Source organism: Hemitrygon akajei, chromosome 15 (genome assembly GCF_048418815.1).
Source record: "Hemitrygon akajei chromosome 15, sHemAka1.3, whole genome shotgun sequence".
Taxonomy (NCBI): domain Eukaryota; kingdom Metazoa; phylum Chordata; class Chondrichthyes; order Myliobatiformes; family Dasyatidae; genus Hemitrygon; species Hemitrygon akajei.
In genome coordinates this window covers 51,294,419-51,366,507 of record NC_133138.1, presented here as the reverse complement: position 1 = coordinate 51,366,507, position 72,089 = coordinate 51,294,419, and the positions used below count along the sequence as shown (strand labels likewise).

The 72,089-nt window shown below is 39.0% G+C and overlaps 1 protein-coding gene across 3 annotated transcripts; it reads left to right on the top strand.

Annotated features, from left to right (window-relative positions):
- Positions 1-12,775: 12,775 nt before the first annotated feature.
- On the top strand, positions 12,776-66,529 carry LOC140739598 (nuclear factor NF-kappa-B p105 subunit-like). 3 transcript variants are annotated; one of them, XM_073067995.1, is made up of 13 exons: positions 12,776-12,902; positions 21,536-21,626; positions 22,239-22,279; positions 29,310-29,408; positions 30,375-30,523; positions 38,842-38,996; positions 45,844-46,002; positions 48,514-48,618; positions 49,126-49,217; positions 58,562-58,700; positions 59,632-59,742; positions 64,272-64,343; positions 66,374-66,529. In XM_073067995.1, exons 2-13 carry the CDS (start codon positions 21,536-21,538, stop codon positions 66,412-66,414), a joined length of 1,254 nt encoding a protein of 417 aa, XP_072924096.1. In that variant the 5' UTR covers positions 12,776-12,902; the 3' UTR covers positions 66,415-66,529. The 3 variants fall into 3 exon arrangements, with proteins under 3 accessions (XP_072924096.1, XP_072924097.1, XP_072924098.1); XM_073067996.1 differs by lacking the exon at positions 48,514-48,618; XM_073067997.1 differs by lacking the exons at positions 45,844-46,002; positions 48,514-48,618.
- The last annotated feature ends 5,560 nt before the right edge of the window (positions 66,530-72,089 follow it).

Here is a 72,089-nt window from a genome sequence, read left to right as displayed (position 1 = left end):
GGAGAGGGGAATCATGGCTGGGAAAAGGGGAAGAGAGAGGAGAGGGAGCTGGAAGCACCAGAGAGACATTCTGTAATGATCAATAAACCAATTGTTTGGAATCAAACGACCTTGCCTGGTGTCTCAGGGCCGGGTATGTCTGCAGGCACACCGACCATCACCTCAGGCATTCCTTCTCTGCTACCTGTCCCACACCCCTCCTGCGGTGCTCCACTCTCACCATTTCCAACATCCTTTGTTCCTATCAGATTTACAATCTCACTCTCCATTCCCATGTTGACAAATGCAGTGCTGTGTGAAAGTCATAGACACCCTAGCTATACATGTGTGCCTAAGACTTTTGCACAGTACTGTTCTGTACCTCTATCAGATCAAAATCAGAATCAGGTTTAAAATCACCGGCATATGTCATGAAATTTGTTGACTTTGTGGCAGATGTACAATGCAATACATGATAAATGTAAAAACAAATTAAAATAAGTATATATATTATTATTTATATTTATGTATATTAAATAGATAAATTTTAAAAAGTAGTGAGGTAGTGTTCATGGGTTCAATGTCCATATAGAATCGGATGGCAGAGGGGAAGAAGCTGTTCCTGAATCACTGAGCGTCTACCTTCAGGTTACAATGAAAAGAGAACGTGTCCTGGGTGGTGGGAGTCCTTAATGATGGACGCTGCCTTCCTAAGGCACCATTCCTTGAAGATATCTTGGATACCACGGAGGCTAGTACCCGTGATGAAGCTGACTAATTTTACACCTTTCTGCAACTTATTTTGATCTTGTGTTGAAGATAAGGGATGATGATGCTTGTGTGTTTGCCACGTGATTGAGTGAGTTTCTTCCGAGTGCTCCAGCTTTCTTCAACAGTCCAAAGACATACCGCTTGGTAGGTTAATTTGGTCGTTGTAAATTGTCTCATGATTAGGCTAGAATTATATCGGGGTGTTGCTAGGTGGCATGCTTTGAAGAGAGAGAAGGGCCTATTCCATGCTGTATCTCAATAATTAAATAAATGAACACCCAAATCAAAAGCCATGGATGAACCAGGTATCACCAGCTTCGGATATGGCCCAAGTGCGGAGTGAGAGACACTGAAGCGGGTCGATAGTTCACAAAACTTTAATGTGAACAGTGTTCATGGGAAAATAAAACAATAAACACTAGGCCAAACAGGGCCGTTAACTAAACCTCTCAAATAGGAAACGCAGCCTACACTGCGGTTGATAAGGACATCTAATTATTAAACAAACACCGCAAGTCTTCAGAGTCAGTTGACTCCACAGTCCAATTTCTCAGGCAAGGCCAATGCAAAACAAAAGCGAAGCATAGCTGTGCTCTGTCCAAGTCTTGGCAAGCACTACGACGACAAGTATGGAGTTAAATACTATCGTGATTAAATAATAATTAGCTGACACATGCAAATTCACAAGCGCAATTGCCGTATCTACTGTGCTGCAGAATCTGTGGTTGTGACACCAGGAGATTCCTAGTCGGCTGAGGGCTGGATCTGTGGCATTCAAGACCTCTGATCCAGAACCATACAAGAAGTCCAGGTACAACCCACAGAAGGCTATCTTAAAAGTGAAAAAACAATTCTGATTCAGGTTAAAGATGGATATCAACTGGCAGGTTTTGCAGGTCATTACTTCCTACAAAGTGAAACCTACCATCATGAACGTTAGTGATGCTTCGCTTCTACATAAGTTCAATAACTTTTATGCAGGCTTTGAAAAGAAGAATAAAACTACACCTATGCGAATCCCTGCAGCATTCAGTGACCCTGTAATCTGTCTCAAAGGCTAAACATCTTTCAAGAGGGTGAGCCCTCTCAAGGCGTCAGGCCCTATACCTGGTAGGGCTCGGAAAAGCCGTGGCAACCAATTGATGGGAGTGTTCAAGAACTTCTTCAATTTCTCACTGCTGCAGTTAGACTTTCACCCTGCTTCAAAAGGGTGACAGTCATATCATTGCCCAAGAACAGCAGGGTGAGCTGCCTCAATGACAATCGCCCAGTTGTTCTCACATCTACCGTGATGAAGTGCTTTGAGATATTGGTCATGGCTGGTATCAACTCCTGCCTAAGCAAGGACCTAAGCCTATCACTACAATAGGTCTACAGCAGATGGAATCTCACAGTCTCTCTACTCGGCCTTGGATCTCCTGGACAATAGTAAGACTTACGTCAGGCTGTTGTTTATTGACTACAAGTCAGCATTTAACACAATCATAATCTCAGTCCTAATCAAAAATCCAAAACTTGAGCCTCTGTAACTGGATCCTTGACTTCGAGAGACCACAGTCTGCGTGGATCAGAAGTAACATCTACTCCTTGCTGACAAACATCACTGGTGCACCTCAGGGATGCGTGCTTAGCCCACTGCTCTAATCTCTACACTCACAACTGTGTGGCTAGGTACAGCTCAAACGGCATCTATAAATTTGCTGATGATGGAACTAGTGTTGGCAGAATTTCAGATGGTGATGAGGAGGCAGGCAGGAGTGAGCTAGATCAGCTGGTTGAGTGGAATCACAGCAGCAACCTTTCACTCTATGTCAATAAGACTAAGGGATTGATTATAGACTTCAGGAAGAGGAAGTTGAGGGAACACACATCTGTTCTTATCGAGGGATCAGAAGTGGAAAAGGGTGAGCAATTCCAATTTCCTGGGTGTCAAAGTTCTGAGGATCTATCCTGGGCCCAACATATCCATGCAATTGCAAAGAGGGCGTGACAGTGGATATATTTCAAGAGGAGCTTGAGGAGAATTCGTACGTCACCAAAGACTCACACAGATTTCTACAGATGTACCATGGAGAGTATTCTAACTGGCTGTATGTCCATCTGGCACGGAGGGGCTACTGCACAGGATCTGGAAAACCAGCGGAAAGTTGTAAACTTAGCCATCTCCATCATGGGTACTAGCTTCACTAGCATCCAGTACACTTTCAAAAGAAGATTCCATTATCATGGACCTCCAACACCCAGAACATGTCCTCTTCTCATTGTTACCATCAAGGAGGTACAGGAGCCTGAGGACACACACTCAATGTTTCATGAAGCTTCTTCCCCTCTACCATCAGATTTCTGAACGGACAATGAATCCATGTACACTTCCTCAGTATGTTTCCCTCTCTTTTATTTCAAAGGTTTCAAAGGTACAATTTAATGTCAGAGAAATGTATACAATATACATCCTGAAATGCTTTTTCTTCACAAGCATCCACAAAAACAGAGGAGTGCCTCAAAGAATGAATGACAATTAAATGTTAGAACCCCAAAGTCCCCTCCCTCCCATGCGTAAGTGGCAGCAAGCAAAATCCCCCCCTCTCCCCACCAGCAAAAAAAAAGCATCACCTCCCGTCACCGAGCTCAAGCGTGAGCAAAAGCAACAGTAAGGACACAGACTACTGCAAAGACCACTTGTTCACCCAGCATTCGACATACCACAGTCTCTGTCTCTCCCTAATAGGGGAGAAAGAGATGTGTCCATTTCACAGCGTGAAGGGAGACAAAACAAACAACTCACTGGTTTACGATGTTGAAAGTTCATTGCGTCGCTTTTTTCAAGCTCAAAGATCTCAGGTCTCTGGGCACACAGCCAAAGATATTCCAGCTCCCACAACACATCCATCCATGACACTGACCTTCGATCCACCCGTCTCCAGAATCGAGCCAAACTCTTAGGCCGAGCCCTTGGCGTTGCGAACAATAGCCAGCTGTGAAACCACAAGAGCAGGTCCTATTCCCGCAAAGAACAGTAGTCAGCATGTAACACCAGGTCAGGGTCTTCAAAAGAACCCTGAAAGGGAGAAGTGGAGATATTAACGATGAAAATAGAGCTGTTTCTAAAGAGGCAAGCAAAAGGAGACACCGTTTAGCACCACCATCACTTCGCTCCGCCTTTGCCTTTGCACTACATATTTAATTTATTATTATATATTTTTCTTCTTGTAATTTATTTTTATTAACACGTATTGAAATATACTGCAGCTAAAAACAACAAATATCTTGCCACATGCTGATGATATTAAACTTGATTCTGATTCTCTGAAACTCAACAAACTACCCATCAAAAACCTTGCAGCATTCTGAGAAAAATTCTACATAATTTCCGCCATGGTCCACAGATATGTAGTAAAACTATTTTACAGAGAAACAAAATAAGCTTAGAGGCTACTGATACTTTGAATGATGTGAGGTGTTTAAATCTAAAATTCACTTGAATCAATAACTTCCGGCATTCCTTGATCTTGAGCCTTAAAGTTTAAAAGTTTCCTTGAAGTGGCTCTGATTGTATTTAGTTCTCCTGCCCATTCAGCCCTTAACAAGAAGTCTTATTTTGTGTCTGAACTCATTTGAAGTGTTTGAATGCTCTAAGTCTTAACATGTTGGATGAGATTTCATAGCTTTGAGTTCATTTTGGTTTACACATGGGCAAAGGGAGAGAAGGAGAGATTTGAGTGGTTATGTAAAAGCTATTATACCTACGTTGGAAGAAAGTTTATATTGGTCCCATGTTCTTTTGTAAACTAATAATGTTCTGGCCAATAGAATGCAACAAAGTCTGGTGTTATTTAATGTGAAGGAAAGTTGCAGAATTGTATATTTTAATGTTCAGTGTCTCTTTAAGAGGGCCATGTTATTGTGAGAGCTCTGCAAGACTCCATATTCTTTATCTTTTATTCTTTTGCATGTGCTTTAATGTTTTCATTTACTGTGGCTATTACTTTAATTTTACAATTCTGCAAAGAAGGAATGCAGAAACCTCTATTTAGTTCTTTTTCTTCTGTGAAAAGCATGTACTCCTTAATTCCTGAAAATTTTCCCTCAGTTTAAAAATATGGTACTTTAATTAATAACATTTGTTATCTGAATTACAGAAGTATTTTTGGATGAGATAAAAATCAGTAACTGGATTCAACAATGGCCCATGTGCAGTTCAGGTTAATGTTGTGAACTCTATGGAATTCCCATGCATAAAAATTGGCACCTAATGAACAACTTGAATAGACATATGAGGAAACAATTTGGGAACAACTGGGATTTAATCTTAAACATTGTCTTCCAGAACACGAATGCTTCCTTGTCTTAGATTAACAAAGATATTAACTTTGGCTCCTGATGTTTGTATTTAGATCATTATTAAAGGTTTTATGTAAATTCAGAAGGTTGAAAATCAGTATGAAAGAATGATTTTATTGCATTGTACTGATAATCTACAAGATAAAATTCTGCTAATATGATACTCCTGCAGAGAAGTTGACTCTTTACATTAGAAGTTTTTTTTGTTCAAGTTTAAACAATATTCTCCCAAAAGTGACAAATTCTATTTCTTGGCCAATCCTTCAGGATTGAGGATGGTTTATTTATTTCCATTCCAATTGTATGGGATTAGAGATGACTGATGATGCCAGCAAAAGGACCACAAATTCTTCCATATGTGGGGCGGGTGCTGGCTGAAAAGACAGTTAGTTGGGTCGTTTGTGTTCCCAATACTTGATCCCAAGCTTCTCAATACCATCCAGAACTTTGCTCCTCCATTGCTAGCTTCCAGAAGTCAGTGGAGATATTGTATTTCTTTAAGTTAATGTATGGGTTTTGAAGAAACAACTGTAAGGGATTGTAAGCTTCTGAAATGCAAGTGTTGCAAAGGAATCAAGCAGCTTTAAGACTTGAAGCTCTTTTCTGCAAATTGGAGTAGGGCAAATTAGGAGGGTATTAGGCAGGAACTAAGAGGCGTTAGTGGGAACACCTTTTCTCTGACAAGTCCACATCAAACGTGTGGAGGGTGTTTAAAGGAAGGTATGTTCCTGTTAAAATGAAGGATGAGAATGAGATAAAAGAACTTTGGATGTCCAGAGAGGTGATGAATTTGGTCAAGAAGAAAAAGGAACAATATGCAAAGCTTCAGAAGTTATGATCAAACAAAGCACACAAGGAGTATAAAAAATCTAGGAAAATGCTAAAGAAGGGAATTAGGAAAGCCAGGAAGAGCCATGAAAAGTCTTTGGCAAGTAGGATTAAGGTGAATCCCAGGGCTTTCTATACATACATCAAGCAAGAGGAAAACTAGGGAGAGGGTAGGATCACTCAAGGATAAAGGTGGGAACCTTTGTTTAGATGCAGAGAATATGAGTGAGTACTTTGCTTCAGTATTTACCGAGGAAAAGGATATGGAGCACCAGGAGATCAGTGCTGAGTGTATAAGTACATTGGGGCATTTGGAGGTCAGGGAGGATAAAATTTTGGGTGGGTAAGTCCCCAAGGCCTGATGGGATTTATCCCAGGTTATTAAATGGGGGTAAGAGGTGAGATTGCTGGGCCCTTGACCAGTATCTTCATGTCTTCACTAGCCACAGGCAAGGCCCTGGAAGAATGGTGAGTGGCTAATGTTCTACCTCTATTTAAGAAGGGAATAGAGGAAGATCCTGGGAACTATAGATGGGTCAGTCTCACGTGAGTTGTAAGGAAATTACTGGAGAAAATTCTGAGGGATAGGATATATGAACATTTGGAAACTAATGGCCTACTTAGGGAGAGCCAGCATGGCTTTGTGCGTGGCAGGTTATGCCTTACCCAACTTGACTCAGTTTTTTGTCAAGGTGACAAGAGAGATTGATGAGGACGGAGTAGTGGATGTTGTCTACATGGATTTTAGTAAGACTTTTGACAAAATCCCTCATGGGAGGCTAAACCAAAAGATTAAGATGGGGTCCGCCGTGAATTGGCTGTTTGAATTCAGAACTGGGTTATGCATAAAATACAGAGGGTAGTAGTTCAAGGGTCTTATTCAAGCTGGAGTTCTGTAACTAACAGTGTTCCACAGTGATCTGTACTGGGACCTCTGCTGTTTGTGATGTATATAAATGCTTTTGATGAAAATGTAGATGGGTAGGTTAATAAAATTGCAGATGATACCTAGATTGGTGGAGTTGTGGATAGTGTCAAAGACTGGCAAAGAATGCAGCAAGAAATAGATCAGTTGCAGATATGGGCTGAGAAATAGTAGATGGAGTTTAACCTTGATGAACGTGAGGCATTGCACCTCATAAGGAGTCAGTACACTGTATTAACAGTCTGGAATCCAAATTCATAGCTCCTTGAAAATGGCTGCACAGGTTGATTGAGTGGTTAAGAAGGCTTTTGGAATGCTTGCTTTTATTAGTTGAGGCATCGAGTTCAAAAGTCAGGAGGACGCAACTTTATAAAACTCTAGTTATGCCACATCTAGAGAATTGGGTACAGTTCTGGTTACCCCACTATAGGAAGGATGTTGAGGCTTTGGAGCGGGTGCAGAAGAGGTTCACCAGGATTCTGCCTGGTTTTGAAGGTATGTGCTATCGCAAGAACCTGGATAAACTTTCTCTGGAGCACCGGAGGTGGAGAGGAGATCTGATAGACGTTAACAAGATTATGAGAGGCATAGATAGAGTGGACAGAGGTTGTCTGTTTCTCAGGGTTGAAATGTCTAATACCAGAGGGCATGCATTAAAGGTGAGAGGGGTAGGTTCAAGGGGTAAGTTTTTGCTCAGAGAGTCATGGACACCAGGAAAGCACTGCCTAGTATGGTGGTAGAGGCAAATACATTGGAGTCTTTTAAGAGACATTTGGATAGGCACATGGATGTACGAGAGTTAGAAGGATATGGACATGGTGTAGGTAGGAAGGATTAGTGTTCGGGTGTTTTTGATTTGCTTCTTAGCTGGTTTGGCACAACACTGTGGGCTGAATGGCCTGTTCCTGTGCTGTAACGTTCTACTTCAATGTTCTATACACCATTGCAACAATTGAGAGACTTGATTTGAGATCGTTTGCTACTTCCTGGAGTAAGATATATAAAAAAATATGTATCTGAAGTGAAAGGGAACAATCAAACTTTGAATGCAATTTTTTAAAGTGCATTCATAGACCTTCATTGGAGAAGCAGAACAGATGATAATCAAGACCTCTAAATACAATAATTGGTCTTTTAGGAATGGGAAAATGAATACTAGAGCAACATACAGGATTTCTTAGATTTAATTAATTGAATAAGACTTTAATTGCTTTATAGAAATAGTTGACTTGATTGCAAAGTTTTTCCAGAGCTCCTGAATGCGATAAAATGGCAAATTCAGAATAAAATCAAATGGGAATTTCATTTATTTTTTTCAAGAGGAAAGTTACTCCATTAATCAGGAGGTCTTTCAAGTGTTTTTCCATCTGATTAAATTACCTGAATATTGCGGTATATATCACCTACAGATAATGCATTTAATTTTGAAGTTAACGTCAAGAAAGATGAAATTAGGTATGATTAATTATTCTCTCTCAGGAAGTCTGTGTCTTTATCAATGAACATTATAAGGGAACAGCAGTTGATGACCTGCCACTGCCTGAGATGCGCACTGAAGTTCAGACTTTCAGACTTTTCAGTCATTTGAAGATTGCTTGAAAATCAAAGTTTGACTTTCACTGGATGACACTTGTTTGATGCAACTGGGAAAGCCCATACTGTGAGATATTCCATATATCACCCTGGCTAATCTAACCTGCACGTGGGATTGCAGAATGGCATGCTTGGAGCAACACCAGACACACCTCAAATTAAAGAGGTGCCAGCCTAGTGAAGGAGCAAAGCAGGACTAGATACATGCTAAACAAAAACAGAATGCAATAGGCACATCTAAGTGATTTGCAACCAATTGATCCAATCAAATCTCCTCATCTTGCCACATCTAGTCAGGAACAGTGCTGGTGAATTAAAAAGTTATCAGTAGACTCCAAGGGCATTCCCATCCTCAACAATGGCAGAACCTGACATTGGAAGGCTAGAAATGGCAAAAACATTTGCAGTCAATAGATTCAATAGGTATATTTAATGTCGGAGAACTGTTTACAATATATATCCTGAAATTCTTTTTCTTTGCAAACTTTGACAAAAACAGTGCCCTAAAGAATGACTGACAATTAAACTTTAGAACCCCAAAGCCCCTTCAGCTCACCCCCTCCCCCACACACAAGCAGCAGTAAGGCAACAAACCCCCCCACTAGCAAAAATGCATCGGCATTCTCCACTGAGCACTCAAGTGTGCAGCAAATCATCAATAAAGACACAGACTTGCAGTATCCCAAAAACTACTTGTTCACCCAGTCATTCAACATACCACAGGCTCTCTCTCTCCCTAATAAGAGAAAAAAGGTGTCCCCGTTTCACAGTGAGAGGGGAGACATAACAAACAACTTGCTGATTTATGATGTTAGAAGTCTGTTGTGTTGCTTTTTCCGAGCTCTGTGCCTGGAGAGTTGGCATCAGAGCGCGGCTCTCTTGACACACAACTCCCAGCGGCTAGCACACTGTTCCGTGATCTCCCATGATGCTTCAGTCAGGGGCACCGGCCTAGAGTCAACACATCTCTAGAGCCCTGAAGGCATGCTTGCCTCCCAAGCACGTCCTAAGGATATCAAAATGCAGCCGGTCGTGAGCCCCTGAGAGCGGGTCCCATTCCCACAAAGAATCAAAATCAGAGTGTAACTCCAGGTCAGGGTCTTCAAAAGAACCTTGAAAAGGAAAAAAAAGAGATATCAAAGATAGAAATAGGGCTGTTTCCAAAGATGCAAGGAAATGAGTCACCGCTTAGTGACATCTTGACTTCACCCCACCCCTTTGAGTCCCTTCAGAACGTGCTGGATAGGTGATCCACCTCAGCCACATCCTGCAGTGAACACTTCAAAGAAAAAAGTCTCTCGCAAATTTGATTCACTCCACATGATATCAAGTAAAGTCTTAAGAGCACTTGCTACACTACACAGTGGGACCAGACAATCTTCCAGCCGTAATACTGAAGACTTGTGCTTCCGAAGTAGCTGCACATCTAGACAAGCTATTGAAGTTTGTCTACAATATTGGCATTTATACAAATATGTACGAAGTTGGCCAGGTTGGCCTGTTTGCAAAAAAGCAGATGAATCCAATCTGCTCAATATTCAGAAAATGATGAAAACTGTTGTTCACAGTGCTGTCCAGTGATACTCTTTTAATCTGTAATCCATTTACCAATGCCCAGTCTGTGGTTAGCCAAAACCAATCAACTCTAGATCTCATCATGGCCTTGATCCAAACATGGCTCCACAGAGCAAGTACCAAATGGTGGAGAGCCAGATGTTTTTGAGGTCAACATTATAACTCCTAGTGCAAACAATGGAGGCTTGAGAGGTAGAAAATGGAGGTAAGCATTGAAATTTCTCCCTGGATTAGAGTAGTTTCATATTTATTAACTACAACCCAGCTCATTAATGCAAATGATAAACTAAACTGACAGCACAAAATTTTGAGGGAAAAATATAAATAAAGTAAAAGTTTATTTGAATATTGTTTGAGGGAGCATCTTGTCTTCAGTTTTGGGATTTATTAGAGGTAGCTTAAATGAATTGTAAAATATTTAAAATGGATAAGCCTATTTTGAACTGCCCTGAACCATATTAGTACTTTAGTGGCATTGCTATGATGGAACAATATTGTAAAGATTGCTAAAATAAATACAACTGTTGTGAACTCTGTTAAAATGGTTTAAGGTCAAGAACCACAGCATGGTAGTCAGGTAAATCAGAAAGATTACTAACTGCAAACAATTTGCTCAAACAGAAATTGGTTTAAACATTATGTAATGTTAAAGTAGGGGGGCACTAATATATACTGTGATGTTGGAAGTAGACAAATAGCCTGGCTTAGGAGAAATACCTTGCATTTACTGCAGACATGCTGTGAAGGTTTGATATTTGAAACAAACAGTGCAAGAACACTAACCAGCAGAGGGAACAGAGGGGTTGAAGCATTAAGGAGCCATGTTGCTGAAGCAAGCAATATTTTGTAATTTTGGGATGCAACTCCAGCTATCTGAAAGTAGCAAGACAATTAGGGTGGTAAAGAAGGTTTACTCCATACTTGCCTTTATTAATCGGGGCTTAGAGTATTAAGGTTGGGAAGTCATTTTGCAGCTGTATAAAATCTTTGGTTAGGCTACATTTGGTATATTTGGTGCATTTCTGCTTGCCATATTATAGGGAAGATATGGATGCTCTGGAGAGGGTGCAGAAGAGGTTCACCAGGAATGTTGCCTGGATTGGAGTCTATTAGCAAAAAGGAGAGGTTGGACAGACTCAGATTGTTTCCTCTGGACTGTCAGAAGCTGTCAGAATACTGACCTGATTGAAGTACATAAAATAATGATAGGTTTGATAGCTATAGACATTTTCCCAGAATAGACAGGTCAAATACTAGGGGCGTTTAAAGTGAGAGAGGGAAAGTCTAAAGGAAAATTATGTGGCCGGCTTTTATTAACACAGAAAGTAATAGGTGTCTGATGATAGACTGAACAAGGCAGTAGGCAATTAATAAACAATGGCCCAATCTTCAAATGAAATGGAGTTGATAATAAATAAAAAGTTAGAAGTAATTTGAAAGGAGTGGGTTAAGATAGTTTGGGAATAGGTGAGTAGGAAATATAATCAGAGAGAAATGAAAGTGGAGTGAGACAGAGAGTGACATATTGTAGAACTAGAGGGAGAGAGAGAGAGAGAGAGAGGGAGAGGTCAACAAGTCACAGCAAGTCAAAAGAGACCCATGACACAATCACTCAAAGAGAACCCTAAGGTTTTGAATAACACACTGTAATTTTGTTGAGTTTGCTTTTTTTTACTGGATACCTCAAACCACTACACCTAGGCCCATGGCGATTTATTACGATCATCAACAAATCACTTGAATTAAAAAAACAACTTACAAAGAAAAGCAGTATTTTACACCCAGTAACCTTTCTGTACTTTTAACGGTTTACAGCAAACAAGTTACACGCCATATGTTATACTTGATCCCAATGTGCTTGTTTTATTTCAGTGTCATATTTCCATGCCAGTGAGCTTGTTGTAAAATTTCAAACATTGCTCTGATCTCTGTGCAGAAACCACTACTTTCTGATACATATAATTAACCATTTTACGATAAGGAGGAAGAACAAACCCTGCCACCCTTTTGCACAGAAACTCAGCAATTATTTTTAGTTGACTGTAGTGTGTAATAGAATGATACTGAGTAAGCTCTGCTCTCCAGAATGAAAATATACCTTGAAAGTGAAACTACTAATTTAATAGATACTGGAAAGCAGTGTGTGATAAACTTGCAATAAGGTGAAAATCATAAGCATTCTCAGCTACATAGGTAAATGGTATAAAATGTTGTTTTTTTAATTTGGTTCTTCAAATATATTTACAGAGGCCTGAGAAGGAGGTAGAAAGAGGATTGGGCAGTAGTGGGAATCAGTGGTTTAGCGAGTATCGCAAGGAAGGCAGAAAAAGCTGTGGAGGAAGAGAGTCAGAAACGTTGAAGGGATTTATGGGAAAGTAGTGATTAATGCCCAGACATTAGAAAGTAATGAGATCACACTGGATATTCATTTGCCACAATCATTGTCACAATGGGAAAAGGCCATGATCCAAAAGCTACAGTATTGAGAAAAGCAAGGCTTCTACAGAGACAAAGCAAGAGCATTGAAAATTACATGCTTGGAGATAATACTGGTTCTTAATTAAGAGATGTTAAATCCTCAAATGTATTTTCTTGTTTTTGTTCTTACAATGACATGTAATAGATTGTATTTATATATAGATACCTTTCTATATGAGCTGAAAGCCATTGCAATCTGCAGAAATATCCCTGATGCTATTGAAGCATATCACCAATGAACTTTCAACCAATCACTTTGCTGAACAGCTAAATCATTTGCTTAACAGAAAGAGTAACAGCTACGTGACCTAAGTGAATAGGATGGACAATGATTCGAAGCTTTACTCTACTGATGAATTCTTCTCCCAGCAACGAAGCCTGAGAATTCCTTTATATTACGAAGGACTTAAAGGTATTGTCCATTTTTTGCTGTAGATGTATACACTTGAAGAGACTTGGAAAAGATGTTTTATTAAGTTAGAATGCTGATAACTACTTTAATTCATATTTATGCATTTTTGAAATATTATACAAAGGATAGCTTCTGGTATTAGATACTTTTATCAGTGTAATGAGACTAATGTTCACATGGGAAATTTGATATTGATAGGGTAGAATTGGACCTGACAAGAAAATGGGGTCAGCAGACAAATAAAAACGTTAACAACAAAAGTCTGTTCGGCCATTTTAAGGACTGGTCAGTCAAAGCATTTTCCTGATTTAATGCTTGAATCAAAGTAATATGATCCAGGAGCCAGATTGTTCTGATAATAACATGGTGTGGTGATATAGAAACAGAAGCCTAGCAAATTAAGTTTGCATTTATTTTTAGTATGCTTCAAGGAATAGAAATGCCCCCCCCCCCCAAAACCAGAACATGATCAGTGCGACCATTGACATAGAACTGTTTCATGTAATCCTCAGTGTCCCTTGCCCTTGTTGCTGGGCAGTACAATGTGATGTTAGCCAACCTCAAGTTGATGAATTGTTCTTGGCTGTCTGTTTGTCTCTCAGCAGCTTAGGGATTTGACATGAAAGAGACGAATTCTCAAAATTAAGGACAACAGTTCATCAACCAATGTTCATTCTTCCAGACAGCTGCCCAAGATTGGAATTAGTCACTTAAGTATTTGTTAAAAAGTACAGAGCATCCACATCTTCCATGTCTTTGAGTTATAAAAGTCAATTATCTGTAAATTGCACAAGATCCCTGATGCCAGGTGGCTTTTTTTATTTTGCTGTTCCAGTTGTGCTTCAGAGTTTCACTTCTGCTTTATAACTGCTTTTCAAGTGGTAAACAGTACTTAAAGATGTAACTGAATTACTGAGCAGAACCAGCTAACATTAATATAAACTGTGGTTTAGATCTCTTACTTTGAAATATATTATTTGTGTGCAGCCATTTTAAATATTAAAATTGTGTCTGCTCTTTAACTCAAAATATCAATTTATCTAAATGTTTTGAAAAGATACAAAAGCTGTGAACAACTAATATCTAAAGATGGGTGTTGGATCGGAAGATTGGAATGAATACATTAAACAACATAGAATACATTAATAGCAAGGAAAAATTAGAGTATTTGATTGATTTAGTCAAAAATATAAAAACAGAAGACAGACTATTTAAATAATTAATAAAGAAAGTTGATGAGCAATGGTCCCAAAGAAAGTGCGTCAGGATAATAATGGAAAATGAAGAGGTGACAAACTAATTAAATTGGTATTCAGCAGCAGACTTCACAATAGAAAAAATATTTCAGAGACATTTCAAGACTGACTGTATTTTGGGAACTACAAGGGAGGGAGGAACTCATGAAAACTACGATCACGGGGGAAATAGTACTGAGCAAATTATCTGAGCTGTGTATTATCTGAGTACTGAGCTGTGAGTTGACAAGTCTCTACTTCCTGAAGGACTTCATCATTGAGTTTATTACCGGTAGATGTTGCTAGGGAGGTAGTTGAAGTGTTGGCTTTAATTTTCCAAAATTCCCTAGAATTAGGGAAATTTTATTACAGTGGGGAAAAAAGCAGATATTACTTTTTTATTCACACAGGAAGGGTGACAGAAAGCAGGAAACTATAGGCAGTTAACTTAACATCGGCCACAGGGAAAAGGAAAATGTTAGAAATTATTACTAAAGACATTGCAGAGTACTCAAGTTCATTTAATGAAAAGGAAACCATATTTGATTTCTCTGGAGAAATCTTGAAAGAAATCATGAAGATCTTTGAAGAAGTAATATTTGAAGAGGATATAAGAAGGCTATGAAGGGATATAGATGGGTTAAATGAGTGGGCAAAGATCTGGAAAATGGAATACAATATGGATGAATGTGGAATTACCATTTGATGAGTTCTAAGCTGCATTTGATCTGGGCGTCTTGGTGCATAGAGGTATTTTACTAAGGCAAGGTTACTGGTACATGAAATAATTCTGAACTACAGACTTATTTCAACAGAAATTGTTGCTTATTGTCATCAAATATAAGAATAGTGAGACCATGCTTCAGTTGTCTAAGGTAATGTGAGGCCAAATCTGGAGTAATGTGCTCACAATTGTTTTCCCTATTTAAGGAAGAACTTCAACATATTAAAAAAAAGTTCAAATGCTTATGAGCTCAGGGCCTTGTAATAAGCTAGCTGTCTTATGAAAAACATTGGACAGTATAGGCCTCTTTCTGCTGCTATTTAAAACTGTAGATAGATATTAAATCCTGAGGGTGTATGTAGAAAGAATGCTTCCTCTTTCGTTAGTATATACAGTATTTCCTATATTTTTTCCTGTATTTCATTTGGAGTTTGAGGAGATTTGATTTGTCATCTAAAACATGGGAAAACCTCTACAGATGTACCATGGGGAGCATTCTGACAGGCTGCATTGCCCTCTGATATGGGGGGGGGGGGGTTGGTAGGGGGAGGCTACTACACAGGATCAAAGTGAGCTGCAGAAAGTTGTAAAACTGAACTCCATTTTGTGTACTAAAATCAGGTTTAATACTTCTGTCATGAAATGTGTTGTTTTGTGGCAGCAGTACATTGCAATGCATAATTTTAAAAAACTCTTAAGTTGCAATAAGAAATATATATTAGAAGATTAAATTTAATAAGTAATGCAAAAAGAGAAAAAAAAGAAAGAAGTAGTGAGGTACAGTAGTGTACGTGAACTCATTGTCCATACAGAAATCAGATAGTGGCAGGGAAGAAGCTGTTGCTAAAACATTGAGTGTGTGTAGTCAGATTCCAATATCTCCTCCTTGATGGTAGCAATGAAAAGAGGGCATGTCCCGGATGATGGGGGTCCTTAATGATGGATACCACCCTTTTGAGGCATCACATTTCAAAGAAATCCTCAATTCAGGGGAGGCTAGTACCTGTGATGGAGCAGGCTAACTTTGCAACTTTCTGCAGCTTTTCCTGATCTTGATCAATAGCCCCTCCACCACAGAAGGTGATCCAACTAGTTAGGATGTTCTTTATGTTACATCTGGAGAAATTTGTGAGAGGTTACAATCAAATCAGCCACAATATTACTATGTGGTGAATGAGGGTTAAGGGACTGATTGGCCTGCTTCTGTACCTCATCTGTATGTTTCAGTAGAATCATAGGATAATGTTCTCTCCAAAGAAAAATTATTGTGAAAAGCATTTTGAAAAATTTAACATTGATTCAGTCACCCATGGAGACTTAGTTTGTAAAACAAACATATTCTGGAATGTCTGACCTAATCACTGAACACTGAATAGGTGTAAACTGAATTCCTGCAATGAACTGCAAAGATTCCAAGATCTACCAATTTTGGGTGACTTCTCAGTTGCAACAGGATTTTTTTTCCCGTTTATTCTTGATGTTAGAGATCAAGACATCAGGCACAGGTGTGCATTTTTCCTCAAAGAACCATCACTTCCCGTGGAGTCGACCAGTGTGAGGATGGCTTTGGGAGTAATGGGTGCTGTTAGATACCAGGCTGTTGATACTTAAGTTACCCTCGCTTTCCCAATGACAATGGTTATGAGCATTTTCCTGGAAGTACTCATGTCATCAAAGGATTCTTCAGACAGTGGCTGAGCTAATTTGTATGGCCAGTAGGTGGATTGTTTAGTCAGAAGATGTGTCATACATGATGGTAGCATGCTGTTTTTTTACATATTATTGGTAATGAGCTAGAAGAGAAGTTGAGGCTGATGAAAAAATTGCAGACCACCACCAGACAGAAGTTTGCCTTGACCCAACTGCCTGGTCACCCATGACTGATCTAAATATCACCCACATAATCTTGTTAAGGCCACTTCCTCCATCCTGTACAGGAAAGTGATACCTAGGTGATATTCTGAGATCGGTGAGAAGAATGAAACAATTTCCAAGTAGAAGAGAAGAATCCTTATGGGAAGGATGTAATAGAGAAATGGAGGTCATTTAAGGGTGAAATTATGAGGGTACAGAATCTTTATGTTCCTGTTAGGTTGAAAGGAGAGGTTAAAGGTTTGAAAGCACCATGGTTTTCAAGGGCTATTAGAAACTTGGTTCAAAAAAAGAGGGATGTCTACAATAGATATAGGCAGCATGGAGTAAAGGAATTGCTCGAGGAATATAAAGAATGTAAAAGGAATCTTAAGAAAGAGATTAGAAAAGCTAAAAGAAGTTACGAGTTTGGTTTGGCAAATAAGGTGGAAGTAAATCCGAAAGGCTTCTACAGTTATATTAAAAGCAAGAGGATAGTGAGGGATAAAATTGGTCCCTTAGAGAATCAGGGTGGTCAGCTATGTGTGGAGCCGAGGGAGATGGGAGAGGTTTTGAACGATTTCTTCTCTTCGGTATTCACTAAGGAGAAGGATATTGAATGGTGTAAGTTGTGGGAAATAAGTAAGGAAGTTATGGAACCTATGACAATTAAAGAGGTGGAAGTACTGGCGCTTTTAAGAAATTTAAAAGTGGATAAATCTCCGGGTCCTGACAGGATATTCCCCAGGACCTTGAGGGAAGTTTGTGTGGAGATAGCAGGAGCTCTGACGGAGATCTTTCAGATGTCATTAGAAACGGGGATTGTGCCGGAGGATTGGCGTATTGCTCATGTGGTTCCATTGTTTAAAAAGGGTTCTAGAAGTAAGCCTGGCAATTATAGACCTGTCAGTTTGACATCAGTGGTGGGTAAATTAATGGAAAGTATTCTTAGAGATAGTATTTATATTTATCTGGATAGACAGGATCTGATTAGGAGTAGCCAGCATGGATTTGTGCGTGGAAGGTCATGTTTGACAAACCTTATTGAATTTTTTGAAGTAGTTACGAAGAATGTTGACGAGGGTAAGGCAGTGGATGTAGTCTATATGGACTTCAGCAAGGCCTTTGACAAAGTTCCACATGGAAGGTTAGTTAAGAAGGTTCAGTCGTTAGGTATTAATGCTGGAGTAATAAAATGGATTCAACAGTGGCTAGATGGGAGATGCCAGAGGGTAGTGGTGGATAATTGTTTATCGGGATGGAGGCCGGTGACTAGCGGGGTGCCTCAGGGATCTGTTTTGGGCCCAATGTTGTTTGTAATATACATAAATGATCTGGATGATGGGGTGGTAAATTGGATTAGTAAGTATGCTGATGATACTAAGGTAGGAGGTGTTGTGGATAATGAGGTGGGTTTTCAAAGCTTGCAGGGAGATTTATGCCGGTTAGAAGAATGGGCTGAACGTTGGCAGATGGAGTTTAATGCTGAGAAGTGTGAGGTTCGACATTTTGGCAGGAATAATCCAAATAGAACATACAGGGTAAATGGTAGGGCATTGAGGAATGCAGTGGTACAGAGAGATCTAGGAATAACAGTGCATAGTTCCCTGAAGGTGGAGTCTCATGTAGATAGGGTGGTGAAGAAGGCTTTTGGAACGCTGGCCTTTATAAATCAGAGCATTGAGTACAGAAGTTGGGATGTAATGTTAAAATTGTACAAGGCATTGGTAAGGCCAAATTTGGAATACTGTGTACAGTTCTGGTCACCGAATTATAGGAAAGATCTCAATAAATTAGAGAGTGCAGAGATGATTTACTAGGATGTTACCTGGGTTTCAGCACCTAAGTTACAGGGAAAGGCTGAACAAGTTAGGTCTCTATTCATTGGAGAGTAGAAGGTTGAGGGGGGATTTGATCGAGGTATTTAAAATTTTGAGAGGGATAGATAGAGTTGACGTGAATAGGCTGTTTCCATTGAGAGTAGGGGAGATTCAAACGAGAGGACATGATTTGAGAGTTAGGGGGCAAAAGTTTAAGGGAAACACGAGGGGGTATTTCTTTACTCAGAGAGTGATAGCTGTGTGGAATGAGCTTCCTGTAGAAGTAGTAGAGACCAGTTCAGTTGTGTCATTTAAGGTAAAATTGGATAGGTATATGGACAGGAAAGGAGTGGAGGGTTATGGGCTGAGTGCGGGTAGGTGGGACTAGGTGAGATTAAGAGTTCGGCATGGACTAGGAGGGCCAGAATGGCCTGTTTCCGTGCTGTGATTGTTATATGTTATATAGTTAAGAGTGAGGATAAGTAGACAGAATAGTAGATGGGAATGGTGGCAGATGAATTGAACTGGAGGAAAATTGTAGTAGTCAGACCTAAAGTGCAAATGAAGCCACAGAGTGAAATGAACCTCAGTTGGATTTGGATGGACTAGTAAAATAACCTCTCAGAATCCTGCTTCCATTAAAAATGAGGAGGTATTTTCAACAAGCAACAGTTACGAAGTGTGCATTTTGCGCCTTGTCGGGTGTCTCAGACCTGTTTTAGCTGGTGTTCATCTGTTTTATGAGGACTTTTAGTTCATGTATTCAGGTTACATTATATCCTTCATTAAAATATTGCTCATTTAACCCCATTTGTGTTAAATGCATGACATGCACACAATAAAATCACAAAATCTCTGCATTGACCGGTTGAGGTTCCACAGAAGTTTCACCCTGAGAAGAATCAATAGATAAAATAAAATTACAACAAGTTATGAGAGGTTGAATTTGAAGTGCAGAATAGTATGCAGTGAGCAGTACTTTGAAATAATTTGCCTAATTAGTGATTATGAACAAAGAGATAGCACATATCCTAATCAAAAACAGCATACAATGTACAGAGCAAAACATCCAAAATGCTGAAGGAAGTCAGCAGTTTGGGCAGCATCTATGGAAAAAAAGAGTCGATATTTCAGGCTGAGGCTCTTCTTCAGGACTGAGAAGGAAGTGGGAAGATGCCTGAATAAAAAGGTGGGTGTGGTGGTGGAAGGGAAGCTAGCCAGAAGTGGGAAAAATTGGGCTGGAAAAGACGTGATCTGATAGGAGAGGAAAGCGGACCACAGGAGAAAAGGAGGCAGTGAGGGACGCAGGAAGTGGTGGTAGGGAGGTGAGGAGACACAAAAGGCCAGAGTGGGAAATAGAAGAAGAGGAGGGGGTGAGAAAACACTTTTAGCCAGAAGAAGAAATCAATGTTCATGCCATCGGGTCGAGGCTACCCAGACAGAATATAAGGTGTTTCTCCTCTACCCTGATAGCAGCCTCATCTTGGCACAAGAGGAGGCCATGGACCGACATATTGGAATGGGAGTGGGAATTGGAATTAAAATGTTTGGCCACTGGAAAGTTAGGCTTTTGGCGCATGGAACAGAGGTGCTCATACAGACATAATCAGACTCATGCCTAATGGCCTGGTTAAAACAATGATACATTTAGTTTTAAATAATGATGGATAACAAAATGAGAAGGCACTGAGCATATACCGATCTTCAGCACTGACAGGCCCTGCATATGAGTGTTAAGGCAAGAGTGAAACATCCAAATCCATGAACGATTCAGCTGGGGCTTCCTCCTGAAATCCCAAGCATCACAGAAGCTATTTCAATTCCAAATCTAGAAATCAAGAAATGGCTGAGCACATCAGATACTGTGAAAATTATGGGTCTAGAAACATAGAAATTGTATTGGATTGCACAATGTTCAGTTCTATTCACAATTCCTCTGCAATTCAAACAGACCATAACTTTGACTCACTTCTTGACACCACAAGGTCTTACTACTATTAGAAGACAAATGTCAGGAGCAAGGCATTTTCTGCTTGCCTGCATGAGTTCAGTTTCTGCTTTCGGGAAGCTTGGTACTCTTGCACCCTTTAATCCTTTATTTCCACCAACTCTGCCACACAATACCTACAATATGAAAGACACCACATTCATTCACCTCACTTTTTCAATGACAAAAGTCCACAACAATGACCATGAAATAGAACAAGGGAACAGAACCAACTGCATGGTCAAGGCACACACAAAACTAACTTGGACTTAAACTCTGCATCTATATTGATATTGGGTCTAAATCCTGGAACTCTCTATCCATTGAGGAAGTACCTTCATCTAAAGATCTGCATCAGAATAAGATGGCTAATTGCCGCTAGTTCAAGGACAAATAGGGGTTGTCATAATTTCTGATCTTATGTTTATATTCCAAAATACAGCTACATTTATTGATGTATTTCTTGGGTCCCCACAACTGCTGTGAATGTCCAAGTACAACAGGCCAACTGGAACTGGAGGATTTGTGGATCCCATAGAAACGCTTGGTGATGGATCCACCAGTAAGAGTTCAGTTTAGTCATATGTCTTAATATTTCACCTGACAGGACGCATAACATTTATGGCCTGATTGTCAAAAGACTAAAATTAAGTGATTTGCAGAGAGGATTCAATAGCCATAGAGTCAGCTTGAAAGCAGACCTCCAGCCCAACTACACCATGCCAACAACAGCATCCGCCATTAGTTCCAATTGCCACTGTTGGGCCCAGAACCCATCAAGCCCCTACCCTCTGTGTACCTATAAATGCTTCTTAAATTGTGTGATGGCAGGCTGAATATTGCCTATTATTACACTGATGTCAATGGAAATTGGTAGAAGAACATTATTTCAAATGCAAAACATATTTTGCAAAAAAAAGTGTTTAAAATTATTAAGTCTGTTCCTTGGTCTAAGATGTCTTCCAAATAATTTCCTTGAAAGAGGAATATTTTTTATGATTGCTATTTTTTATCAGATGGAGAATATAGATCACTACAATAACTTGGACATAGACTATGTCCTCAACTATCAAGATTTGAACTCTGCAGCTCCTGGTTCACACTTCAGTAAGTGGCTATAATTATTATTAATGTACAATAAGGAACAGTTCACTTTTTGTTTTATATATCAAGTAAAGTTATATCTTTGGTGTCAAGAGCAAGGATTTCTTACCAAGCTGATGGCAGAGTTAAATTATACAGTGCAAACAGCTGATTGTACACAACTTTGCATGGGAAGCTAACTGAATAATTTTGCATACCAGTCTCTGAGCTTTGGACTATGGGGTTATTCCCATTTGAACATCTTAGGCTGATATACATCCAATAACAGCAAGCAAGATAGATATTTGTATATTCTAGCAGCTGGAACTAGAAAAATGTACCTAGCCCCACTTTCTGGTGCAGGAATGAGAGTAGTATATTATTGAGGCCATGCCTGTTATAGTAATTTCAACTGGTTTTCCACATCAAGGCTCACTCAAAACTTGAAATGACCAGCCACTTACTGCACATCTGCAGATTTTCTCTTGTTTGTGATTGAGCCACTTACTAAACAGATTTCCTGCCATATTTCAGTGTAAGTGGTGTGGTAAGAAGACAAATATCAGCGCCTTCTGATTAATGTGCATCTATTGGCCTCCTAAATAATAACTAATGTTGATATTTTTTCATATTTAGCATGTGATCCCTACATTGAAATTATTGAACAACCTAAGCAGGTAAGCTACAAAAAAATCTAATAATCTTTTTGGTTTTACTAGAAACACCAAAATTTAGGCTTCAGATGAAGGAGTATATTAGTCATATGGATTGCAGAGGTGATTTTTCATATGTTGAGTCATATTCTGCTTGGAGGACGGTCACAAGTGGTGTGCCTCGGGGATTTGTTCTGGGACCCTTACTCGTCGTGATTTTTATAAATGACCTGGATGAAGAAGTGGAGGGATAGGTTAGTAAGTTTGCTGATGACACAAAGGTTGTGGGTGTTGTGGATAGTATGGAGGGCTGTCAGAGGTTACAGCAGGACATCAATAGGATGCAAAACTGGCCTGAGAAGTGGCAGATAGATTTCAACCCAGATAAGAGTGAGGTGGTTCATTTTGGTAGGTCAAATATGATGGCAGAATATAGTATTAATGGTAAGTCTCTTGGCAGTGTGGAGGATCAAAGGGATCTTGGGGTCTGAGTCCATAGGACACTCAAAGCTGCTGCGCAGGTTGACTCTGTGGTTAAGAAGGCAGACGGTGCATTGGTCTTCATCAACCATGGGACTGAGTTTAAGAGCTGAAAGCTAATATTCCAGCTATATAGTCCCCTGGTCAGACCCCACTTGGAGTACTGTGCTTAGTTCTGGTCACCTCACTACAGGAAGAATGTGAAAACTAAAGAAAGGGTGCAGAGAAGATTTACAAGGATGTGCCTGGATTGGAAAGCATACCTTATGAGAATAGGTTGCATGAACTCGGCCATTTTTCCTTGGAGCAATGGAAGAGGTGACCTGATAGAGGTGCATAAGATGATGAGAGGCATTGATCATGTGGATAGTCAGAGGCTTTTTCAAAGGGCTGGAATAGTTAGCACAAGAGGGCACAGTTTTAAGGTGCTTGGAAGTAGGTACAGAAGCGATGTCAGAGGTAATTTTTTTTATAAACACAGAGAGTGGTGAGTGCGTGGAATGGGCTGCCGGCAACAGTGGTGGAGGCAGATACAATAGGGCCTGTTAAGAAATACCTGGACAGGTACATGGAGCTCAGAAAAGTAGAGGGCTATGGGTAACCCTAGGTAATTTCTAAAGTAAGGACATGTTTGGCACAGCTTTGTGGGCCGAAGGGCCTGTATTGTGCTGTAGGTTTTCTATCTTTCTATGTGTCATTTGACTCAGTTACATTGTAGAAAAATGTGAGTCTATGGAAAAAAAGAAGACAGGAACTGAAATCACATAAGATCTTTACCTTTTCAGCTAATAACTTGATAATAGACACTGAAGAAAATCGGGTAGGGAAAGGATTTGGTCAACTATGCTTATTCATTTATCAGATATCTTTATTTTTCACTCATCTTTCCAGCACTACTAACAAAGCTTCTTTATTTCTAGTTTTTAATCTTGGGTGCTAGTGAGTAAAAAAAGTATAGAGCCCTCTGGGGTAGAATTCATAAAACTGCACTTTGCTCGTATGATTGGGCTAACTCTCAGATGCCTACACTGAATTTATGGAAATCTGCTAGTTTTTAAGGTTACGGTGTAGATCATTGTCTGGTATGTACAGAAACCAAGTACTCTTCAGGCTTTTAAGTTTTAAGGATAATAATCATTTAGTAAGGATGAAAACTTTTTAGTTTTTATTCTTAATTAAAGTGCCAAGCTATAATGAACATTTATATTCCTTCTGAGCTGAGTTCTCAGCACACTTTTGAGATAAAGAGGGGCTGGGTTTGCAGAAGGAAAATGAAGTGCAGGAAGTTGGAGAGCATTTGGAGCAGTTAATCTTGCCCACTGACACTTTCTAGCATCATAAGGTACCTAAAATAAGTTCAGGAAAGATGTTTTTGAGAGAGTGGTTAAAGGAGGTGCTCTAAGCTAAGAATAGAAAAGTAAAAACCGAAGTAAAAATTTGTGTCAAGTGAATATAAGGATTGATTCTCTGACTGTTGTTGAAACATTTCAGAGGTCTGGTCATGTAACATGATGTGGCAATTCATGATTTTTCAACCTTTTGTATTAAGTAAGTGCTGCTTCTTGTGAAATCGGTAAGGAACAACTTGACTGATGATGACTTCATTCATACAAGTGCAAAGACATACAATTATTAAAAATTATAAAGAAAATCAGTGCAAAAACAGGAATAATGAGATAATGTTAATGGGTTCATGGACTTTTCAGAAATCAGATGGCAAATGTGAAGAAGGCGTTTTTGAATCATTGAGTGTGTGTCTTCAGACTTCTGTATCTGCTTCCTGTTGAGAAGAGGGCATGTGCTGGATGGTGGGGTCCTGAATGATGGATCCACCCAGCTGAAGCACTGCTTCTTGAATTGTCCTTGACAATGGGATGGGTTGTGCCCATGATGGAGCTGGCTGAATCTACAATCGTCTGCAGCCTCTTGTTATCCTGTGAATTGACGCCTCCATACCAGCCTGTGATGTAACCATTCAGAATGCTTATATCAATAGAATTTTTTTTAAGTCTTTGGTGACATCCCGAATCTCTTCAAAATCCTAGCTAGAGCACTTGATGATTTCATCAGTGTGTTAAGCGCAGGATAGGTCCTCAGAGATCTTGACATCCAGGAACTTGAAGCTGCTAACCTCTTCCATTACTGACCCTTCAATGAGGACTGGTGTGTGTTCTCCTGACTTCCACTACCAGAAGTCTGCAGTCAGTTCCTTGGTCTTGCTGACATTGACTGCATGGTTGCTACTGTGACATCACTCAACCAGCCAATCTATTTCCTTCTTGAACATCTCCTGTCACCATCTGAGATTTTACCAGCAACAGTTGTATCATCTGCAATGTTATAAATGGTATCTGAGCTGTGCTTAGCTACATAATTGTAAGTTTACAGATAGTAGAGCAGTGGGTTAAGCACACATCCCTGAGGATCGGTGATAACACCTCTTGTTGACAATCAAAACATTGTCAACAAGGAGATGTTATCTCTGATCCATGCCCACTATGGTCTCCTGATGAAAAAAATCAAGGAGCCAATCGCAGAAGGAGGTACAGAAGCCCAGGTTTAGACGCTTGGTAATTAATACTGAGGGGATGATGATATTGAACATTGAGGTATAATTAATAAACAGCAAAGTTCAAGTTCAGAATTCAAAGTAAATTTATTATCAATAGTACATATATATCACTAAATACAACCCTGAGATTTGTTTTCTTGCAGGCATACTCAATAAATCCATAACAGGATAATAACCATAATAAAATCAAACAAAGACTGCACCAACTTGAACATTCAACTAGTGTGAAAAAGGCAACAAACTGTGCAAATACTAAAATAAAAAATAATAATAATAATAAATAAATAAGCAACAAAATATCAAGAATATGAGGTGAAGAGTCCGTGAAAATGAGTCCAGAGGATGTGGGAACATTTCAATGATGGGGCAAATGAAATTGAGTGGTTATCCCCTTTGGTTGAAGAGCCTGCTGACTGAGGGGTAATACCTGTTCCTGAACCTGGTAGTGTGAGACCTGAGGTTCCTGTACCTTTGTCCTAATGACAGCAGCAAGAAGAGGGCATGACCTAGATGGTGGGGGTCCCTGATGATGGATGATGCTTTCCTGTGACAATGCTCTGTGTAGATGTGCTCATTGTTGGTGGGGGAGGGGAGCTTAACCTGTGACGGACTGGGCCATATCCATTATCTTTTGTAGGATTTCCCATTCAAGGGCGTTGGTGTTTCCAAATGATGCTATGATGCAGCCAGTCAATATACTCTCCACCACACGTTTATTGAAGCTTGTCAAAGTTTTAGATGTCATGCTGAATCTTCACAGACTCCTAAGGAAGTAAAGGCTTAGGAAGTCATGCTTTCTTTGTAATTGCACTTAGGTGCTGGGCCCAGGACGGGTCCTCCGAAATGATAAGCACCAACGAACTTAAACCAACTAATCCAACAAGATGCTGACCCTCCACTCCTGATCCTCTGACAAAGACTGGTTAATGCACCTCTGGTTTCCTTTTCCTGAAGTCAATAATCAGCTCCTTGGTCTTGCTGACAATGAGTAAAAAGGCTGGTGTTGTGACACCGCTCAGCCACATTTTTAATCTCCCTCCTGTATGCTGATTCATCAGCACCTTTGATTTGGCCTGTGATAGTGGTTTCATCAGCAAACTTGAAAATGGCATTGGAGTTGCGCTTAGCCTCACAATCATAAGTGTAAAGCGAGTAGAGCAGGGGACTATGCACACAGCCTCGTGGTGTGCCTGTGCTGATGGAGATTGCGGAGGAGATGTTGTTGCCAATCCGAACTGACTAGGGTCTGCAAGTGAGGAAACCAAGGATCCAATTGCACAAGCAGATATCCAGGCCGAAATCTTGAAGCTTATTGATTAGTTTTGAGGGGAATTATGGCATTAAATGCTGAGTTGTATTCGATAAAGAGGATCAGGATGCGTCTTTGCTGCCCAGATGTTGCAGGGAGAAGTGAAGAGCCAATGAGATGGCATCTGCTGTGGCCTGTTGTGCCAGTAGGCAAATTGGGGCAGATCCAAGTCTCTGCTTAGGTCCGAGTTCATGCGTTTCAGCACCAACCTCTGAAAACAGTTCATCACTGTGGATGTAAGTGCTACTGGATGATAGTCATTGAGGCAGGTTACTATGTTCTTCTTGGGCACCGGTATAATTGAAGCCTGCTTGAAGCATATGGGTACCTCAGATTGTTGAAGCGAGAGATTAAAGATCTCAGTGAACACTCCAGCCAGACGAACAGCACAGGTCTTCAGTAATTGACCAGGCATCCCATTGGGGCAAGATGCTTTTCATAGGTTCACTCTCCTCAAAGCTGCACGCACGTCAGATCAGAGACAGAAATCACAGGATCAGTGGGGACTGAGAGACATATATCTGCAATAGTCTCACGTATATCGAGAAGGCATCAGGGTGCACTGTCTCATGACTGACGATCACAGTGCACAGCTCCTCCAGTGCCAGCTTGATATTTACCATGGTGGACTATACAACATTACCAGGATAATTGTGGAGAACTCTGCCAGTAGGTAAAATGGACATCACTTGACTGCCAGATGAGCAGGACTGAGAATGATCTGCCATGTTTGTGTTAATCATGAAGTAACATAAAAAGAATCACTGACCCCTAGTGACCACTAGTCACCAGCAGCCAATCTGAAAAGGATCCCTTTATCCCCACTCTTTGCCTTCTGCCAGTCAGCCAATCTTGAGTCCATGCTAGTATCTATCCTATAATACCTTAGGCTCGTATCCTGTTTAGAAGCTGCATGTGCAGCAGCTTATCAAACGGCTTCTGAAAATCCAAGTAAACAGCATGAAATGGCTCTTGTTTGTCTAACCTGCCAGAATATCTTCAGTAACTGCTCCATAAATTGTTTCCTGGATCTCCTAAAGAAGAAACTAAGTGACTGTCCTATTAATGTCTGCTCTCTGAAGAATCCTTGCCTTCTCTATTGTTAGAATAGGGAAGGTTAAGATATTAATGGTATCAAATTGAAAAAAAAGGCATCAAATCAAATAAAAAAACGCAAATACTGGAAATCAGAAATAGCAGATTGGGTAGTATTTTGGGAGAGACACAGTTGTTTCAAATCAATTCATTTCATTAAAACTGAGAAAAGTTAGAATTAACAAGCTTTGGGTTGCTGAGAAATGTTGGGGGTGGGCAGATGAGGAGAATAAAGAGAATGCTTATGATCTGGTGGAGAGTGAATGAGACTAAGTGACACAAGAGCTGTAGGTGTTGGCAGAGAGAAGCTGCTGAAGGCTTGTTAATCTCAGAAAAGATGTTTGAAAAGCTGTAATTAGAAAGATACAAAAAAATAGAACAACATAAAAATGCTGGGTCTGTGAGCTTATAAAGCATTACATATGCCAGGAAACTGAAATAAAAACAAAATACTGGAAACACTCTGGGAGCAATTTTTTTTTAAAGATGGACAAACTATAAACTTTCACCAGAACTGGCCAATTCTGATGCAGCCCAGGAATGCTGCTTACTTAAAGCTATGGAATTTCTACGAGTTGTGAAGGGCTCTGTCAGAAAGGGGAGTTTAAAGTGGAAATGGGAAAAAGAATTAATGAAATGGCACGCACAATGCTGCAAAGATTATGGCAGGACAAAATATGATATGTTTTTTAAAAAACGGCAAAGAATGGTAAAATGGAAAGGAGAAGGCTAAGAAATGATTGTTTGCTAGCAAAATTTCTGAAATTAAGGCAGTATGAGTTTCTAAAAGCATATTGAAAGGTAGACAATAACTGACTCACAAAACATATACAGTGCTGTAGTAGGGCATTCTGTCCCTTGACTCCATATAGCTCTGTGCAAGAGCAAGAACAATCCAGCCAGTACCATCTCTCTGCCTTCACACTATAGACCTGCACGTTATTTGTTTTCAAATACTTATCCCCCTCCCTTTTGAATGCCACTACTGCACCTGCCGCCACGACATTCTGAACGCCAGCCACAATAGCTACATTGCATACTCCTGAAGTTACTGATTCTCTTATAAAAATTATTATAAATATGTATAAATGATTATTTTATAAAAGTGTTTGAATACATTCAGAACCCAGGCCTTAGGTCCCATGGTTTCTGGATAAAAGTTACAGGTAGAGTATTAAATATCAAAACAGTACTATATCAAGAAATAAAGCAGTACGCTTCACTAGTTGACATGCAAGTATGGCAGATGGACGTTCAATGTGAGCATTTTGTATGTCTTGAGAACCTCAGATACTTCAAGAGCAGAAATATTTTAAAGCCTACGGACAATGGCATAAAATAATGATTAAGATGTTAGTCTTGTTTCAAAGGAGCCACCTGCAAAGGGCAGAAATTATGCAAGAACTGTATTAAGCTCAAGTTTAAAGGGACACATCACATAAATACCGGGTACTGTACCTCAGATGCATTGGAAACATTACCTCAGATACATACAGTTGTGACTTTTTCTTTGAATATTGAAAATCAAACTGTTATGTAGCTGTACCATTATTCTTTGAGGAACACAATAACTAGTTCATTGTATTTCTGTTTTGAAGCGAGGCTTCCGGTTTCGTTATGGATGTGAGGGACCATCTCATGGTGGTTTACCCGGTGTTTCAAGTGAAAAAAACAAAAAGACATACCCAACAGTGAAGGTAGGTGATGGAAGCAAAGCTATGAACAGGAATAACCTTCTAAATCCTTTTAAACATTTTGTTTTGTAACAAAATTAACACCAAGTTGAAATAAAGAATTGTACAAGAACTTGATCATTATTTGTAACAGGAGGGGCCTAATGAACTTTTACACAAGCTGAGTATTTCTATCCACGTTCATTTGCACTTTAGAAGAATGAAAGATGATGTTAATCAGATGGGAAAAGTGTGTTTCGCTTCACGTTGAAGTATAGAACCAGAGGCCATAGTTTCAGACTATAGGGTTGCTGATTTAACAGAAAAATAAGTAGGAATTTCTTCTCTCCAAGGATTGTGAATCTTGGGAATTCTCTATCACAATGAGATCTGGAGGCTGCATCATGGAATATATTCTAAGTTGAAGGGCTAGCATACTAGTATCTGTTCCTTCACTTCACACGCGCAGTTTGAAACAGTTGCTGGCCTTTGTTACTTCTTTTGAGTTTATTTTTCTTTATTTCAATATTTCAATTAATGTTAACATTTAATGGTTTTATAATTGAATCTATTTGTTATTATTAATTATTTTCTAAACTATTTAATTTTTAAGCTAATTAAACATACATCAATTATTTCCAAATATCTCTGATGATCAGTTTTGTTTAGAGATAGCTAAAAAGGGCTTTCACAGCATGGAGGTGAACAAATGCCATTGGGCAAACCAATAACTGTGCCTCAGCTCTCATCACCTGAGGCCTAGTTATCATGTGTGAGCACTCCATTTCATGAGACAGGCCAGGCGATGAGGCCTCACCATGCTGACAGCCTCAATAACACAAAATGTTGGTGCAGCCCTGGGACGTGTAGTGAAATTAATTTTATGTTTTTTGCTGCTTTTTAAAGGAATATCAAATTCCCTCCTTTTTTTTTAATGTTTCCTTGGACTATGGCACCAAATGATCAAAAATCACAACCTTTTCCTTTTAGGTCCATAACTATACAGGCCCTGTCAAAATTGTGGTGCAATTGGTTACCATTGATGAACCTCCACTTCTGCACGTGCACAGCCTGGTAGGAAGACAATGTAAAAATGGAATCTGTGTGGTCCAGATAGATTCTGAAGACATGACTGCAAGGTAGGAAAATAGAACAAGAAATATATGAAGTTTACTGTTGATCCTGTTTATTTAAGCTAAGAATTTGACATTTACATAAATTTTAACCAATCACTGTGGCATCAGAAATACACATTGTAACAAATGTTCAAAAGGTAGCATTCAAATTTAAAAAGCAATGGGAAACTTGCATGCCAGGGCTGTAAACTGTTGCTGTTAATTATAACAAGGAAGCAAGTTTAATCTAACTAATCCCAAGGAATTTGGGTGTATAACACATTTGATTGTCTGTATTGTCATTAACAGTGCATAACAGGAGGCCAAGCCTGTCCAACCAAATTGCCACCCTACAGGTTAGTCAAATGTGAGGCTGATATAGAACAACAAGGGAGAGCTCAGTTTTCCATCTCCATCAGTCAGAAAAATAACAGTTATACCAGTCTTTACAAACTGCTTCCCCAGAGCGCATGTGATTTAAAGGGCCAACCCTCCTTGTCTTCTCTGACCGCAAATACAACCTCTCATGTGTTTCACTCTTTCCTCATGGAGATCAGGGTGACTGTCACTCTCAGCTTTCTAGAATTAGGATCACTCCAGGCTGCCCATTTCGATCTCTGCCACACCTCAAAGTTTGTTTCTCCCTTTTGTATTAGGGAAGTCATCCAAGGAGAGGGAGCTTCACTCAGAGGACCAAGCAGAATAGAAAGGGCAATTGCAAGCTTTCCCAAAGTGCAGACATTAAGAAACTTGATTCATGAACATACTTCCTTGTCAACCACCTGTCAGGAATACCTAGCTGAAGCCCTGGAGGGTTTCTGTAGCCTCAAGTGTATAAAGCACATGCCATCTGGGGGCACTGTTCTACTAACATATCTTTACCTCACATCCTCCATTTTCTGCAAGGTTGCTCCCTCCGTGATTCCTTGGTCCTTTCGTCCCTCCCCACTAATCTCCCTCCCGGCACTTTACCTGCAAGCGGCCAAAGTGCTACACCTGCCCATTCGCCTCTTCCCTCACCTCCATTCAGGGCCCCAATTAGTCCTTCTAGGTGAGGCAACACTTCACCTGTGAATCTGCTGGGGCCCTCTATCGTGTCAGCTGCTCCCGATGTGGCCTCATCTACATTGGTGAGACTCAGCATAAATTACTTTGTTGAGTACCCTGGCTCCATCCGCCAGAAGTGCAATTTCCCAGAGGCAAAACATTTTAATTCCAATTCCCTTTCCTGTTCCAACATGTTGGTTCATGGCCTCCTCTTGTGGTAAGATGAGGCCACCCTCAGAGTGGAGGAGCATCACCTTGTTTTCCATCTGGATAGACTCCAACCCAATGGCATGAATATCGATTTCTCCTTCTGGTAAAAAAAAATTCTCTCCCCTCCCCTCTTCTTCTATTTTACACTCTGGCATCTTAACTCTTGTCACCTGCCTTTCATCTCCCCCTAGGTTCCCTCTTCCTTCCCTTTCTTCTTTGGTCCACTCTCCTCTCCTATCAGATTCCTTCCTCCCCAGCCCTTCATTTTTCCTACCCACCTGACTTCACCTATCACCTTCCAGCTATCCTCCTTCTCCTCCCCCACCTTTCTTTATTCTGGTGTCTTCTCCCTTCCTTTCCAATCCTGAAGAAGGGTCTCACCTTGCAACGGCAACTGTTTATTTATTTCCCTAGACGCTGCCCAACCTGCTGAGTTCCTCCAACATTTTGTGTGTGTTGCTTTGAATTTCCAGCATCTGCAGAGTTTCTCATGTTTATGATTTACTGTTCTTCTTTACCTGACCAAGTCCTTGTCATCTGTAGGAGCACCCTCTCATTTCCCTTCCATCTCTGTAGCACCCATTCATTCAATTGCAACACTCTCATACTTCGAAAGAATGTTCCTTGTATTGTAGTATATCTCTATAAAAGCTGGCTGCAGATACAGCACCTGCCAGCCTACATGCAGAGAACTGTGAGAAACTGTGCAACATCAGTGGGGTATATCATGCTGAAATCAGCATTGTCTGTATCAGCCTGACTGCAACGATCTATGATTTCCTTTTTCTTTGGGTAACTTTCGTGACCATTTAGGATGACCCCAAATTTATTTTAAAGTCAACTAAATGGCATGAGGCAAATTCTTGGCCAGGACTTGAAATCTGGTAAAAACAGGAGCTTTACTGAAATACAAAATCAGCTCATGTGTTAAAGAATGTGGGTTGGACAATAATGCTATGCTCTGGCAGACACTGACCTCTCTGAAAGATACATGGAAGTAATGGGTAATATATAAATAGAAATAATCACCATTGTGATTTCTATCCCCATCAATGCTCAGAGACACCATAAAATGATTCCAAAAACTCCATAGAGTCTTGAAGCAATAAATTCACAGACTATTATGATTATTGAATGCCTTCTGGAAGCCCAATTGGATATCATATTCTCTCACCTATCTAATCAGCAACCCACTCAAAAATAATATCAGATTAATCATATACGACTTACCCTTCACAAAATCACATTGACTCTCTCTGATTGAATTATATTTTTCCAGATAATCGGTCTCTTTTTCTCTAGTGATAGGTTCTAATTCCTCAAGCATATCTGGTCCAAATTCAGTAGGTTGGCAGTATTAGCATCGCTGATCTGAATTTTCTGTTCTATTTCTCTCTTTACAGTGCTGCCTAATCTGCTGATTAATTCCAGTATCTTTATTTGTTTTAATTTCCTAAATCTGCTTTGTTTTTGCTTTATGATTATTGATAAAAGCTCTCTCTTCTCCTTCTTGAATGGCTGCTTCAGGGATTTATCCACAGTGCGACAACTTAGACTATAGCAACTCCCTCCCCGATTGGCTGAAAGAATCTTTACAAACCTATTTACTGACCTATGTCGTTCCACCTTTTTCTTCTTTGCTTGATGAGATACGTCCTAATTATATCATGATGATGTGGCTGGTCACTTCATATAGTCACACTTTTCCAAGAGTCGCTTGTACTTGCTCATTTATCTACCACCGAAGCAATCCTACTTTTGAGACAAAGAATTATGAGTTCTATCTCTGCTCCAAGACTTAAAACACTTCTTTGCACTGATTCTTCAAGAGAAGGTTTAATGTCAGAAGTGCAATGTTTCAGTTTCTAAATTGAAAGCGTCTGCAGGTGCATCTCATGATGCTATTGGCTGCATGCTACAGCTCCAGTTTTAAGATGGAGCTTTCTTTTATTTTTTTTTAATAATGGCAAATAATTTTGTTTATATAAATTTTTTACATCATTATCAACTTTAATACCTAAATATTTTATCCCATTTATTGACCATCGAAATTGAGTTACTAATTGACATTGATTATAATTTCCTTTGGTAAGGGGTAAAATTTCACTTTTATCGCAATTTACTTTATACCCTGATATTTTCCCATATTCTTCCAATCTAAAAGATAATCTTTGCAAAGATTGCAATGGGTTTGTTAAATAAATCAAAACATCATCAGCAAATAAATTAATCTTATATTCTTCTTGATTGACTCTAAAACTCCCAATATCTGAATCTGTTCTAATTAATTTAGCTAATGGTTCTATTGCAAATACAAATAAAGCAGGTGATAATGGGCAGCCTTGTCTAGTTGACCTCATTAAGCAAAATGGTGTTGAAATCTGACCATTTGTAACTACTTTAGCTTGAGGATTAGTATTTAAAGTTTTAATCCATTGTATAAAAGATTTTCCTAACTCATATTTTTCCAATACCTTAAATAAAAAATCCCATTCCAATCTATCAAATGCTTTTTCTGCATCCAAAGCAACTGCCACACTCATTTCCTCTCTTTTTTGTGCCAAATGAATTATACTAAGTAACCAGGTTATATTATCCATTGAATGAAAAAAAATAAAAGAGGATCTTGATAAATGGATGATGTTACCAATAACATTAATAGGTAGAGTTAATGCTGTAAAAATGAATGTATTTCCTAGATTGCAATATTTATTTCAAACTTCACCAATACAATTACCTCAGAAGTTTTTTCAAGAACTGAATAAATATGTAAGGAAATTTCTTTGGAAAGGAAAGATGTCAAGAATATCATTGGAAAAATTGACATGTAAATTTGATTTAGGAGGGTTACAACTTCCAAATTTTAAGAATTATTATAAAGCAAATCAACTTAGATTCATTGTGTCTTTTTTTGATGAAGAGAAACTGGCATGGATTAGAATAGAATTAGATAAGATAGGAGAAAGCATACCAGAAGATTTTATATATAAATGGGAATCCAAATGGATACGGGAAAAAAAAGAATCTCCTATATTAAGACACTTGATTGATTTATGGAATAAGGTAAATATGGACGATGAGATAAAGAAATCTTTATTAGCAAAAAGAACTTTAATTCAAAATAGGCTTATTTCTTTTACGATGGATAATAAACTTTTACATAATTGGTTCCAAAAGGGGATTAAATATATAGGTGATTGTTTTGAAGGAGGTATATTGATGTCGTTTGATCAATTAAAAAATAAATATAAAATATCAAATAACACTCTTTTCTGTTATTTTCAATTAAAAGCTTATTTACGAGAAAAGCTGGGTCAAACAATGTTGATACCAAAACCTAGTGAAATAGAAATATTAATTCAGAAGGGAAAAATTAAAAAATTTACATCTTGTATGTATAATTTGATTCAAAACCAGACAATTAAATCAGGAATTCATAAATCAAGACAAAAATGGGAATCTGATTTGAATGTTAAAATTGATGGAAAAAACTGGTCAAGATTATGTTCTGATAGTATGAGAAATACAATAAATGTTTGACTTAGATTAATACAATATAATTTTTTACATCAATTATATATATCACCACAGAAAATAAATAGATTAAATTCAAATATGCCTGACCAATATTTTCGATGTAATCAAGAAATTGGTACTTTTTTACATTCTACTTGGCCTTGTTTTAAAATTCAACCATTTTGGATAAATTTAAGACTTTTATTGGAACAAATTACTGGAGTACAACTCCCACATAGTCCAATATTATTTTTATTAGGAGACATTGAAGGGACAGTACCGAAACTTAAATTGAATAAGTATCAGAAAAAATTTATAAAAATTGCATTGGCAGTAGCCAAAAAAGTTATCGCAGTTACTTGGAAATCTGATTTATATTTAACTATGGATCGTTGGAATAATGAAATACATAGTTGTATTCCACTTGAAAAAATTACATACAATCTAAGAAATTAATATGATATATTTTTGAAAATTTGGTTCCCACACTTACAAAAGATAGAATTAAATACATAGGTCCTTTGAAGATAAAATTATAAAGTAATGGGGGAAAGTAAAAATAAGTATTAAAATTATTTTGAACTCCATGGAGCATGTGGGGATCCTCCGATATCCAGGCAATTTTTCTCTTCTTTCCTTTTTTTTCTTTCTTTAGATAAGAGTTAAGGGGGGGGGGGGAGGGTGAAGGGGAGGGGGGAGGGTTAATGTTATTTTTCTTACTATTTTATATCACATTTATTCTTTGTAATTTCTAAAATATAATAAATAAATAAATAAATAAATAGTGTTTTTTTTTAAAGATGGAGCTTTCTTCTGTTGGTGTTTTGGTACATGTAAACAATATGCTCTGGGCTAAAGATAACCACTATCACAAATCTCTACTTTCCCAACTATTACATACAGTGGTTTACCCGGGTGAATAGTGCTATCTGTCTACTTAGTTGCAGTTTTCCTCTAATACCCTGGAATGAGCTTGTGGCAAATACACTGAGGTATTAACTTCGATGTCATCCAAAAGTTGTAGCAATAGCCTTGAGAAATCTGATGCAGCTTGTCTTGAGACATTCTATAGACACTACTCTATACTACCCACTACTACAGCATCTATCATTGAGGTCCCCCACCACCCAGGACATACCCTCTTCTCATTGTTACCATCAAGACAGAGGTACAGAAGCCTGAAGGTAGACACTCAACGATTCAGGAACAGCTTCATCCCCTCTGCCATCTGATTTTTAAGTGGACATTGAACCCAAGAATACTACCTCACTACTTTTTTAATTTCTGTTTTTGCACTACTTAAAACTATTTTATACACTTTTATATACTTACTGTAATTATTTTTATTCTATATTTATTATGTAGTAGGTACAGAGGAGATGTCAGGGGTAACTTTTTTATGCAGAGAGTGGTGAGTGCGTGGAATGGGCTGCCAGTGGTGATGGTGGAGGCAGAAACGATAGGGTCTTTTAAGAGACTCCTGGATGGGTGCATGGAGCTTAAAAAAATAGAGGGCTAAGGGTAAGCTTAGGTAGTTCTAAGGTAAGGACATGTTTGGCACAGTTTTGTGGGCCGAAGGACCTGTATTGTGCTGTAGGTTTTCTATGTTTTCTATGTATTGCATTGTACTGCTGCCGTGAAGTTAACAAATTTCATAAGATATGCCGGTGATATTAAACCTGATTCTGATTCTTCGGATGGATTTAGGAAGCTCTTTGTTGACCAGTAGAGTTGCTCAGTTTTGATACCTTCGAGAGAATCCCTTAATTGTTTTTTTTTTCTAAACTCAGCTTCTGCTGGTGTCAATTGCTGAAGCTGCAATTCCTCCTTCCAGTGGTTTTCCTCATATAAAATAAAACAGAAATGAGTTATCAGCAGTAAGCTAGAACTCAGCAGAGACTCGGTAGTTGAGCATGAGCCCTGAAATCAGTAAGATGTCGGCTCATCTCCTTGTCCGTACTTCAAGATTTCGGCTGATTTTCAATGGTAGTAATGAGGGAGCATGGTGCTGTTCGAGGTGCAGCCTTCAGATGAAAACTATCTCTGTTTTTGCAGGTGTTCATTAATGTTCCCAACACCCTGTTGCATTTACAAATCATGTTTCCCGAATGGCTACATGTAAAAAGCTTCAATCACTGTAAACCATTTTGGGACATCCTGAGGCTGAGGGAGAGAATGAGTCCATGTGAATTTTATCTCTCTTGTACTGAGAATAATAGGACAAGAAACATGTGGAAGCTGAAAAATATCCTGCAGCAAGAATGATTTTATGACCCACTTAATGGTTGCTGAGAGCGACTTTATATACAAAGCTCATGCAGCTTTTTCACAGAATTTTGTAGCAAAGTTTCCCTTGACTTTGAAATTGAACTGGATAGATATCATCAGAATTTGATTGTTAAAAATGCCAGAACAGTTTGTAGTGTTGTAATGTAATCCATGGAAACACAATACACTATTCATTCTCCCACTGGACCTATTGTCAGGGGCTGACAGAGTTAAATCTATTCTTGTTTAATGACCTTTATGTTCATCAGGGCTAAATGTCCATGCTTGCTGATGAATTTAACAGTTTTTCTCTATCACTATCAAAACATTTATTATCAAAGTACGTATATGTCATAAATGAATCCAAAAGACTCTCAGTGTTGTCTATGTCACCATATACATAACATGGATTTAGGAAGCTCATTGTTGACCAGTAGACTTGCCTTCGAGAGGATCCCTTAGCTGTTTCTTTTTAAGCTCAGCTTCTGCTGGTGCTAGTTGTTGAAGCTCTATTGTATATGTTGTTGTCACCATATACAACCCTGAGATTTCTGATAGATATACTCAATAAAACCATGATAGAATAATAACCATAATAGATTCAATGAAGGACTACATCAACTTGGGGATTCAACTGGGTTGCAAAAGACAACAAACTGTGAAAATACAAAAATAGATAAATAAATTAATTAATACATATTGAGAACATGAGATGAACAGTTCTTGAAAGTGAATCCATGGGTTGTGGAAACATTTTAATGATGGAGCAATAGAAGTTGGGTGAAGTTATCCCCTTTGGTTCAAGGCACTGATGGTTGAGGGGCACAATACTAATAACAGCAGAATAGAACTTCTCCTGCCATGGCTCAGTGATGAAATGCAACTTCATTTTTGTGGTAGTCAGCAACTCCAACTCCAATATATCAGTGAGGGCTGTTCTTCTGCATTCTTATTATGGCCACCCTTATGTAGCTTTGCAGTTTTATCAACTTGCTGTTAATTATACATAGATCTTGTTGAGAAATATATTCACAAGGAATTGGGTTATGACTACCTAGATTCATCAAATAGATCTTGTAATGAATGAGAAAACTTTAATCCAGATATTCTGAACAAAATTGGACTAAACATGTTGGAAATCAAATGGAAGTGTGTACTGTTTGCACTACTCTAATAAATAATTGCACATGAAGAATAGAGCTATTATAAACATCCTTTTAAATTTTAGATGTACTAAAATTTTCAGTACTGAGTTTTAAACACTTCTACGAAGATAGTTGACAAATCTATTATCTGATTAGCTTTCCCAATCTTGGAGTTCTTCATGTTCCAAAGAAGGACGTGGCAGCAATTATAGAAGAACAACTGATTAAGTCATGGATGTCAGACATCAATAATGGAAATATGTCACCTTCTGAAGAAGATGGAGTGGAATGGCAAGAGAAACATCTGCAAAGTGAGTTAATACTGTAATGTTACATTCTTCATCTGGTATTCAAATGTAAAATTGAATCTGATGCTCTTTCTGCAGTTTAATCATTTACAGGATTGTGGGTGTCACTATCATAACAACATTATTGCCCTTCCTAACTTTTCTTGAGAAGTTGCTGCTGAACCATTTCCTTGAACTGCTGAGGAATAAATGGTGAAGAACCTCCATCAATCTGTGGAGTAGGGAGTTGTGGAACTGTTATTTGCCAGAATTAGGTTGCTATAGAGAAGAATTGAGCTTCTCATTTCAGCCCAGTTCTAGTACACTTCAGAATTTTATTATGTCATCTACTCTTACTTCTTCTTTAGCTGCCCCTCTGTATTGATTATTGTATACTTCTTCTAAAGTTTGACTTGAGGTTTCTGTGATGATGGAGGGAGCTGATATAGGAACCACAGTCCCTTATACAGAGATTGTTAATGGGTTGAGAGGGTCCATATTTCAGAAGGGAATTTGTTATGTTCACACTTTATGCTGGACTTCTGAATACTCCTGCATATTGCTTTGAGGTTCACAGTGCCAATTAGAATTTTTCTTTTCTAGAGCTCACTTGGAATACTGTGTACAGTTTTGGGCTCCTTATTTAAAAAAGAATGTGCTGACATTGGAGAGGGTTCAGAGAAGATTCACTAGAATGATTCCAGGAATGAAAGGGTTAACATATAAGGACCGTTTGACTGTTCTTGGACTGTACTCCTTGGAGTTTAGAAGAATGAAGGGGGAACCTCATAGAAACATTTCGAATGTTGAAAGACATGGACAGAGTGGATGTGGCAAAGTTGTTTCCCATGGTGGGGGAATCTAGTACGAGAAGACATGACTTGAGGATTGCAGGGTGCCCATTCAGAACAGAGATGCAAAAAAATTTTTTAGCCAGAGGGTGGTGAATCTATGGAATTTGTTGCCACGGGCAGCAGAGGAGGCCAAGTCATTGGGTGTATTTAAGGCAGAGATTGATAGGTATCTGAGTAGTCAGGGCATCAAAGGTAATTGTGAGAAGGCGGGATAATGGGACTAAAGGGGAGATTGGATCAGCTCATGATGAAATGGCGGAGCAGACTCAATGGGGTGAATGGCCGACTTCTGCTCCTTTGTCTTATGGTCTTACAGTCTTTTCCATTTTACATAATGATAGACCATGGATTTCCAGGTTCTGGTGCAGATGTTTGCATTTTCAAGTTCCATAAGACCATAACACATAGGAGTAGAATTAGGCCATCTGGCCCATCGAGTCTGCTCTGCCATTCAGTCATGGCTGATCCTGTTTTTTCACTCCTCCTCAACCCTAGATCCCGGCCTTCTCTCCGTAACCTTTGATGCCATGTCCAATCAAGAACTGATCAATTGCTTCCTTAAATACACCCAATGACCTGGCATCCACAGCTACGTGTGTCTATAAATTCCACAAATTCACCATTCAAGGAAGCTTTGAGCACACTCTACCTGTGACTGAATTCCGATTGTCCACCCTTCCTAAAGGAGCTGGCAGTGTCATTAGGGCTCAGTGCTGAGGATGGCAGTTGGAGAGAAAGCATTTACTTGGTACATTTGTCCTTCCAGTGGATTTGAGGTATTGTTTGAGACAGCATTATGCTGGACTGAATTGATATGGTAGCAATGTTTCTATTTACTGGATAAATACAGTAACATCCTGCCAATCCGTGTATTTTATGTGGTGAGATTTACAGCAAAAGGCCACTTTCATGAAGACAATGTCAGAGTGGAATACCTTCCCTGTGCCTTCAGATATCTGTGCACAGGAGCACAGGGTTCTTCTGCTGCCTGGTAGACCATGACTTCTGTGCTTGATTTGAGATCTTGTGGTTAAACATCCTTTTCCTCAGTCAACCAGAGGCTGTGCTGATACACTAAGGGCCATCCCTGGTGAATTTCATCATCAATTTCTGCCACTAGCTTTTACTTAATAGTAAATAGTGAAACAAAACCCCTAAAAATATTACTTCCTGGATAGAATTCTCATTCTGTGGAGTCATGTTGGACAGCCTGAACATGATTTAAGTGCTGTAAGTAACAATAATTTTCACCACAAATTTTTAATTGTCTGACATGGAAAAGTCATACAAATCCTTCATGCTTTAAAATTATAGAACATTGAACATTACAGCATGGGAACAGACCTTTCAGATTACTTATTCTTTGCCAATCATGATGTCAAATTAAGCTAATTCTATCTGTTGGCCCATGATTCATATCCTTCCATTCTATGCATGGCATATGCTGGCCTAAATGCCTCTTAAACACTACTATTCTGTTTCCACTACCATCCCTGGCTGTGAGTTCCAGGCACCTACCATTCTCTGGCCTATTGACACTAGAAAATATTTCTTATACTGCCACTTTTAAATTAGTTTTCTTCCTACCACTGTTGTAAAAATCAATGAGGAAACTCAAGTCAAAACATTCCTGAACTTTACAATGTAGTACAAGCGTAATTAACATGTTGGCATGTGAGCCATAATTTTATGTTATATTGTCCTATGGGGGCGTGCCTTATTCAGATTGTCAAAAGTCGCTTCTGGTGTGATTGGTTAGCTTAGAAACTGCAGCTGCTTTTCCCGTTGGATAGCTGACTAGTGTCCAGTTTCAAATATCCTGGGTGAATAAAATAGCGCATGAAGGGGCTTGTTCTCTCTTCCTTTGTTTAAGGCAAAGATGCACATAATGATTGAAAAGGTATGCTCTGTGCGTACTTTTAACTAAGTATGTTTGTTGAATGTATGTGGTAAGTTGTTGATTATTCAGCTTTGTAGTGTCTGTAACTTGGGGAACATGAATGTTAGCTCGAATTTTTACTGTTTGTAAATAGATGGCATCCGTTAGTCTCACGAGACAATAGACAATAGGTGCAGGAGTAGGCCATTCGGCCCTTCGAGCCAGCACCGCCATTCAATGTGATCATGGCTGATCATCCACAATCAGTACCCTGTTCCTACCTTCTCCCCATATCCCTTGACTCCGCTATCTTTAAGAGCCCTATCTAACTCTTTCCTGAAAGCATCCAGAGAATTGGCCTCCACTGCCTTCTGAGGCAGAGAATTTCATAGATTTACAACTCTCTGGGTGAAAAAGTTTTTCCTGAACTCTGTTCTAAATGGTCTACCCCTTATTCTTAAACTGTGGCCTCTGGTTCTGGACTCCCCCAACATCGGGAACGTGTTTCCTGCCTCTAGCGTGTCCAATCCCTTAATAATCTTACATTTTTTAATCAGATCCCCTTTCATCCTTCTCAATTCCAGTGTATACAAGCCCAGTCGCTCCAACCTTTCAACATATGACAGTCCCGCCATCCCAGGAATTAACCTCATGAACCTACGCTGCACTCCCTCAATAGCAAGAATGTCCTTCCTCAGATTTGGAGACCAAAACTGAATACAACACTCCAGGTGTGGTCTCACCAGGGCCCTGTGCAACTGCAGAAGGACCTCTTTGCTCCGATACTCAACTCCCCTAGTTATGAAGGCCAACATGCCATTAGCTTTCTTCACTGCCTGCTGTACCTGCATGCTTACTTTCAGTGACTGATGTACAAGAACACCTAGATCTCGTTGTACTTCCCCTTTTCCTAACTTGACACCATTCAGATAGTAATCTGCCTTTCTGTTCTTGCCACCAAAGTAGATAACTTCACATTTATCCACATTAAACTGCATCTGCCATGCATCTGCCCACTCACCCAACCTGTCCAAGTCACCCTGCATTCTCCTAACATCCTCCTCATATTTCATACTGCCACCCAGCTTTGTGTCATCTGCAAATTTGCTGATGGTACTTTTAATCCATTCATCTAAATCATTAATGTATATTGTAAATAGCTGCAGTCCCAGCACCGAACCTTGCGGTACCCCACTAGTCACTGCCTGCCATTCTGAAAAGGACCAATTAATCCCTACTCTTTGTTTCCTGTCTGCCAACCAATTTTCTATCTATGTTAGTACCCTACGCCCAATACCACGGATCTGCGCCTAGAAAGTCTCGCTTCAGTCTGTGTTGGTAGAGCAGAGTCTGTTGTGGCTGTAGAGGCCCACACGGGAGTGACAGTGTCGGCTGCAGTGACTGTACCTGAAGGCGCTGTCCTCTGGTGTTGTCTTGGTGCTGTTTTTTCAGCGAGTGCGCTTTTCTTCAGCAGCAAGCCTCAGCTTCTCTTTTCCTCTTTTTAGACCTCTGCGTAGTTCCATCCTCCAGCGAGAGTGATCACTTGCAATGTCCTCCCACCTCTCAACGTTCATGTTCAGTGACTTAAATATACCTATTCGAAGTCAGTGCATTTCCTGTCTCACTTCCTGGACCCATGAACCTGTTTCAGCAATACATATATTCACATTAAAGCTAATGGCATTCTCCACTTACATTTTGTGCAAATTTTCAGCATTTTCAGGCTGAGGTGGATATGAAAAACTGAAACATACCACGTATCATATGTCACTCTGACATTTCCTTCATGAAAAAGGCCTTTTGTTGTATATCTCACCAGATAAAATACATGGATCGGTAGAATATTACTGTATTTATCCAGTAAATAGAAATGAAAATGCCATTTATATCAGCCTAATTACTTCTTTAACAATATCATAAAATTGATTAATATCAATTAACTAAAATGAACAAATTGGATGATTGCCTTTTTACTGTTCCTACTGGAGATAGCTGAAAAGTATTTTAATAAACATTTCTTGTTTCTTTTTCCTTTCTCAATCTTAATCCAATTGTACTTTTTCTTCTCTTTGATTTGACATTGAATTCATTCAACCTAATTTACACCACTTTCTTGAGCTAATATCTTCACAATGTTTACATTTTATTGGATTGGATGATAATAATGTTACTTTCTTTGTTTGTGTGTTGTAACTTTGGCAGTTCCCACTTGCAGCAACTGCAGCGTAACATGAGCTCAGTGTCAGGGGTCCTTTGATTCCTCTTCAGCAACTGAGTTGGTAATGGAAGACACAGTTTCACAAAATGTTAGATTTAGTAACTTTATTTAACTCTTAACCAAAAAAAAGTTAATTTTTTAAACTTCTATCTATAATTCTAATTCAACCTCTAACTACAGCTACAAATCTAGTCTCATTCAACTAGAAAAAACAAAACTCAAACTTCTTTATTTGATTCTTCACTAATAAATCAAGTTCAAGGTTGCAATTATCAGCAATAAACAATTAGCAGTGCTGTATGAATACTCTTAAACATTCAGTCTTCAGCCGCTGGGGAGCCCCAACAATTTGATGATATGAAGAGGCATCAAGGTTGCCAGACTCTGATTACGATCCACCCCATGGAGAAGCTTCAAAAATCCCTTGTAACAACCTTACTATTAAACTAGTAACACACACAAAATGCTGGAGGAACTCAGCAGACCAGGCAGCACCTACAGAAAAATGTACAGTTGGTGTTTCCGGCCAAAGCCCTTCGGCAGCCCTTTTTTCCCCCATAGATGCTGCCCGGCCTGCTGTGTTCCTCCAGCATCTTGTGTGTGTTGCTCAGATTTCCAGCATCTGCAGATTTTCTCCTACAAATAAATATCAATTCCATATAAGACAAGACACCTGATGAGCAATTTACTGAAAGCTACAACATGATTTCCTGTAAATCACCTCAGACAAGCTTACCTGCATAAACAAAGTCTAAATCTAAACTTGAGTAAGCCATCTTGACAAAATATTCAGCCACTATATAGAAAAATGCAAATCACTAATTCTGTTTCATCTTACCACAGCCAGAACCGTATGTCAAGGGCACATCTAACAGAAGGTTTTTTTTTAAATTTCTTTTGAATTGAATTGACTTTATTTCTTACATCCTTCACATACATGAGGAGTAAAAATCTTTATGTTACATCTCCATCTAAATGTGCAATGTGCAATCATAGTAATTTATAATAATTTATAATAAATAGAACAGTCAATGTAAAATAGAGTACACTCAAATCAGCGTGAGTTCATCAGTCTGATGACCTGGTGGAAGAAGCTGTGTTGGAGCCTGTTGGTCCTGGGTTTTATGCTGCAGTACCGCTTCCCGGATGGTAGCAGCTGGAGTAGTTTGTAGTTGGGATGGTTTGGGTCCGTAATGATCCTACAGGCCCTTTTTACACACCTGTCCTTGCAATATCCTGAATCATGGGAAGTTCACAACTACAGAAGTGCTGGGCTGTGCGCACCACTCTCTGCAGAGTCCAGCGATTAAGGGAGGTACAGTTCCCATACCAGGCAGTGAGGCAGCCAGTCAGAATGCTCTCAATTTTGCCCCTGTAGATTTAGTGGCCCATACCAAACTTCCTCAACTGTCTAAGGTGAAAGAGGCGCTGTTGTGAGTTCCATGGTGATGTGGATGCCGAGGAACTTAAAGCTGTTTACCCTCTCAACCCCAGATCCATTGATGTTAATAAGGGTTAGCCCATCTCCATTCCTCCTGTAATCCACAACCAGCTCCTTTGTTTTTGCAACATTGAGGGAGAAGTTGTTTTCTTGACACCACTGTGTCAGAGAGATGACTCCTTCCCTGTAGGCCACCTTGTTATTGTTTGAGATAAGGCCAATCAATTTAGTGCTGTCGGCAAATTTAATTAGCAGATTGGAGCTGTGGGTGGCGATACAGTCATGGGTATACAGAGAGTAAAGGAGGGGACTCAGTACGCAGCCCTGAGGGGCTCCTGTATTGAGAATCAGAGGGTTGGAACCAAAGTCTATGTGGCCCAGCAGCAGCAAGTCAACATCTTGCATCTTATAGTAACAGCATTTGCTGAAATCTAACAAATTTAGGTCCTAATGCAATGTTAATCCTTTCTCAATGTTAGAAGAAGACAGAGAGAGAATTCATCAAGAAGCCCAGAAGCAAACCAAGTACATGGATCTCAGTGTTGTTCGCCTGATGTTCACACCATACCTGCCAGGAAGTGATGGCAAGTTCACACATAGACTTAGTTCAGTTATATCGGATCCCATTTACGATAGTAGTGAGTACATTTTCATATCATCATACTTGCATAAAATAAAGTAATGCTTTTGCACCTTACACTATTGCTCTAAAATAGAGTTGTTGAATAATGATTTTTATTTCTTAATTAGTCTGTTAATACCTGAGCAGAACAAGATATTAGCTTTCAGAATGTGTGCGTTTTCATATAAGACAAGCAGTTGCTTTATCTCTGGGAGTGTGCTGGAAAGACACTGCCCATTACCTGCAATAGTGTCATGTCTTAGTGGAGAATTACTCTAGTAGGTAAAATCAGAATCAGGTTTATTATCACCGGCATATGTTGTGAAATTTGTTAACTTAGCAGCCACAGTTCGATGCAATACATAATATAAAGGGGAAAAAAGTAAAAATAAATAGATAAATTGATTACAGTATATGTATTTTGAATAGATTAAAAATTATGCAGAAACAGAAATAATATATATTTAAAAAGTGAGGTAGTGTTCATGGGTTCAATGTCATTTAGGACTCTTATGGCAGAATGGAAGAAGCTGTTCCTGAATCACTGAGTGTGTGCCTTCAGGATTCTGTACCTCCTACCTGATGGTAACAGTGAGAAAAGGACATGCCCTGGGTGCTGGAGGTCCTTAATAATGGATGCTGCCTTTCTGAGACAGCTCCCTGAAGGTGTCCTGGGTACTTTGTAGGTTAGTACCCAAGATGGAGCTGATTAGATTTACGACCCTCTGCAGCTTCTTTTAGTCCTGTGCAGTAGCACCCCCCTCCCCCATACCAGGCAGTGATGCAGCCTGTCAGAATGCTCTTCACGGTACATCTATAGAAGTTTTTGAGTGTATTTGTTGACATGCCAAATCTCTTCAAACTCCTAATGAAGTATATTTGCTGTCTTGCCTTCCTTATAACTGCATTGATACGTTGGGACCAGGTTAGATCCTCAGAGATCTTGACACTCAGGAACTTTAAACTGCTCACTCTCTCCACTTCTGATCCCTCTATGAGGATTGGTATGTGTTCCTTCGTCTTACCCTTCCTGAAGTCCACAATCTGCTCTTTCGTCTTACTGACGTTGAGTGCAAGGCTGTTGCTGTGACATCTCACTCCTGTACGCCCTCTTGCCTCCATCCGAGATTCTAACAATGGTTGTATCATCAGCAAATTTATAAATGGTATTTGAACTACACCTAGCCACACAGTCATTGGTATAAAGAGAGTAGAGTAGTGGGCTAAGCACACACCCATGAGGTGCACCAGAGTTGATATCAGCGAGGAGGAGATATTATCTCCAATCCGCACAGATTATAGTCTTCCAGTTAGGAAGTCAAGGATCCAATTGCTGAGGGAGGTACAGAGGCCCAGTTTTGTAACTTTTCAATCAGGATTGTGGCAATAATGGTGTTAAATGCTGAGCTGTTGTCGATGAACAACATCCTGACATAGGTGTTTGAAATGTACAGATGATTTAAGGCTGTGTGAAGAGCCATTGACATAGTGACTGCCATTGACCTATTGTGGCAATAGGCAAATTGTGGTGTGTCCAGATCCTTGCTGAGTCTAGTCATGACCAACCTCTCAAAGCATTTCATCACTGTAGACGTGAGTGCTACTGGGCGATAGTCATTAAGGCAGCTCACTTTATTCTTCTTAACTGCATAACTGTTATCATTTTGAAGCAAGTGGGAACTTCTGCCCTTAGTAGTGAGAAGTTGAAAATGTCTTTGAATACTCCTGCCAGTTGGTTGGTACAAGTTTTCAGAATCTTGTCAGGTACTCCACTGGGGACTTCTGCCTTGCGAGGATTCACCCTCTTTAAAGACAGCCTGACATCAGCCTCCAAGTCTGAGATCACAGGGTTACCGGGTGCAGCAGGGATCTTCACAGCTGCAGTTATATTCTCCCTTTCAAAGCAGGCATAGAAGTCATTGAATTCATCTGGTAGTGAAGCATCGCTGCCATTCACGTTATTGGGTTTCGCTTTGTAGGAGGCAATGTCTTGCAAACCTAGCCAGAGTTGCCATGCATCTGATGTCACCTCCAACCTTGTTCAAAATAGTCGTGTGCACATGTGTAACAGGCGCTCCCTTCTCCAACTGGCCTCAGTAAACTGGAATAGCTGACTGAGACTGATAAATAGCCAAAGAAGTTCAGCAATTTTTAAGTTATTCGAACTGCTTTGGATAATTTTCTTTTGGTGGGATACTTTCCAGAGTTTAAGCAGGATCAGAACAAAACTGCTTCCAAATCTCACTAAGTCGTTCTGTGGGCTCGCAAGAATACAGTGGGCAAACTCCCAAAATCTCACATATCCATTAAGCTTCCTACCAATGCTGACCCAAATGATATTAGGCCAGACTTCACACAAAGCTAAAACAGACACAGGTTCCACCATTAATTCTAGCTTCATCTGAACTGGTAAAACTAAATTTTGAATGTAATTTAAATATTTTAGCATTAATTTCTTGACATTGAAAAGAATTTTGAGGGACAACTTTCACTGAATGAGTATTGAATGTTGTGTTTCCTTTCATAGAAGCACCCAATGCATCAAGTTTGAGAATAGTAAGAATGGCCAAAACTGCCGGGAGTGTAGTGGGTGGGGATGAAGTCTTTCTGCTGTGTGATAAAGTACAAAAAGGTAAACAATAACAAGGCATTTATTGACAATGTTTTATAAGTCATTAAGGAGGAGTAAAGTGAGCATGTGTTTATTGTACAGCAAAAATATCTGTTTATAAAGAGTGAAAACAGTTGATTTATAAGCGGAAAGTATCAGAAATCATAGCAACTTCTCCCAAAAAAGGATAATTGCTGCAGAAAAAATGTTATGTGAAGAATAATTACATACTGTATAAATTGTGTGCTCAAAATCAAGCTTAGTCATTTATAATAGCTTAGTTGTTAAGAGATTTGCCCAGATATCTCCATTCTGTTTGGTTATTCTATGGGGCCTTTGATTAACCTTATATGTTAGCTTTTCTTTTACCCATCTTCAAAGTGATTTGTGGTTCTAATAATTATTAGGTAGATCTCTAAAATGCTGTTGCTTAAAAGGCTACTTTTTTAGCATTTACACAATAGCAGAAATCCATATTTAAAAGAAAACTTTTTACCAAGTTCTGATTTACTGTATTCCCTTTCTTAGATGATATTCAGGTCCGGTTCTACCAGGAGGATGAAAGTGGTCACATCTGGGAGGCATTTGGAAAATTTAGTGCTGCCGATGTTCATAGACAGGTAGATACTGCAGAGCAATTTACAACAAAGTATTATGCTGACAATCTTATATTGAGAAAAATGTAGTTCAATTTCAGTTCTCATTGGAAATGAAAGTGAATACTTTCCACTATACGTGATGAAAATGTAGATTTTTATTTTTTTATACCAAGTTGTTAATCACTGGTGACGCTCAGTCAATTTGTTTATATGCATTAAAAGGAATCAACGGGTAGAAATATATATTCTCAGATGAAGGAGTCTCAGGTGTATCTGGTTAGGAAACTGACTGTGCAGTAAATGTTCTTACTGGAATTTAGTTCAGTATTAAGGGGGTAGAGCTCCTGCTTCACAACTCCAGTAACCTAACAATGACCCTGACCTCCAGAGCCACCATACGGGTTTTCTCTGGTTTCCATTCCGTGATGATTTCCAGGATATTCATGAGTTCAGAACAGGTATCAGTAATCCTATTGAATAGCAAGACGAAATGGAAGATGTTTTCTTGTTGCGTGGCAATGGTGTAATGTTATCATAATCTGCAGCATCATTTCAACTCTAAATTGTTTGAAATGTTGCTTCAAGCATAAACTGCTTCTCTGCCTGAGCTCACTTTCAGATGAATAAATTCTTTATCTAAATCCAAGGGAGATTAGGTGTATCTTGACAGCATGTCCAGAAAAGATATCTCATTGTCATTCCTCCTGCCACTGCTGTGCAGTGCACGAGGACTACATACTCATGTGATGTATGTCTGTGAGCGGATAAGAAAACTGCAGCATTAAGGTTGCTGGTTTGCTCTCACTTTAAGAGACAATCTCCCGTTGAAATCTCTTGATCATAGTTGCTTTTGCTTTCAGTTGAAACTTAGCTATCAAAATCAGCATGTTTCCTTGAAGCATGTTAAATTATATGAGTTTACTTAACAGTTCACTCTGTAGCCTAGTAAGAGCCCAATATACCACATTGGCAATGAGGATATGAGAGCTATTGTATTATTAACTGTGCATCTGAATGAGCCCATATCAGTAACTTATGCAGAAGACAGAAGGGTGGATCCCTGATATAGGATGAAAAGTAGCCACACCAAGCACAGTTCAAGAAACGTGGCAAACTGGACAAGCTACAATGGATTTCTCAGTTCCCATGGCAAAATATGGAAGACATTTAGTGTCCACTGTAGACAAGTAAAGCTGTTCTCTCTGAGAGTGATATATAATAAATAACAAGAGAGAGCGTTAAGGAACAAAATGAAGGAGAGTAAGAAAATGAATATTTTGCAGGAATCAGTGCCATTTTGCACAAGTTTATTTGGTAGCAATGCTTGGGAAATAGATATCATTTTAGATCCTCTTGCTGAAATAACATGGAACTATTTGACTCAAAAGAGTGAATTTACAACCTACGGATGGAGCAAGGTTGATTCCTTTGTTTTCTTCATTGGGACCTGGTTACGTGGGTGAAGAGGGCAGATGTGATGTGTTAACAGCAATCCACATTGACTCACAAAGCAGCAGTGCTTGCTAGCATGATAAGGACAACACAAGTATATGGAGAATAACAGTCAGGATATTTCAAAGGCATAAAGACAAATCCGTGAAGTGATTATTGAGAAATGTTCTGAATCGCTTGAAGAAAACAAAGACCAAGAGAAAGATAAGTTGTATTGTATTTATGGTGGGGTACAGGCTAGAGTTAGACACCTGCTGCTTGGCGGAGAAGCAGAGGTCAAGATTTGGAAGAGGAAGAATAGACCTGAATGAGGAAACTGCTTGATATTTGCTGGCCTTTATAAATCAGAGCATTGAGTATAGGAGTTGGGATGTAATGTTAAAATTGTACAAGGCATTGGTAAGGCCAAATTTGGAGTATTGTGTACATTTCTGGTCACTGAATTATAGGAAAGTTGTCAACAAAATGGAGAGAGTACAGAGAAGATTTACTAGAATGTTACCTGGGTTTCAGCACCTAAGTTACAGAGAAAGGTTGAACAAGTTAGGTCTTTATTCTTTGGAGAGTAGAAGGTTGAGGGGGGACTTGATAGAGGTATTTAAAATTATGAGGGGGATAGATAGAGTTGACATTGATAGGCTTTTTTCATTGAGAGTAGGGGAGATTCAAACAAGAGGACTTGAGTTGAGAGTTAGGGGGCAAAAGTTTAGGGGTAACACGAGGGGGAATTTCTTTACTCAGAGAGTGGTAGCTGTGTGGAACGAGCTTCCAGTAGAAGTGGTAGAGGCAGGTTCGATATTGTCATTTAAAGTAAAATTGGATAGGTATATGGACAGGAAAGGAATGGAGGGTTATGGACTGAGTGCAGGTCAGTGGGACTAGGTGACAGTAAGCATCCGGCATGGACTAGAAGGGCCGAGATGGCCTGTTTCCATGCTGTAATTGTTATATGGTTATATTTCACAATATTTAAGAAATAGCAATGGATTTTTTAAGGATCAACTCAATTGTTATTCAGAGGAAACTGAAAATGAAAATAGAAGTGCAAAAATTAAAGCAGCAATCAGTGACCAGAACTCCTTAAGTTTTAAGATAGCTGTAGATAAGGATAGATATGGACCCTGCAGGAGAGTATTAAATTGGATCAGGGCAAATTACGAGAGCATTTGGCAGGAACTAGGGAAAGTTAATTGGGAATAGCGGTTTGTGGACAAGTCCACAAGTGACATGTGGAAGGTGTTTAAAGACCAACTGAACCGAGTCCAGGACTGGTATTGCACGTTCCAGTCAGAAGGAAGGACAAGGATAGCAAGGTAAGAGAACCTTGGATGTCGAAGGTTATGATGATTTTAGTCGAGAAGTAAAAGGAAAAGGTGCCTGGTTTCTTCTCTAGCCACGGGTGAGGTCCCCGTCTACTAGTGAGCAGCTAATGTTATTCCATTATTCAAGAAGGGATCCAGGGATAATCCTGGAAACTATAGACCAGCGACTCTCACATCAGTAGTAAGGAAGTTACTGGAGAGAATTTTTAGGGATAGGATTTCTGAGTATTTAGTATAACTATGGTCTAATTGGGGAGAACCTGCATGGCTTTGTGGAGGGCAAGTCATGCCTTACTAACTTGACTGAGATTTTTGATGAGGTGTTGAGAGCGATTAATGAAGTTAGAGCTGTGGAAGTTGTCTACATGGATTTTTAGTACGGTGTTTGACAAGGTCCCTCATGGGAGGCTCATCCAGAAGATTAAGATGCATGGGATCCATTTGGATGCAGAACTGGCTTTCCTAAAGAAGACAGGGAGAGGTGGCCGAGGGATTTATTAGCTATAAGTTTGGGATTCGGGGCGTTCCACAGTGATCTATACTGAGATGCCTGATGTTTGTGCTATATCTAAATAACCTGGATGAAAATGGAGACAGGTGAGTTAGTAAGTTTACAGATGATATGAAGATTGGTGGTGCTGTGGATAGATGACTGACAAAGGATACAGCAGAATATGGAGTAGTTGCAGTATGGGCAGAGATATGGCAGGTGGAGTTTAACCCCAGATAAATGTAAAGTGTTGCAGCTTGGTAGATCAAATGCAAAGAGACAGTACATTGTTAAGGTCAAGATCCTTAATGGTGTTGATGAGCAGAGGGATTTTAAGGTCCAAGTTCATAGCTCCTAGAAAGTGGGTACACAGCTTGAAAGGGTGATTAAGAAGGCAAATGGCACACTTGCCTTTATTAGCAAAGGCATAGACTTCAGAAGCCAGGAAGTTATGTTGCAGCGTTATAAAACTCTAGTTAGGATGCATCATACAGTTCTGGTTGGACCATTATAAGAAGAAAGTTGAGACTTTGGAGAGGGTGCAGAAACAATTTACCGGCCTGTTGCGATGTGCGATAATGAGAGGTTGGAAAATCTTGGGTTGATTTCTCTGGAGCAGTGCAGGCTGAGGGAAGATTTGATGGAGGTTTATTGGATTATGAGAAGCATAGATAGAGTAGACAAAGAGTATCTTTATCCAAGGTTTAAAATATCTAATCCCAGAGGGCATGCATTTCGGGAGAGTTGGGGTAATTTCAAAAGAGATGTGAGGGGTAAGTTTTTTTACACAGAGAGTGGTGGGTGCCTAGAATGTGCTGCCAGGTGTGGTGGTAGAAGAGGATACATTAGAGACTTTAAGAGACATTTATATAGGCACATGAACACGGTCAATATGAAAATATATGTACATTGCGCAAGCAGAAGATTAGTTTAGCTAGCCATTCAATTACTAATTTAATTAGTTTGGTACAACATTGTGGGCTGAAAGGCCTGTTCCTGTGACGTACTGTTCTACGTTCGAAGTTCAGTATATGCTAGACTCAGAAAGGAAGTGGTTGGCAGTATTAAGCAAAACTAATCTTATTAAAGAGTTAAATTCTAGAGAATCAAATTAAATTGAAAGATACCAATATAGAAGTCATCAGATGATTCACGACAAGATTCCTGAGTTTTCATCTCAGTTACAATCCAATGTGAACCATGTGGTGAACCACCAGAAACCATGGCATCAAACTTAAAGCAGCAACTAAGTTGCTGAATTATCTGTCTGGGTTGTAAACAGCGAATCTGCATGATAGACTTAAACTCAGTCTGAGAGAAACAAAATGAGAATTTGCATGTCGGCACATGGTAAATATTACTCAAAAATAACAAAAAGTCTAGTGGATAACAATACATATTTTCTCTCTCTCACCCTCCATCTTCCATTCACATTCAAGTTCTCACCCTGTCCAAGATCACAAAATTGATGTGTATCATTCAGAGGATTAAGGAACTGTAGATACAGGGTGAAGTTGGGACACATTCCATGAGAAAATCTTCAACATTAAGAAGCTTGTAATATGTTTTAAAGTCATTAAGTTCAAGTTTGATTATCATTCAACCATGCATGAATATAACCAAACAGAGTTCCTCCGGAGACAAGGTGCAAAATACATTACCAACAGTACAGTGCATATAGGATATAATACAAATAGCACATATGGCTGTGATTTCCGAAAAATATACTATCACAAAGAAAAAACATATATATATTGCCCAAGACCCTGGGTGACTTGACTGGCATGTCAATAGACAATAGACAATAGGTGCAGAAGTAGACCATTCGGCCCTTCGAGCCTGCACCACCATTTTGAGATCATGGCTGATCAACTACTATCAATACCCGGTTCCTGCCTTGTCCCCATATCCCTTGATTCCCCTATCCATAAGATACCTATCTAGCTCCTTCTTGAAAGCATCCAGAGAATTGGCCTCCACTACCTTCCGAGGCAGTGCATTCCAGACCCCCACAACTCTCTGGGAGAAGAAGTTTTTCCTTAACTCTGTCCTAAATGACCTACCCCTTATTCTCAAACCATGCCCTCTGGTACTGGACTCTCCCAGCATCTGGAACATATTTCCTGCCTCTATCTTGTCCAATCCCTTAATAATATTATATGTTTCAATCAGATCCCCTCTCAATCTCCTTAATTCCAGCGTGTACAAGCCCAGTCTCTCTAACCTCTCTGCATAAGACAGTCCAGACATCCCAGGAATTAACCTCGTGAATCTACGCTGCACTTCCTCTACAGCCAGGATGTCCTTCCTTAACCCTGGAGACCAAAACTGTACACAATACTCCAGGTGTAGTCTCACCAGGGGTCTGTACAAATGCAAGAGGATTTCCTTGCTCTTGTACTCAATTCCCTTTGTAATAAAGGCCAACATTCCATTAGCCTTCTTCACTGCCTGCTGCACTTGCTCGATATTACTGGTCCAGCTTGTTCTTCCACCGAGCGAATACAGGAGAGCAGCACAGAGCAAGCACAGGAGAGCAGCACCAAGGAAACACCAGAGGGCAGTACTGAGCAAATACTGAAGAGCAGCACTGATGGGAGGGGCCAGCTCCCAAACCAGAAAGGACTCCATCATACCCACAGAGGTCTCTCCTACTTCACCTCAGTGTCTCCTCCCTGGGTGATTGCAACAAGTGATCCTGCAGCCCAGGCCTAGTCCTCACCACAACCAAGGCAACGCAGCTCCCCCACCATTAGTCTTCCAATGAAACAGTGAACTGGAATTTCAGGAGCCTATGCTACCAATGACCAACAGGGTCCTGAGATCACAATAAAAACGTACAAGGCAATCACTCGTATCTTTTTTTTTGGACCACACACTGCCCAATGATACACAAGTTCAGTTGACAACGCAACAACGGTATTCAATAAGTCCTGCTCCACCACTATTGAGCAACTCAGTGATGGGATAGTCCTGAAGTACTTGATGTTCTTAGTATCCAGCACTGACTTGTGATTGTAAAAGGGACAGGATGAACAAACACGCTTTTGATTGGATGCGGTGTGGCTGCAAGGTCTGAGCACACTGCCAAGTATATTGTTTATATGTGGGTACATCAGTTTTTGTACTTTACCTAAACCTAAAAATATATGAATGACATCTGGTAACCTACTGGCATTTGTAAGTTGCCTTACTGGATATGTCTGTATATTTCTTTTAAAGTGCAGGTGACGTGTGGTAAATTTTGACCATCTGTTAAGGAAACTGCCACCTTTAAGGTTAGCGCCTTCTTACTTCCTTAAAATAAAATATGTGGTTTTCTGTTGTACCATGTTTCCCTTCAGATGAAAACTAGCACAATCAATGGGCATGTTTACGTGGGTTTGTTAAACTGCCTTGTGCCTCCTGATTATACAGCCGATACAGGACCTCAATATGGTCTTCATAATGTTCAAGGGTATCTGACTGGAGTTTCAGACTGCAGCAAGTAGAAGATCCATAGCCACTTCCTTTAAAAAGCTTAATCTCCAGATAAATTGCTCCACTATCATATGGCCATAGGAAAATTGGTCCAAGATGGTTTGTGGTAGATGGGAGCTTCTTGCCAGAAGTATCCACACTTCCCTTCTTCAGCCTCGGCTTACAGTGAAGCCATCTCTTTGTCAGGCAGAAGGCCAAACAGAGTGACTGACAAAGCTCACATATTGTACATCAACCATTGTAAGTATTCGCAGTCCACAACAAAGTAATTTTGATTCCCCATACATGAACGAAGTCTAGGGGGTTCCTCCTGCTGTTTAATTCAGGTTTCTTCTGCGTGGCTCACATTACCCACCAGCTGCATGTGTGTGACTAACTTTGTCAGGCGCCATCAATATGATGGATATTCACTGTCTGGGGCCTGGGGGAGAGGGCCTTTTTGCCAAGCTCAGCTTTTGAAACCAGCAGCTGACCCTTCCAAAAGTGAAGGAGTTGTTTTTGAGTAAGTTAAACTTCTAACCAATATTTCTGGCTCAACTTATTGTTGTAAACAAGAACCAGTCTTCAGTTCTTTATGTAAATCACAAGCAGTAATCAGTCTGAATTTAAAAGGACAGCTTTGCAAACAAACAGCAATGTCTATAGCGCACAGGCTGCTGGCTCCAAGAGTATAAGGCTGCATCCACACTAGACCGGATAATTTTGAAAATGCCGGTTTTGCGTAAACATAGGCATCCACACTATGCATTTTTGAAAATATCTCTATCCACACTGAAATGGAAATTTTGGCAAATCTCCTCCTGCTGTGCATGCGCAGGACACATCTCCTGAAAACAAGCGACATGTTTGGTGTCGAATCTCGCCGTAAAAGTGCATGTTTGTGTAGTTACAGACTAGAAAAACTTAAAACGATGGAAAGCTGTTGGCTCTCGTGCAGGAGAACTTAAAACAAAAAAAAAAACAAATACTGGAGCATACGGCGGCAACTGACAGGGAATTCACGGACAGATTGACCCGTCCAACAATGAACATTGAAAAGCTGTCTAACTCCGTTGCATTAATAAAGCACCTTATTAAATGTATAAAACATGTCTGCATTAGTGTTATCTTGTATTTCCATACAATGTTACATTAGGCTGTTACACATCTATTGTCAGAGAAGTACTTGCATAAATAGGTAAACCACCTTCATACGAGCAAGGACAGGAAACAGGGCAAAGTGAGTATACCTATTCATTCAGTAAGTTATGGGTCAAAGTATTTGGTGAGTACATTTCTAACTCCTCTGGCTTCAGTCTTGTTATCGACTTCTGAAATTGTTAGGTTGCGTTCAAGAAAACAATGAAATAGCGCGCTGCCGTCTGACAGCATTTTCAAAAGTGTCCGGTTACCCCATCCACACTCATCTGCCCGAACAGTGTTTTCGAAAATACCCACCCTGGAAAGCGTTTCTGAAAAGTTCCAGTTTCGGGGGACGAAAATGCTGTTTTAGTGTGGGCGGAGGGTAAAAACGAAGAGGAAAAGCTTTGGTTATGGATTTATCCGGCGTAGTGTGGATGTAGCCTAAAATTAAGGGTTTATGTTAATTGAGCCTGCATCAAACCAGACATCACCAGCTATATTATCTAGTTCAAAGAAACTTGCAGACCAGACTGACACAATTACTTAGCACATCCAATAGCTGAACTATCGATAGTGGGGAGATTTGTGTGCTCAAAGAGCTCGCCTTCACAGCATTAATTTTGGAATCTCTGTCCCCAGAAGCTTTTTAGACCATCTGTGTGAATTTCCCAGCAAAAGTATCTGAAAAAATAACACATGCATGTAAAGTTACCAAGCAACAAAGAAACGTATAAATGTAAGAGAGTGGTCAGGCTTGTTAGAATAGTCAAGAAATGACAAGACTAATAACACAAAGATGGGTAACTGGAATCTCTTCCTCTGCTTTCAATTTCTGTGATGATTGACTTGTTCAACTGCAACTTGTTAGTATGTCTTTTTAGCTTATAGCTGTTTTTGAAATCCTTTGTGTTTTAGAAATTGTAATTTGAAAGTCTTTTATAAGATAGAAATGCTCTGTAAGTTTTAAAACTTTCATCTAAATTTAAATGTGTATCACTAAAAATAAATTAACTGTGTTTAAACTACTTCATTTGCTGGAAGGATCTCCTCCTTGGGGACCCACCGCTCAAAGAGTGGCTACTGGCAACTGAACTCACCATGGAGGATAAACAGGGTGGTGGTCTGGCTTTTGAAATGTAGGTGGCCGCAGTATAATCTCCCTTTAGTAGCTATCTATATCAAATAGAGTTTAAGATCTTTGAGTTCAGAATTTTACAAAGAGCAAACTCAATACCATCACATCAAATAAGCACTGCACAAGTCTAATGACCTTGCTGTGTACTTTGTATGTAGTGGTGATCATGATATTCATTGTTACCATCGGTCTTTGTGTTGCAATCACAAATAAAAGTTCCATGCTACATATTGAAGTTTATGCACTAGAAGTCCTTTAGAATTTAGAATGCTTCACTATCTTCTGACAGCAAATCACTTCACAGGCAAATGTGCTCTTCCTTACATCAATGTACAATAAGTTATAAAATTCTGTGTTTTTTCAGTTTGCCATAGTTTTCAAGACACCAAAATACTTTGACTTGCACATTACCAAACCGATCTCAGTGTTTGTCCAGCTACGAAGGCGATCAGATGGTGAAACCAGTGAACCCAAACCATTCATATACTACCCACATAAGCAGGGTAAGTGCTTTTTGGCTACAATTAAGAAAAAATTTTCAGTTTGTTAATAAGTTTGCTTCTAGAACAACTGAAGGGAGTTGGTTACAGTAATACTGAAACATGCAAACTGATTTACTTCGACATTGTCTCTTGTAAGCAAAATATAAAATATATATCTTGTTATTTAAGAATTTTACCAGATGCTTTGATAATTCTGCTCTGGCTATTTTAAATCATGGATTTCTTAGTGTCTTTCATGGATGCCTCACATCTGTCATCAGAAACTTCGCAGTCTCAGTGTATTTCTCTCTGCCTGATAGAGCATCTCACCACTATGAACTTCTGTAATTAATGGTTCAGCTCTGAACTGCCAAGAAATAATCTGCAACTTTACTTGTAAACAAAGGGATGATATTTCCATTGGTGTATTGGGAGACAGTTTCAACAAGCATTATAACATTGGTCTTTTAAATTATTACTGATATAGAGAGATTTGGTTTAATTTTTTCCAGTAAGGGTGGGAAATGAATTTAGTTTCTGATATCCGAATAAACACCAAATTAATGGATGGGGTAATTTGACTGAAATCTGAACAATGATCATAATAAATGCATTTATGAAAATCATGGATTTATTAAAATGTCTAAGCCAATTTGTATATATTTAAGTTCCTTAAAATGGTACCTTTTCCTGCAGAATTTATCAACCATCCAAAGAATATTTTTAACTACTCTTGCATAACAACGAGAAGGATTAACAGTGAATTGGCCCCTAATTTTCTCTTCCATGGATAAGACCATCATATAGAATGGGCAAAGAACAGTCAATTCAATATTTTAGAATTTTTCCCTTTCTTAATGAGATAAAATTTCTACTTCTAATGAGGTTTCAAAAACTTAATATATCCTTTGTTTTTTTTTGTTTTGCTTTCTGTATTGTTTTATTTAAATAGCCAAGAAAAAGTCTGAGAAGAAATGGCAAAAGACTTTCCCTAACTGTCCAGATAATTACGAGGAGCCAGCGTTAGCTCACAGGGGAATATATGGTGATAATCTTGGAGAGGGTGAGTAAGTATACCACATCAATGAAGGGACAAGTCTACAATGACCCGGGTATAAAAACAGCACATTTAGAAATTTTGTATAACTCTTGCACATGATTTCAAAGAATCCATTCACTATTGGCCATTTTTTGTAAAATGATCCAAATTGAAATCAGTTTCCACTTTAAGATCTTCACTCTTTCAGGACCAATTGTTCACATGAAATGCATAATTCTGAAAATTTCTCATTGATCCATACAGAGATTTAATTTTTAAAGATTGTTCATACTACCAAGATGACTTGGGCAGCATTCTTATAGAAAATTATTGTACCATTGGGTGGCCCCTGCTAGTGACTGCACTAAAAGAGACTACAGTTTGAAAATTGTGGATAGAGTTCATATGTAGTTTCCCCTCCATTTAATTTAATGATTGAAAATATTATTTTATTAGCACATACAGTTTCTCCATATGTACCTCCAGTGAGTGTCATTCCTTGCTGTGAATTCTCAATCATGAAATTATCTTTTCTTTGCACTTAGTAACAAAGAAGGAAACAAAACTGAAACAATGCTTGTAGGTATAGTCCTGCTTTTCTAGACATCCTTCGGTGTACCTTCAGAAGAGGTCTTTTGAGCTATTGGTTCCTGCACACACACCGTAGGTACAAAAACGTTGCCGGGCTCAAATTGGAGAATTGGTGTTTATTTTAATGCCACGTGACCAATTTGCTAACAATTTTGGGAAGTTTTAAAAAATCATATTACTCAACAGATAAGACTTCATTGTCACAAGTACAGAGAGTAGGCAGATGTCAGTGCAGTACAACTTTAATTTGATTTACAACCTTGCCAAATAGGCCAGGATGCTCCAGATGTCACATGTGCTAGTAGTACTTGGGAAACCAAGCATTTAACATTAAAGTGAACCTATATCCAGCAGATACAGTATACTTTAAGCAATCTTGAATGATTTGCAGCAGTGTTTGAATTTAAGTTAATTCAGTGAGACATCAGGAGAAAGAGGTATAGATAAGTTTAAGTAGATGGGCCAAGATATGACAAATAAAGTACAATTTGGCAAAATGTGAAATTGTTCATTTTGAAAAATAAAAATGAAGCATGAATTATCTTAATCATACCCAGGGCATTCCTGGTGTCTGAATGTTTGACTCACAAAACAATAATATAAAGTATTAAATTACAGTAAGTAATTAGGAAAATTAATAGAATCAATTATATTATTTATTTCTAGATTGAAGTATAAAGATAGAGTGATTATGTTTCAGGCAATTGATGAGACAACACATGGAATGTTGTGTACAGTACTAATACCATTAATGAAGCAGGACAGAATTTTATTAAACTTTTACTTGGATTTGAAGACTGCTTTATGTAGATGGAGAGTTGCTGAAACTCTGCATTCTCGGAATCAGAATCAGGCTTATTATCACTAACATACATAAAGATTTTGTTATTTTGCAGCGGTTGTACATTGCAATATATAAAAAATTACTATAGGTTACAATAAGTTACAAAAACATAAAAAATAAGTAAAAAGTGCAAAAAGAGAGCAAAATAGTTAAGGAGTGTTCATGAACTGTTTAGGAATCTGATGGCAGAGGGGAAGAAGCTGTCCCTAAAATGCTCAATGTGTATCTTCAGGCTCCTGATGGTGGTAATAAGAGGGCATGTATCAGATGGTGAGGATATCACCCTCTTGAGGCATTGCTTTCTGAAGATGTCCTTGATAGTGGGAAGGTTAGTGCCCATGATGGTGCTGTCTGAGTCTACAAACTTCTGCAGCCTCTTGTGATCCTGTGCATTGGAGCCTCCATGCCAAGCAGTGATGCAACCAGTCAGAACACTGTCCATCATTCATCTGTAAAAATCCGTAGGGTGCAACAAATATAAAAGCTTCACATTGAAGAAGTGCGGATGAACTTCACTCATGTCCTGTCCAAAATATCCTTCTCATTCAAAATCACAAAAAGCAAACAGTCTGGTCATTGTCCCATAAGTCAGCGAACAAATTGCCTGCCCTGTTTCCCTCACTGGAACTGGAACTCTATATCAAAAGTGCCACATTACAGTCAGAAGTTATAAATGGCACTGGTCCATTTTCATAAATAAATTTTGGAGACTTATTGCTGAATGATACAATCTAAATCCATGATAACTGCAAACTGTTTTGAAACTTTTAACTTGGTCTACGTATATATTTTCAAACTAGTACTTGTGATTATATAAGCCATTAGAAATACAAAAATATCAAACTGCATAGATGCTTTGTATGACTGAACATGGGATTGTTATCACTAAAACACTGAAAACACTCACTATAATTAGCAGAAATTAGGAATTATTGACATGTTTCATTCCAAGAGCTGTAGTTTACTTGTTCAGAGCAGTTATTAACACAGCTCAAAAAAATAAAAACAAGGACAAATGCCACTCTCAGTCCATCACACTAGTAAGTACACTGTTTTACGTTATGCAGGTAGGGATGTCAATCAGAGCATTGTAGCATAGGTATCATTTTTATTCCTATATGGTATCTGAGTTTCCCTGGCATCCCTAATTACCTCGGAACTGCTGCTGTCCTTTTTTGAGGCTATTCCAATAGAATTAATTGATAAAGAATTCCAGATTCTTCACATTTACAATGAAGGAGCAAGGTGGTGTGTAACTCAAAGGGGCAGCTGTTAATGCCAGTAATCCTATGTACCTACTGCTCCAGGCTTTCGAAGTGGGAAAAGTCACAGGTTTAGGAAGTTGCCTTGTCCAATGACAATAATATATTTTGTAGATGACATACACTTCTGTTACTTGCACTAGTGGTGGGTGGGGGGGGGGGGGGTGAATGATTAAAGTGGTAAGTGGGTGGGCAGCCAAGCATGTTGCTTTGTCATGGAAGATATAGAGGATCTTGAGTGTTGCTCGAGCCGTACTTGTCCAGAAAAGTGAGAGAATATGTCAATGTCTACCCAACTTATGTTTTATAGACAGTGGAGTGGAATCACTCACTACCAAGCACATATCACTGATCTGCTTATTTAGCCCATGTTTTGATGTGTGTGTCCCAGTAAATCCAGTTGCTAGATGGTGATGACCCCAGGTTATTGATACGGTTAGAATGGTGATCTTTTGAAATGTAGACTATGTTATAATGAGAGGCACATCTCACTCAACTTTCACATCACTATAAGCAGTAATCTGTAAATCTCCAGCAGTAATGTTGAGTGAGGTATGAACATTGATAGGACATATTAGAATGATTTTTGGGTTTAGGACATATACATTTAGCAATTGACTTTGGCTACCAGTCTTCAAATCTGAATATGTATTGTGGATTTAATTTGGAGTGCAGCTCTGAACAATGGGTTCCTAAAAGCTGTGAATCCCAGACCAGACAATGTTGATTAAAATCCATTTGGCTGTCTGTGGTGTGGATGCGAATCATGAGGTGTGAAGGTTGTATGTAATTTTAAAGAAAGCAATGTCCATACATTGTAAATATGGAATTGTCCTTTGATGTTTGGCACATAAAATATCGGGCCCCACTTTGGGCCGGCAGACCTTTCAACCGAAAGCCTCTTTATATGATTACCTCTCCAAGAGGTGATGTTACAGCTATATACGACCCTGGTCAGATCCCACTTGGAGTACTGTGCTCAGTTCTGGTCACCTCACTACAGGAAGGATGTAGAAACTATAGAAAGGGTGCAGAAGAGATTTACAAGGATTTTGCTTGGATTGGGGAGCATGCCTTACAAGAATAGGTTCGGTGAACTCAGCCTTTTCTCCTTAGAGCAATGCAGGATAAGAGGTGATCTGATAGAGGTGTATAAGATAATGAGAGGCATTGATTATGTGGGTATTCAGAGGCTGTTTCCCAGGGCTGAAATGTCTAACATGAGAGGACCCACTTTTAAGGCACTTGGAAGTAGGTACAAGGGAGACGTCAGGGTTAAGTTTTTTTTACGCAGTGAGTGGTGAGTGCGTGGAATGGGCTGCCAGCGATGGTGGTGGGGGCAGATACGATAGAGTCTTTAAAGAGACTCCTGGATAGGTACATGGAGCTTAGAAAAATAGAGTGCTATGGGTAACCCGAGGTAATTTCTAAAATAAGTACATGTTTGGCACAGCATTGTGGGTCAAAGGGCCTGTATTGTGCTGTAGGCTTTCTGTGTTTCTGTGATGCCTGCTGTACCTTGTTCTATCGAATAAAGAAGCTGCTTTGTATCTACCTGTAATTTTCTTCGGTGACTTCATTCACACAACAACAGAACACCTGCAATAACACATTTTCTTCAAATTAGCCATAGATTTTTTAAAAATTATACCAGGGAATAATCTAATCCTAATGATAGGCTCTTCAGCTTCTTCCAGACTGACAACTCAGAGGAATATGTGCTTTCAAATGAGACATACATAGTGTACTTTCTATGAAAAATCTTAACACAAAATAAATAAATGGAAAGGTTATGCAGCAAATGTAAGTTTATTTGAGCAGATAGTTAATATTAATGATGCCTAAATCTGTTTCAGAAATGACAGTTTTAAGAAGACCTGAATGTTTCATATCACCATCCTATGCACACAAAGATGACATTACTGGAGGTGAGGATAATGGTTTTAAATATCCCTATGAGATAAATGAAATATCCTCTAACTTCCATTACAGTGAATGATAATCATCCTTGAACTTGCATATTCTTTAAATTGTATTTAGCAGTTAGATAGAATAATAAACATCAAAAGATCTCAGGTAATACTCTGCATTAACTGCTCACTGTTTCAACAGCTACTGTGCAAAGCATTTATTTTAATATTATCTAAGTATGGAATATAAAGTAAGGCAAATATTAGAATTATCTGAGCAGTGTAGGAAGATGTAAGCGTAATTAATCCCTGTGTGAATAGCTGAAAAACGCTCATCTCCAATATTTCAAGTTGCTTTTCTTTGTTGGCAGTCAATGAACTTCCTAAATAATTTATTTGCTTTTTGGTGCATGTGTGCTTCAGATTTTGAGAAAAACAAAAACACAAAGCAGCTTATGAAGTGCTTAAACAATACTATTTGGTTATGAAACAATGGATTTAAATTGTCATCAAGATCAGTATAACATTGTGAGCCAAATGGTCTACCCAGAGCTGTACTGTGCTTTATTCAATGTTCTAGATGTAAAAGTTCATGATTTAATTGAATGGTGGAAAGAGCTGAATTAACATCTCTTGTAGTATCTTCTTCTGAAATAACAGGTGTATATTTTCAGCATTTTTCTCTAGAAAATGGAATCCGCAGATTTTCTGGTGTGCTCAACTTCACTGGCATAAAACTGTAAGACTGTTCTGCAAAAAAAGGGTGAAAATTGCCAAAAAGACATATGAAGTCATTCTAGAATAGTTTGCACCTAAAAACCCACATAGCCCGACAGATATCTGGTGACAGTTTTTGCTTGGTAATCAGGAAGGGTAATAGCCAGGTATTTGTATGTCATGGAAGGAGGAATAGAGCTACTAGATGTAGTGATAGAGGTCTGACAGTCTCATTCGTGAGAAAACATTGGGATGGCATTTCTGTGTGTCAGGTGGCCCAGGAAACTCATGACAGCTGTCATTTAAGAGCCTGGTAGAAGATGAACTCAGTTGCCTCAACCAGATGTGAGAATCTCTACCTACTTTCCAATGCAGAGATGTATTTTAATTCCTCGCAAGAGATGTAAAAGTGAGCTGCTCACTATGTAAACAGTTCCAGCAGTCCTCTTCAACAACTGAGTCAAGAATTTATTAATTGATGGATTGTAATTAGTGTAAGTGGTTTTGCAAATTATTACATTTGATCTGGGCTCTCTGGACTGATTGCTGATGAACTAAATAGTGCTGACAGAGTGCAGACAGCATCTCTTGGAACCAGCACTACCTTATTAAACATAAGTAGGGATCAGCAATAAGTGCTGGTCTTGACAGCAGTACCCAAATCCCGAAAGAATGAAAAGAAAAATGAAGAACACCTCAAAGTAACCCAATGCACTAAGACTGTTCAACAATAGTCATTAGAGTATTCTATGCCAATGAAAATGGAACTACCGGTAGGTTTTACATAAATAGTGACATCATAAGATGCAGGTGTGAAACCAGAAAAGTGTCAGCCTGACTCATGTGATTAGGCATGAAAACTTCCCGATGGGTGTTACCTCATCCTAAAATGATCACTGGATTAATTTAAATACAGATTTAATCACCTGTATATGTGACATGCACATTAAAAATAGATGGCAAATGATCTGGGCTTTGGATTTAGGTTCTGCTCTCCACCATTAATAGTTTCTCTTTTGTTTTTCTACGACCTGATTGTGAATCTTGTCTAAATTTAATAGTAGCCATTTCATAATACTGTACATGAACATCGCAGTTACAGCAATTCACACAAGACTGTACATCATACATTTTAGATCATCAATAACTAACATTTTTCAACAAACATCTGCATGACTTGAATTTATTTACTCAATTATATTGCTATGCTTTAAAATTTTAAATCCTTTAACATTTTCTCAAAGTTCTTGCTTTAGTGTTATTAGTAGTTATGGTAGGTTACTTTATCTTTGCAAATTCAAATTGAGCTTCTTTTTATGTTTTATCTGCAGGTTTACAATTTTCTCCAATTGTCCAATTTTCGAACATTTGAGTTGCCAGGTGATGGTGAAATAAGAAAAGCCATTGGTTGTTTTCAATCACATGGCAACAACCCAAGATACCAGGAATAATACAAGGGGTGATTGATAAGTTTGTGGCCTAAGGTAGAAGGAGTCAATTTTAGAAAACCTAGCATATTTATTTTTCAACATAGTCCCCTCCTACATTTACACACTTAGTCCAGTGGTCGTGGAGCATACGGATCTTGGACCTCCAGAAAGTGTTCACAGCAGGGGTGATTGATAAGCTCGTGGCCTGAGGTAGAAGGAGATGAGTTATTAACTTCAACCTTTCTACATAATCACTCAAAGAGTTGGCCTGCATGTTCATGTTCTCGGCCCGAAACGTTGGCTACTCTTTTCTCATGGATGCTGCCTGATCTGCTGAGTTCTTCCAGCGTTGTGTATGTATTCTTTGATTCACAGCATCTGCAGTTGTATTTTTATGTTCATGTAACGACAGCTGTATAACTCATCTCTATTTTTATGTTCATGTAACGACAGCTGTATAACTCATCTCTTTCTACCTTAGGCCATGAACTTATCAATCACCCATCTGTGGACACTTTCTGGAGGTCCAAGATCTGTGTGCTCCACGACCGCTGGACTAACTGTGTAAATGTAGGAGGGGACTATGTTGAAAAATAAATGTGCTAGGTTTTCTAAAATGGACTCCTTCTACCTTAGGCCACAAACATATCAATCACCCCTTGTATATAAAAACTGTACAAGGCTAACAGAGAATCATTATAATAATGGTTTACTATAAAGTTAAACATGCAGATGAAACTTATGAACTCAAGGATTATTCTCTGTCATGTTTCTGAATTTTAAAGAGATATTTATGATTATGTAACAAAATAATAAATGTTATATAGAAAATGAATTATTGTGTAATTAAGATCCAAGACTGATTTTACATGAGTCACTATGGTAAATTGTGATATGTTTCTTTAAAATCATCATTTAAAAAGTGTAGATAAAGTTCTTGAAATTGCTACCTCTGCAAACTCCATTGGAAGTCTAGTACATTTGTTACTCATGAAAAAAAACTCTTTGAGTATGGAACATCCACTGCAAATGCTGCTTTGTTATTTTTTGTGTATAATAATCTATGAATTTTCAATGTAAACTTGATTTGAGGAGCAAATGTACATTTTAATTTCTGATTATGTAATTGCACAAAACTTTTAAGTTCCAACTTGGTAGAATTTATTAAAAGATAATTTAAGTACATAAAATATTCAATTAATACCTTGTATATCAAACTCGATTTTGACCGCCTCATCTATCATAATTTATTGTGCCTCATTTAATTATAATGCTATTATGCTTAGTTGAGTTAGATTAATACATGTAAACTAGACCTAGCTTGCAGAAGATTTTAATCTGAAAAGTATTGCAAAAAATATACATTTATTGTATATTAATACACATGTATCATAAATTATGTCAATCATCAAAAAATAAAAGCATTCGTTCCCTGAAATTGTTGGATTTGCCCATTTCCTACTTTATTCACTATTAGTTGCAAAGCATTCAATTGATCAAGATCTGAACACTTGCATTATTTATACGATATTTAGATTGAAAATGGATAGCAACTTGTATATGTATCTTAAGATTCAAGATTGTTTAATGTCAGTTCCAGTACAGAAGTGTAAAGGAGGATGAAATATTTGGTAGTCCAGATCCAATGCAACACAAAGCTGAACATATTAAGATAAAGAACTCAATAATTAAAAACACAATAAATATAAATACATAAAATAGATTGATTGTAAAGTACCTCCATAATGTGATGCTAGGCACAGGAGTGCCTGTACATAAGGCGACTCTAAAAAGAAATGATAAAGTAGTGGTGTGGTGGGTTAGTGGATGGAGACATTGATCAGCTTTACTGCTTGGGAAAGTAACTGTTTTCAGACTGGTTGACCTGGTGTGGATGCTACATAACCTCCTCCCTGATGGGAGTTGGACAAACGATCCATGAGCAGGGTGGGTGAGATACTTCATGATCCTTTCTCCTGAAAGGGCCTTTTTTGGGCACCTTTCTGTATCTTGACGGTGGGTGATGTAGCTTTGATTATCTATTGTAGAACTTTACTGTCTGCTGCAATGCAGTTTCCACACCAGTATGTTAGGATGCTCTCTATCACACACCTCTAGGAGGACTTGAGTATTGACATGAATATTCTAGCTCAGAAAGTAGAGGCATCGTTGAGCTTTTTTGATTGTTCCAGGACTGTGAGAAGCTGTGCGAGATGTGCACTCACAGCAGTCTGAAACTGCTTATATCTTTATCAACATCTATTACTTTCATTTATGTAGCACTTTTATCTTAGCAACATTTCTCAAGACTCTTAAGGAACATTGTCAAGCATCAATTTTCATGAAGCTACATCATGAAATACTAGGCCAGATGAAATACTAGGCTTGCTCAAAGAGGAAAGTTTCAAGGAATACTATGTTGAAAGGAGGGAACAGAGTAGAGAAGTAATAAAGTTTACATAAGGGTTTCAGAATCTTCAGATATCTAGTCCCAATGATTGGTGGAAAACTTGCAGCTTCCTAATAGCTTTGATTCTAAATGAAATTAAATATTTTGTATAGAAATTAATATATTTGAATAAATGTGTGCTAACAAATTTGTTCAGTGAATATATCTATGCTTATCAAGATTGTTTTAAATGTCATTAGAACAATATTATGGACATCTGCTAAGTTTTCAAGCATATGAGTTCATTTTATTTCTTTGAACATCTTATAATTGTAGAATGTAGGAACAGTCTTAAAGCCAAAGAAAGGCTAGAATCAAGTGTATCCATGTTCTTTATCTGTTTCTGTATTTGTATGTAGAAATTCTATTAACAATGTACCTTTTCATAAGGCTTTCCCAAAAACAGTTTCACTTTATCTGTTTTAAGCGTTTCACTTTATCTGTTTTAAGCCTGTGGTAAATTGTCATATGGTATATTTCTTTGATCCTTTTACAATTCACTAAATATGTTGAATTATCAATAAGGATGATACCTCGAGGCAAAGTATCATCTTTACAGGGCAAGGTGTCAGGAAATATGGGATGAAAAACTGGTTTATTCAGCCTGTTGTTTGAATGGTATTGATGCCAAATTATAATATTGGGACAGATCCAGGCTGCTAGGCAGTGTTCAAATTCAAAGTTCAAAGTAAATTAACTTTCAAAATAAGCATCATATACTACCCTGAGATTCATTTTCTTGCAGGCACTTACGGGTAAAATAGTAGCAGAGCAGTTAACACAACGCTATTACGGCCTGGGGTGTCGGAGTTCAGAGTTCAATTCCAGCATCCACTGTAAGCAAGTTTGTATGTCCTTCCCATGTGTGCATGGCTTCCTTTGGGTGTTCCAGTTTCCTCCCACAGTCGAAAATGTTCTGGTTAGTAGGTTAATTGGTCATTGTAAATTGTCCTGTGATTAGGCTCAGGCTAAATCAGTTGGTTGCTGGACAGACTGCTCGGTGGGCTGGATGGGCCTGTTTCATGCTGTGTTTCCAAATAAAAAGAAATACTATGGAATTTTATGAAAAGCTATACACAAAAAAAGGCTGCCAATCAATATGCAAAAGAAAAACTATGCAAATAAAAATAATACCAAGAACTTGAGTTGTAAAGAGTCCTTGAAAGTGAGTCTGTAGGTTGTACAATCAGTTCAGAGCAGTGGTGAATGAAGTTATCCACGTTGGTTCAGGAGCCTGATGGCTGTAAGGTAATAATTGTTCCTGAACCTGTTGGTGTGGGATCTAAGGCTTCTGTACCTCTTGTTCGATGGTAGGAGTGAGAAGAGAGCATGGCCTGGATAGTGGAGGTCCCTGATGATGGATTCTTTCTCTCGTGGCTGTATTCCATGTAAGTGTACTCAATGGTGAACAGATAATGAAACCAATCAGAGAAAAATTTTAATGCTGTGTCAGAATTACTAAGATACCTATGAATAGATGAATTAGAGGCTTGAGTAAGTCACTTCTCATCTCAAGCCAGCTCCATCATTTATAAGTTGAAGGGTGATATCATTGTAATCTTAATTCTCCTTTCTCATCTGCCCTGGTAAATTTCCCTTCTTTCTTTATCAAGAATCTATCTCTGCCTTAAAAATATTCTACTTCCAGTGCTCCTTGAAGAGGAGTCTTCCAAAGATAAATAAACCTCTGAAAGTTCTTCTGGGCTGTGTCTTAAATGGAAATCCTCTTCAGTTTAAATAGTGAACTCCATCTTTAGATTCTCCCAGAACAAATGCACCCTCTCCACATCCACTCAGTCACGACATTTGAAGATCTTATACGTTTTAATCAATATACTCCTGGAATTACATCATCTACCCCCTCCTGGAAAAATCCCATCATTTTCCATGTTAATACCTTTCCACTGAGCTCCCCTTTTGCATTTTCAGTTATCACGTCTTTATAAGGTTGATCTATTTCCCCAGCATTTAATACAAATCCTCAATATTCCCTAGTTCTGTAGCTCACTGGATCACAGGTTGTAGAATGGTTCCAATACAGTATAACTCAGGATAACTCCCAATATCCACAGTTCCTGTGCCCTCACCTACCACCTGACCAGCCTCTGCATCCAGCACATAATTCTCCAAAACTTCTACCATCATCCCACCACCAAACACATCTTTCCCTCCCCACCCCCCACTCTCTGCTTTCTGCAGGGATCACCCCCTACATGGCACCCTTATCCATTCATCCCTCCTGGCACTTATCCTTACAAGCAGAACAAATGCTTCCCCTGCCCCTGCACCTCCTCCCTCATTACCATTCAGGGCCCCAAACAGTCCTTCCAGGTGAGGTGACACTTCACCTGTGAGTCTGTTGGGTCATATTCTGTGTTTGGTGTTCTCGGTGTGGCCTCTTGTATATCAGTGTACCCGACGTAGATTGGGAGACCGCTTCACCGAGCATCTATGCTCCATCCGCCAGAACAAGCGGGATCTCCCAGTGGCCACCCATTTTAATTCCACTTCCCATTCCCATTCCGATATGTCCATCCATGGCCTCCTCCACTGCCGGGATAAGGCCATACTAAGGTTGCAGGAACAACACCTTATGTTCCGTTTGGGTAGCCTCCAACCTGATGGCATGAACATTGATTTCTCAAACTTCCAGTAATGCCTCCACACACCCTTCACCATTTCCCCTCCCCTTGTCCCTGTCTCATGTTATCTCCTTGCCCGCCCATCGCCTCCCTCTGGTGCTCCAACCCCCACCCCTTTTCTTCTTTCTTCTGTTGCCTTCTGTCTCTTTCACCAATCAACTTCCTAGCTCTTTGCTTCATCCCCTCCACCTCCAGGTTTCATCTGTCACCTGGTGTTTCTCTTTCCCCTCCTCCCACCTTTCAAATCTACTCCTCAGCTTATTTTCTCCAGCCCTGCTGAAGGGTTTTGGCCTGAAATGCCAACTATACTTTGTTCCATAGATGCTGCCTGGCCTGCTGAGTTCCTCCAGCATTTTGTGGGTGTTGCTTGGATTTCCAGCATCTGCAGACTTCCTCTTGTTTGTGAGCCATGCAGAGGAGATTACTGTATTACCCTGTGACTCCTATGAACACAGGTATCAATAGCAGTTTGTTACTGCGTGATAATTGTGAACATTCCTGCAGGCTTTCATCTTATACTTTGAAG

What these genes read in the sequence shown, in the direction of transcription:
- LOC140739598 (XM_073067995.1), top strand. Translation starts at nt 21,536, where the DNA reads ATGGAGAATATAGATCACTACAATAACTTGGACATAGACTATGTCCTC. An exon ending in TCTGAAGACATGACTGCAAG is followed by an intron (nt 30,524 to 38,841) that starts GTAGGAAAATAG and finishes TTATCTGATTAG; the next exon opens with CTTTCCCAATCTTGGAGTTC. An exon ending in CAAAGATGACATTACTGGAG is followed by an intron (nt 64,344 to 66,373) that starts GTGAGGATAATG and finishes TTTTATCTGCAG; the next exon opens with GTTTACAATTTTCTCCAATT.